At 46.1% G+C, this 72,089-nt stretch overlaps 1 protein-coding gene across 1 annotated transcript; it reads left to right on the plus strand.

Annotated features, from left to right (window-relative positions):
* The first annotated feature begins 22,617 nt into the window (after window positions 1-22,617).
* LOC125942407 (uncharacterized) lies at window positions 22,618-42,016 on the plus strand. Its single transcript, XM_049660564.1, has 6 exons — window positions 22,618-22,984; window positions 25,424-25,931; window positions 26,713-26,899; window positions 32,295-32,485; window positions 40,733-40,889; window positions 41,966-42,016. Exons 1-6 carry the CDS (start codon window positions 22,618-22,620, stop codon window positions 42,014-42,016), a joined length of 1,461 nt encoding a protein of 486 aa, XP_049516521.1.
* The last annotated feature ends 30,073 nt before the right edge of the window (window positions 42,017-72,089 follow it).

Raw genomic sequence — 72,089 nt, forward strand, 5'->3', positions numbered from 1 at the left:
GCTTTCCGTGAAATCGCCCGTCCCTAGCGCGCTTTCGTTTAGCATATGTAGCATATGGCGTGTGGCAACGATTTTATCGCCCTTGGACTTTATACGTAATCTCACGGCGACGACGATGGGGACGCCGATGGCAGGCATATGCTTGGAGTGTCCACATAATTGCTATCGCAATGAAAAGAACGTGGAAGCACAAAGTTTACAAATCAGCAACTTTGCACCAAAAACAGATAAGGCTCTTCGGTGAACGGCATGGGTGAAAGCATCACAAGCATACTGTGTAAGCTTACAGCTTTACATGAAGTTCTTACAATGGTGACAAGAGTTTCGCAGAACCTGTGCCGTAACCTGTGGCAAAATTAAAAAAAATTGGCGACTGCCACGTAGCTAGACAGAACTAACGTATTATTGTTTGCCGTCGCTTGGAGCAAGTCAGACAACTTTTTTTTTTCGTATTCGCCTAAGTGCACAATGCGTTATTATTAATTGATTAACTTCTCAAATATTATATAACCCGAGCAGTGTTGTCAATCATGAAATTGCAGGTCATCATAAAAAATTCCCGATCCACATCTTTCTGTTGCTCGATAGACCGTTCAATCGGCGAGGAGGAACGTAGCCTCCAACCAGCGCGCCGCGCCGTTCTTATCGCACCGGTATGTGCGGGTCGCTGTTTCTCTGAGTGGCAGCTTGAAACGGTAGCGATGTCATTGTGAGTTATGCGATTCTAGCGTGTACCGTCTGTGATTGCTGCAATGTGCAGATGACTCAATTTCAACGGACTAGTACTGTACTGTAGTGAGCTGGAAAAATATCTTTAGAAAGCGAATGTGAAGTTCATCTTCAGCCGTGGCGACTCCGTGGACTCCGCCGCTGCGGTTGCAGACAAGCGTCGGCTTTGAACTGTCAGAATAAACAGGAAGCACTTGACGCCATTTTCATCGTTGCATGTATGTTCACAAAGTTTTGTCTCTAGTGTGCGCACGGTGACGAACTCGGCACCCATGATCAAACTGGGATGTGAAGGAAAGGTTCATATTCGAGTTGGTCAACTAATACGAACGAATCAAGTCAACTATTTCTTCGTTCACGCACATTGAAGTAATACGCGTGAGTGTATTTAGCCCTACTTTGAAGATTCGCGATGCAGGTGTCAGAAGCTCGGCGATAAAAGATGGCACAGCGCCAAGAATGAGGTCAGCGGCGCAGGTGCCACGGCAGATGATGGATGACCTAAATAAGAGAGAGAGAGAGAGAAAGAAAGAATGGGAAAGAAAGACAAGGAGGTTAGCCAGTGTAAATACCGGCTTGCTACCCTGTACTGGGGAAAGGGGTAAAGGGAATAGAAGGTGATAGAAGAAACAAATAAAAAAAATGGAAGTAAGAAAATTCGCGCAATAACGCGACCCTACGCGCTACAACGTTCAAAGCCGGTCGCACAATTCACAAGCCCTTAAGAACTTCAGCATAGCCCTTAAGGCCTTGAGTGACAAAGCCCGTCTAGACCAGTGTCCTGAAACTTTTTCCTCTGTGAGGGGGCGATTGTCCAGTTTTTCAAGCGCAGTCGCGAGCACCTTTCTTGGCACATTGTAGCGGGGACAGTCACAGAGGAGGTCCTTGATTGTATCCTCGCAGCCACAGTTGTCGCAAGCAGGGCTGTCAGCCATTCCAATGCGGAAGGAATAGGCGTTCGTGAATGCCACACCGAGCCACAGGCGGCACAGATGTGTTGCTTCCGCTCGTGGTAACCCTGGTGGAAGACGGAGTTGCAGACGTGGATCCAATCTGTGGAGGCGTGCGTTGCTGAAATCACTGGTGTTCCACAGAGTCTGCGTAAGCTCGCGTGCGAGGGAGCGAATTTTTGTGGCTGCGTCTGTTCTCGACAGTGGTATCGATACAATAGGGGCACCATCATGGGCCGATCGGGCAGCGTCATCCGCACTGTGATTTCCCGAAATTCCGCAGTGACCCGGTATCCACTGGTAGATGATCTTGTGCCCCGTGTCGGTTGCGTGATGGTGAAGTAGTCGGATGTCTGCAACTAATTGTGCGTTAGGTCAGTGGTTGAAAGGGGACATCAGGCACTGGAGAGCTGCATTCGAGTCACAAAAGATGGACCATGACTGTGATGATTTGGGACCAATAAATAATAGGCGAGTGGCTCTGCGGATGATTTCATCGGCACAGGTAGCGCGGCGCGGATTGCGCTTGGAAAGAAGAGTCGTTGCTTCATTGCTGGGAAGTAGTTTGGACGGAGCGGGTCCTTCTCGTGATCTTTCAGACAAACAATAAAATGAACATTAAGAGAATAATTACATTAACAATGAAGGCAGAAATTAGAAAAAGTACGGTCACGCGAAATACTGGTGCACTTCGTCGAACTAGGGTCGATTTTATGTTCAAATGTGTTATGAGATTATCATACTTTACAACCGACGTTCTGATGAACGTTCACTGGGGACGTAGTATGGAAACAGAAGGTGCCGTTGAAGAAAATGAAGGTGAGTTCTTTATCGTTCTGTAACGAAAGCCATGCCTACCGTGTGCCGGCCGCTCGTAGATCACACGGACTCTCCCGTGCTTCCGAATCTCGCCGGCAAGCTGTCTGGCCGCCGCCGCGCATCAAGTGCTCTTTTTATTTCAGAAAATAAAGTTGGTGTTGCGGAGAGTAGTTCGTTTTTAATCTCTCTCGAGTCGGCGAGGTGCCCTTGCACAGGCACCACTAGAAACGTAAGAGTGCACATATTCTTTCAACGTGTTTATCGCGGCATAATACGCGGCTACTGTTACCAGGTCGTTTTATCGAGTACTCCATGTTACCGATTCTTGCGGTCGAGTTAGTTGACCGTTCTTTATTTTATAAAACTCGATGCCTGGTTACAGGTAAACAATGCGTAGAAAATCGTACCGCGAAAATTTCAGGAGCACGAAAGATAGCAAAACGTGTTTCCTCTCAGCTTCACTGATTGCCGGGATTGGGCAATACGCTGGTGCGGCACACTGCACGCCACACGGAGACACCTGAGTGATACCCTTAATGGAGTTCAAGGCTAGACGTACAATGATAACAGGTTGTACGTGTATTACGCATCGACAATGTTCAGACTTGACTCGCCTCTTATTTCGATCGCGGGCAGAGCTGTGGCAGCGCGTGTAGGCACGTCGCCGTTGGATGTTGGGGCTATATCAAAGCTCAAACCTTAGTAACGACACGATAAGAAGTTTTCGAATCCCCAAAACTAGTTGACACCTCTCAGGAAAACGCGAAAACTTGCCACTCGTCGTCAATAGCAGATTTGCTGTACACCCTCCAGCGCGCTCCCACATGCTAGCATGGCGCCGGACGATAGAAGGCGCTGTGATCGCAAAATGGCCTTACAGGTACTTGCGAATATCTGTCGCAACGCAGTGACAAATCTAGGCCTTAAGTTTAGCACAAAGAAATCAGGAATTATGATCTTTAATGAAGAAGCGAGTTAATCATTGCAGGCTATATTTATGTTCACTGCAGGACGAAGGCCTCTCCCGGCGATCTCCAATTACGCCTGTCTTGCGCTAGCTGATTCCAACTTGCGCCTGCAAATTTCCTAACTTCATCACCCACCTAGTTTTCTGCCGTCCTCGACTACGCTTCTCTTCTCTTGGTATCCATTCTCTAACCCTAATGGTCCGCCGAGTATCTATCCTACGCATCACATAGGCCTGCTCAACTCCATTTTTGCCTCCAAATGTCAACTAGAATATCGGCTATCCCCGTTTGCTCTCTGATCCGCACCACTCTCTCCCTTTCTCTTAACGTTAGGCCTAACATTTTTCTTTCCACCGATCTTTGTGCAGCCCTTAACTTGTTCTCTAGCTGCTTTGTTAACCTCCAAGCTTCTGCCCCATATGTTAGCACCAGCAGAATGTAATGACTCTGCACTTGTCTTTTCAATGACAGTGGTCAGCTACCAGTCATGATTTGCCAATGCCTGCCGTATGCACTCCAAGTCTCCAACCCAAGTTTATTCTTCTGTTCGTTTCTTTCTCATGATTTCCTTATTCTTGCCACTGTCCCCATCTGTTGCCCGTTGACCATAATCCGTGACACTAAACGACGGCAGCGGATCAGAGACGACGGTCGAAGCCGTCTTCTCGTATACTCAGACCTCCGTGTTATAGCCATTGCTTTTGTTTGTTGATAAAAAAAGCGATGACGCTGCTTCAAATATTACATCGGACCATTCACTGCTGTCGCACGTGGCCGTCTCTAGTAGACTTATCATTCTGAAAAAAAAAAAAGGATACCACAACATTATTAACCGATACGTCGCCGTCGCTTGGACTGTATACCATGGACTGGAAGTTAAAACATGGCACATTTTACTTAAAGCACTACGCGAGCCACGCGAATAAGCTTTGCATAAATTGTTCTTACAAAACGTTATGGTCGAAAATCTTCGATTATATAAAACTGAAATTTATTAACTGATTTTGTTAAAATTATTATTATTATTTTTCTGCTGAGTTTTTACACTTATTATGGAAACTTTCAGGCAGTCGTGTTCAAAGTGAATTTTGCTTGATCTTTATATGACTCATATTCCGAGATATTCACACCGTAATTCGTCACTAACCGTGGCCGCTTTCACCCGCTGAGGTATAGGAATCTCGAAGCGAAGACGCGTCCCAGAGGCTCCAGAGTGACGCAGCTCGAGGCGTAGTCGTTTATCCTCTTCGACGAGCGACAGCTAAAGCGCAACTTCCTATCTTGCACGCGCGTTCGAAAAGCCAACGTTTGGTTTCGCCTCACGCGATTGGCCTAGATTGGCCTAGGCCGCGATATCGGCGCGGCCAGGGCCCAATCGCGTGAGACGAAACCGAACGTCGGATTTTCGAACGCCTACAAGATAGCGGCCCTGTTATCTCCACCCTGCTTTCCGATAAGCACGCAGCGCGTGACGGGCTGCATTACTCTGAAGCGCCATGCTCGTCCTTCTCATTTCACTTTTGACTCCTTTCCTTCAGTCAGGATAGTTCATGTGTCCACCGACGCGTCAGATAGTTATGAAGCCCGCGGACTATATTCTCCCATTAAGCTAGCAGGTAGAGCGGACATTTCGGAGCAGACTTGGCCTCGACCTCATGGTTTAAACTGAGATTAACAACCAGTGCGTCTTTATAGGTCTTGGTATTCACGTACGGTAGTTTGCTTGTTTTGCCAGCGTTGACAGGGCTGGGTACACGAAGAGAGCGATGCGGTGCGAGGGTTAGGGTGAGGCTGTGTAGCCGCTGTACTACAAGCTACATTCGTGCGTCGCCTCTTTCTCTCTAGTTTGTCGGAGAGCTCAGGCTGCCAATGTATGCAGTGTAGAGGTTTCTCTGGTTTCCCTTGTAACTATTGATATTGTTTGGTGGGTTTTGGATATGCCCTGACGCCTTTACTATTCCATATCATGCACTTTTTTCTCTGCTTCCTTTTTATGAAGATGGCGTCACTTATCGCCATGTATACAAGACGTGGTTCATCCTGCAGTCATTTTATGTTATTCACTTCCGCAGAGATGGCCGCTCCCGTAGTAGATTCGTGAGGCTACCGCCTGCTAACTGCGTGTACCGTCGTGGACTCTCGTTGACTAGGCGATGCCTGATGAACGTCACTGCATTGAGAGATGCTGAGAGGCAAGGGCATCGATTAACGAACTTGAAATGAATCTAAAAAGGTGAGCGGTCGGTTCAAGTTCACTTAGGTCAGACTCATTCAGCGCGCCGGACAGACATCACTAAGAAGAAAGAGAACAATTCGAAGTCATCGCTTGGTGTTGTCTCTCTTCTACTTCGTGTGCGTTCAGTGCAGTGAACTATTTCGTTCAAAATTGGAACAATTGGATCCGTTTGACTGGCGAAACACGCATCAGTGAAAACACGTCGGACCACCACTTACCGTCTTACCGTATGCAGAAGTGCTAACTAATTAACTAACTAACTAACTAACTAACTAACTAACTAACTAACTAACTAACTAACTAACTAACTAACTAACTAACTAACTAAAATAAAATAAAATAAAATAAACTCAACCAACCAACCAAACTAGTTGCCGGGCTTCGACTCCCGGCGTCGCATTTCTATACACATCAAGGGAAACATTCGTCTGAGACCAGTTTGGTTGAAAATCACTTAAAATTAGACCACCTAAATAATCTAACCAGCTGAGCAACTAAGTTTACTAATCCAGCCTAATGACTCGAAGCTGTCGTGGCTTCCTGAAGTCATGCCGGATGAAGAGTCTGAAACGTTGCGTTGAACAAGTAAACCTTGTTAGAGGATGTTTAATTTGTCTAATTTGCATATGTATAGAATCATTCATGAATAAGCGTCAAATGAGTCACTGCTTTGCAGAGCACGCGTTTTAACGTTCGTGTTATGACCAGTGCTTTCGAAAGTGGGACTGAGCTGAGTTTTCATTTTGTGTTGTGTGTCCTCTACTGTCTTACGTACAGTTGAGTGGTCAAGGTTTAAAGAGTATATGGATGACTTATGTCGGGAAGGCTTTTCACACAATATAGAAGATGCAACCGCGGAAGCAATGAAAGCGTTCATGTGCTCGCTGACGAAGTCAACAAGGCGAACACACCTCGACACAGAACTGGAGAGGCTGCGTGCGGCACGCCGACAGGCGGAAAGAAGGTTTGGCGCACGAAGTCCGTTCTAGATCTGAGGGCTTCACGACGCATACAAAAGAAAGTCTAGCGTCGTATGGATAAATTGGAAGACAAGCGATGGAAATCTTTCTGTCAGACGCTTGATCCCCGAAGATCGCTCTCGCACATATGGAGAACGGTTAGGGGTATTCGCTCATGTCCGCATCAAATGAAGCCCTTTGCTGCTCTTGCTCTCTACCAACGCCGCTCGCAGTTTGAAGTGGCTGAAGAGCTTTGTGTGCGGGTTGCTGGGTCCGTGATCATCACTTCTGACGCGGCACTGAATGATTTCCCTGAGGCACGTGTACCAGAAATGAGCGTGCCATTTTCACATTAAGAGCTCGACGCTGCGTTGGTGACCTGTAGGCTTTCTTCGCCACCAGGACCAGATGGCATCACGTACGCTGCCCTATGCCACCTTGAACATGACGCACCTAGTGAGCTGCTCAGCTACTACAATGAGTCTTGGCGAAATGGCGTCGTTCCTAAACAACAGAAATCGAGCCGCTTGATCCCCATTCTGAAACCTGGATAGTCTCCGATTGATTTATCATCATATCGTCTGATTGCGCTTTCGAGCTGCGTCGGCAAAGTGATGGAAAGAATGATTCTTGCTCGCTTAGAACGGTACCTCGAGCGATTCATCATCTATTCGGATGCTATGGCTGGCTTTCGTCGAGGTCGCTCATCCATCGACAATGTTATTGACCTCGTTACCTGGGTCCAAGAACAGAAAATGCCCAAGCGCCTATCAGTTGCCTTTTTTCTTGATGTCAAAGGACCATACGACAACGTCGCCCATGAGGCCATACTGAACGTACTTGAGGCTGTGTAAGTTGGTGGCCAGATGTATCAATGATTCGGGACTATTTAACTGAGAGGTGTTTTTTTCTAACAGACTGAAGACTGCCCAACTTCGGAACATTACATCTGCCGCGGTGTGCCGCAGGGTGGAGTGTTGAGCCCTATATTGTTCAACCTCGTCTTGGTAGGACTTGTGGAGTATTTACCACGGACAGTTCATGTCTCCGTATACGCCGAAGACATTTGCACCTGGGCCTCTGCAGTGACTCGGCCTCAGGTGCGGGCCAGGCTTCAGCGGGCGGCAACCATGACGGCGTCTTATCTACGAGAACAAGGCCTCAATGTGCCTACTGAAAAGTGCGCATTGGTTGGCTTTACACGCAAACAAATGTTATTGTATCCCGTTTCGATCAACGTTGAAGCTGTGTCCTACGTTAAGACGCATCGCTTTCTGGGTGTCATCATCTACAGCAACCTCTCGTGGACCCACACTGCGTCTATCCGAAGAAGTTATTTGTTATTGCTCAGGTCTTGAAATTTCTCTGCGGGAAAAATCGGGGGTACACCAGTCCATTCTATGTTGCGGCTGTACAGGGTACTGTTCTTGGGACTCCTTCGTTGCAGTCTGCCAGTTTTCTGAACTACATGCAAGACGAACATTCGCGCTCTGGGGAGCGTAGAGGAGGGGAGCGCTCTGGGGTGCCTGCGACAGCCTCAAGTGAATTTTACTATTCCCGGAATTACCAAGAAGGCCAATCATCCGCCACAGGCTCTGAAGCAACTGACGCTCGTATTACTGCACCAGACATATCATGACCACACACACACACACACACACACACACACACACACACACACACACGCACACGCACACGCACACGCACACGCACACACACACACACACACACACACACACACGCACACGCACACACACGCGCACACACACGCACACGCACGCGCACGCGCACGCACGCACGCACGCACACGGACCATGGCTACACCCGTCACTGACACAAATAGCAATTCGGGCACTTGTACACTACTTGAAGTGCACCGGTTTAAGAGACCACTTATAGTGTCCCCGTACATCGTCCCACGTGTGCTCAGTACTCACTCTCTCCCTCTTTTCCTCTTTCTATTCCCACTTTCCCTTACCCCTAGTGTAGTGTAGCAAACCGGACGCTCGTCTGGTTGACCTCCCTGCCTTTCCTTTCCTTTCTCTCTCTGACCCTATACTGACATCGAAAAATGGGCCGAATCCGAAAAAAAATTATCACTGACTACTGCCGTAAAATCTTGGAATAACCGTGGAACCTCATGACTTAGAAAGAGCTTATCGCCTCAATCGTCATTCGGTTGGTAAAATCGTCCCATAATTGTGAAATTCATGCGTTGCAAAACTAAAGACGTAATCTTATCAAATGACCGTAACCTAAAAAATACTGACTTTGGCATTGGCGAGGCCTTATCGCACCCCGTTCGACACGCGCGTAACGAACTTGTTGCATTTGCCAAAGCTACATCTGTCACGTTTTTTTTTCCGCTTTAAGACCCATCGGCTCGAAACGTTATGTTTTTCATACCTCATCCAACACCCTTAAAGAAATCGCTAAGCAATCGTTCCGTCGCCATGCTGCAACGAAACGCCAACGCGCAGCACTTTCCAACCTCCTCTCGTTTTCCGTGATATTCACTAACCATCCGCAGGTGCCTTCCAAAGCGTGAACTCACATAGAACATAACTTCATCATCCAGGAGCAACATACTGATACTAACTGAAACTTGGTTGAACGATAACGTTTCAAATGCCGAAATCCTATCTGATTTACCCGAATTTCATGTGTACCGTAGCGACCGAAAAGGGTCGCCCGGGGCGGGGGGTTTTCTTGTCGGAATTCCCCGAGGAGGCACATCCGACATTGAATCATTATGGCTCATCTGTCACGCTCCCCCCGTAACAGTGCTTCTTGTCGTTTGCTGTAGACCACAACAGACTAATCCAGACTACTGTCGATATTTGAGCAATATTCTGAAAGAACTTGTTGCCACTTAACCAAGTGCGCCCATTCTCCTTTTCGGTGACCTTAATTACCCGGACATTGAATGGCAGAATCTAGGTACTTTCTCAATAACATGCCATGCAGAGGCCAAGAACTTCATTGAAATATGTTTAAACTTAACCCCAGTCAGTCAGTCTCAGAACCAACGCTCATTACGCAAGAAACCGCGTACATCCTTCACCCAATACTCACTAATACCCCTGCGAACCTGTCATCCATCAGTTCACACCCAGAAATCATCGACCATAAAATCATGCATCCACATGCTATATTCTCATTTCATTCCGCTCCAAAGCTCATATCCGCGAAAACAATATGTCCTTACGATAAAGGGAACTACGATGTAATAACGGAAGATATTAATACTTTTTTTTTCGCGTACGAATTCATGTTTCACACTCACACTGTTCATAAAAACTGGTCGATATTCAAAAATGAATTAAATCTGCTCACTACGATGTTTATCTGAAGGGTCACCTTTTATATTAACTACAACAAGCCGTGATTTATTTCACATCTAAAACGACTAGAAAACAAAAAGAAACGGTTGTTCCGTTCAGCCAAATGCAGCAGCACTCAGGCTGGTTTGAAAAAATACCTTGAAGCTGAAAAATCATACTTACTTGCGATCCGGAACGCCAAGCACTCATTTTAACACAGTGACTTACCAAAGCTACTAATCAGCAATCCCAGACAATTTTGGCAAGTTTTAAACCCTAGACACACTCATGATATTACACTTACTATAATCACTCGGATGAACCAGTCACTGACCATGAGCGTGGGGAAATATTTAACAGCGCATTCACATCTGTCTTTACTAAAGAACTTGACGCGCCTTCACAGTTACCATCAGTTAACATGGAAACATTTATGCCAGCTATCACCCTTATGCATTTATGCCAGCTATCAAACCTTATGCCAGCTATCACTCTGCCAGCTATACCCAGAGAAGGGAAGTGCAGTCGTGGACGGCAGAAAACTAGGTGGGGTGATGAAATTAGGAAATTTGCAGGCGCAAGTTGGAACCAGCTAGCGCAAGACAGGGGTAATTGGAGATCACAGGGAGAGGCCTTCGTCCTGCAGTGGACATAAATATAGGCTGATGATGATGATGATCACCCTTTTCAAGGAAGGCATTGCATCCATAATTGATACCATAAAACTTTCTTCATCAGCCGGTGTGGACTCGATAAATTCAAAAAGCTTCTGAAATATGTAAGATCAATTTGTGCCGCACATTTATCTTTGATCTTTCCACAATCACTCTCCTCAAGAATCATTTCACATGACTGGTATATGGGAAAGCTCGTTCCAGCGTTTAAATCAGGTAACAGGAACTCACCCCTGAATTAGAACCCCATTTCAATAATTAGTGTGCCCTGCAAAATCATGGAACATGTCATGCACTCTCACATTATAAGTTTCTTGCACTCATGCCATTTCTTCCATTCTGCACAACCTGGGTTTCGTAAAGGCCTCTCCTCCGAAACACAATTAGCGCGCTTCCTTCACGACCTGCACAGTAATCTTGACCGTAACATGCAGACTGATGTCATCTTTCTTGACTTTGAGAAAACTTTTGATAAAGTTGCAAACCGCCGCCTTTTACTAAAACTTTCACAACTGAACCTACATCCTAACACTCTTCAATGGATTGAGCAGTTTCTAACTGATCGTTCTCATTCATCCTATTTTAAATATCACCTGTCTAACATGCCCCAGTCAAATCAGGCGTTTGGCAATGATATATATATATATATATATATATATATATATATATATATATATATATATTCGATGATCAAAAGTTTGATCAGCGAATAAACCACGCGGTTTTCTCAAGCGCCATCTCCGTCTTGCCTCCCCCCCCCCCTCCCTTACATGTAACATTACTCGCGTATAAATCACTTATTAGACCAAAATTAGAATACAGTCGAACCCGGATATATCGAACCCACATATAACAAATTATTATGTATATCGTACAGCTGTAAAATCCCCTTGAAAATCCCATGCGAATGTATAGGGCTGGTGCACGCGTATATAGAACGCCAGTTCACCAGCGCGTTCGATATATCGAACGCGGCGACACGCCGAAGACCTCGAAGTGCACTTCTTTGTGCACTTTGAGATCTTGTGGCACTTGGAGGCGGACAAGAGAATGTGCAGTCAGTTGAGCCGTGTGGGTCGTGTGTATAATCAGCTGAGTCCCGTCGAACTGTTCGGCTAGCCCGCGTGCTACCTGGAACGTCAACATTCCTTTTTTCCGACTTTCGTGGCGCCGTCGTGTGAGTTGAGTGAGTTCATTTTCCGCAAGCGATGGCCGCTGCAAATGTAAAGAATAGAATCAACTTCGACTTTACAATGAAGTTGAAAGTGATCCAGCATTTTGTTTTTGCAAATAAATAAAGTGTGCTTGCCGTTTTTTCCCGAGTTGCGTGCAGTAACTTAGCGGACCTCGGACGCACCAATCAGTAAGCCGCCGTTTGCCTCAGGGCCTATTCGGTGCACGTTCAAGAATATCCTGTGGTCAAAATCATTCCGGAGCACTCCACTACGGCATCCCCTTGCTGTGCCTGTTTCGGGACGTTAACCCTTATAATTTAATATTTTTACACCCTCCCTTCTTCCGAATAATCTCTAGAGGGTTGAACTTTGGCTGACGAATAAACTTTTCTCATTAGTGGAGAAAGAGGCTGTCACAGGTTTTGCAGTGAGTCGCGGCTGCGTCTGTTTGGGCGCCTGCTGGAGCAAAATGCCTTAGAGAATGCAGCGCTCTGCTGCAGTGCTCCTTCCTCTGTCATGCAAATTGCGACTTCGCAGATGGACCGCCTGCTTGTCGAGTGGAAAGTTCTGCAGCCATGTGCACGCGCAGCTGTAAGTGACGGTGCGAGAAATAATCTGTGAGAATATGAAGCAGGAGCTTTGCAGTAGTAACTCGAACGAGAGACCCCGACGTGTCGTAGTGTCTGGCTGAAATCTGTGGGTCCAGACTCTTTGCGCAGAACTTGCACACGACAATGTTTTGGCGGCGCTCGGCTTCGTTGTCACAGGTAACGAAATGACTCGGAACCGATGAGGACGTCGTCGCATGTTTCTAGCTGTTCTTTCTTTCTTTCTTTCTTTCTTTCTTTCTTTCTTTCTTTCTTTCTTTCTTTCTTTCTTTCTTTCTTTCTTTCTTTCTTTCTTCTTTCCTTCTTTCTTTCTTTCTTCTTTCTTTCTTTCTTTCTTTCAAGTTTGTTATAGCTCGCGACGTGTGAGTGTTTAGCTTGTCTGTCACTTGACCTTATTAATTTTCCTCGGCCAGCATAAAATGCGTAATTTACTTCGTACCGACTGCAAAACACCTTCGCCGCATACAGCTCTTTAAGAGGTGAATAAGCTCACGGGGGCGTCGACCGACACGACCGTCAGCGCCGTGTCGCGGGGCACAGCTTAGACTAAAATCGATAGTTGAGCAAGATGCATGGTATGGCGTTCATACCGAATACTGAGGGGGGCAGCGCGCAAAGAAGGAGACGACACAACGCTGCACTGGCAACTAAGTGCAGCGCCGTATCGTCTGCTCTTTGTGTTCGGTCTTTGTGCGCTGCCCCGCCTCACTATCTACGAAAGTAGCGATGACAGGTGCATTGCCACGGAGCATACTTTTGTCCGAGCATCGTGTGCTAGGCTATTCTGTTAAGGTTCTCATAGCCCCTGCTGCATAGCCGCTTCCAACGCAAGCAAGAATGCCCGCACGTCCTCCTGCGCGCATAATGCTTACAATAAGCGGTTGCGAACGACAGATGTGCTGATAAACAGCAGTGGCTATGCCGGGTTAATCGAAATGGCCTAGCTATGGTGGCCGGACGGGGAGGTGAGAACATCGCGGCGCTGAGTGCACTGGCAATTCATGACGGTGATAGGGGGCGCTAGCGCAGCTTTTTAGATGCCTGCTTTCGGGTGACACCGCAGTAACTGGCTGTTGCGACGTGGAGTACTCTCCTGTTTTCTAGGCGTCTTTGGTCATAACAGTTTATTTAGAACTTCTATACACCATCACGACAGAAGCGATCATGAATAAGCCTTTCAAACGCCAAACACATTGTTTTGGATCTCGTGCAAGCCGTTGTTCGGGTCTGTTAAATCTTTCCCTACCATGGGGGAAAATAGGTGTTCTTTGTATGTTACGGCAGATGTTTTTTTCTGAAGGAACTACTGCACTCAATATTTAATGCAATACATAAACAGAAAGCCAAATGAATGCACTTTTCACGCATAAATGTTTTATTAACGAGATTTATGTCATAAAAAAGATATGAATTGTTAAAATCAAGATTGTGCGATAAAATTGTTCGTAAAGACACGCTTGTATCTACTAAGAAAAAAAATTACGAAAATTATGAGATATAAAAATGTATTTCCGTCTATTAAGCACTATCTCCGAAAAAATCAAAAGTTTTCATTGAACAGGTATTTTGCTACAAAAATTTAACTGCAAGCACTACAGGTGGGCGTGCCGGGCTGGTTTGCGTCGTCGTCGCTTTCAGACTCCGACGAAAAGTCAGCGTCCTCTGACTTGCTGCTATTCGATGTATCGATAAGATCAGCCGCAGAGGCAGTGGGAGCGCGATATCTGCGATCTTCCGATGCGCGCGCACTGTTTCCGGAGCCGGACATTTTTGCGTTCTGCTTTGACGATCGCGAAACTTCGGAGCGCGTTTAAAAATCACCGCTTGGCGGGAAAAAAGGCAAACTGCTTAGAAAACAAAAATACAGTTTCTCCTCTTTCACGTACGATGGCGCAGTGTGTCCGTGAGTGCCACGGAAGGTCTCGAAATCGGCGTTTTGAACCATCGATAGCGGGCGGCCATATTTTCGTTCTCCTGTGACAATCGCGAAACTTCGCAGCGCGTTTAAAAATCATTGCCTCGTGGGAAAAAAAAGCGAAATGCTTAGAAAACTAAAACATAGTTCTCCTCCTTCACGTCCGATAGCGCAGTATGTCCGTGAGCGGCGCGGAAGGTCTCGAAAGCGGCGTTTCAAACCATCGATAGAGGGCTAACCATGCCCAATGGGCGCGGTACGGAAAGAGTTACGGTGCTCGGAAAAAGTAATGTTGTCGCACGCGAGCTGCTAGAGGCTTAATTTATTCGGTAACAATCTGTGGGAAGGTTTCATTTCGACTTGTTGGACTCAGATAATTTAATAATTGGTATTTAGTAATTAGGTACTTAGTAAATATTTATTGTTATTTAGTAAATATTTAGTAATTGATTTATTACGTGACATGCTACGTAGCCCGAACCATGATCAGCAAAAGTATATGTGACGAGTGCTCGTGATCGCTCATATGCCCACCTGTTTGTGAAATGCCTGCGCATGCTATTTAATCAAGGAAGAAGACAGGGGAGGAGTGCTTTGCCCGTCTAAATAACTGCAGACATTTATCGCAAACGTGGTAGACTCGTTTACGTACAGCTTCAGCTTCAGCAAACTAAAACCGAATGGCATGTTGGGCTTGCTTTCTGCGTTGACAAGAAATCGACTCACTCCTGTTGGTTGCACGCGACACTCGAAAGAAACTATTAACAGCCTCATGAACTTCTTGCAATGACAAGACTGCATTTCCTCGTAAATGCACACAACAACGCGAGAAGGCAAACGGCACCTAACGTGCTATTGGAAGCCTCGCCGCGTTAGGTGAATGGGCCTGCACCTATGGTTTCTTCTGATTGTGGTTTTAGAACGGTGACGCTTAAGATATAGCAAAATAAACATGCCGTGTTTCAACTCTTTGGACACTGTGTTTGTATGTGTGTGCCTCGAGATGTAGCAACTCAGAGTACCTTCACTCACCAACCACGGAGCTTTCATACGACAGCTGGAAAATGAACGGCCACGCACTGAAAAAAAAAAGAAAGAAAAAAAGAAAGAAAAAAAAAGAAGTAAAAAAATAAAGAAAAAGAAACTGTCCTTAAAGGCTGTACATAAATTAAAACGGTTAAAGAAGGTGCCACCCTTATGTAAAACTGAGCATTTACTCAGCAGCTCAGGAAATGCCACGCGTCTCGGATCGGAGCGCCTGGCACGCCGGCCGGCAGCGTTCTAGTCACATTCCTTGCAGAGTTCAATTTATAATTCGCATCTCGTCGCTAAGCACTGCTTCTTATTATTTAGAAAAAAGCGTCTAACACTATAGTGGTCGCGATATACGACGCCTATAGAAAGCCGCCTGTATACGAGCGGCGGGACGCACGTCATCACACAACGAACGCAGAGATGCAATCTGTGTTTATTTCGCGCGTCTTGCGCAACGCTGTGTTGGCGCTGAAATCGGGAGCGCGCTTAGGGCGCGCCCCTACAAACACCATAAGCGGAACGGTGACATCGAATATGCGTACAAAAAGCCGCAGTTACGCCCGAAAGGCGAAGCATCCATTGTGAGAGCGAAATTAGTAGACAGCTCTACGAAGTAAGGATAGTAGTTTTATCGGCCGTATAAACTTGGGAAGTATTCGCTTACGAACTAAGTTAACGAGCATGGTGCCTGCGCGCGTGATTGGGCCGCCATGCTCGCGGTCGTGAACTACGCAGTTGCTGTCGGAGTCTTACGTGACAAAACCACGATAGAATTATGCGGCACGCCGTAGCGGGGGACTCAGGATTTATTTTAAGCACCTTAGGTTCTTTAACGCGCACCTCAGTCTGAGTTCACGGGTACTTTTTGCTCTTCGTTCCCATTGAAATGCGGCCGCCACGCCCGTAATCGAACCCGCGATCTAAAGCCCGTTTCACATGTTGCAATTTTGTCTGCGAATTCGCACGTGCGAATTCGCAGCTGCGGAAAATAGGCTGCCGGACCCTTCGTGCGTGCGTTTTTTTGATGTTAGGTGTGCTGAACTTCTCTGCGAAAAACGCAGATGTGTTGGTGGCCACTGTAGCGGTGGAAACAGACGACCAATAGGAGGCGGCTCGCTCATATGTTATCGCCAGTCAAAATGCTTAACGAGTATGCGAAAAACGCAGCTGCCGTAGATCCATGTGAAACGGAATTGCGAATTTCGCATCTGCGGAAATCGTAGCTGCGAAAAACGCACTGCAAAATCGCACCATGTGAAACGGGCTTAATTGTGTCAAGACACGAACGAGCTTAGCTCCAACGTTATTCTCCAGGGCTTCGTAGTATGTTTCACTCTTTTTTTTTTCGATGAGACTCTTCAGTTAATTTACGTTGACGGACTCGTCAAAATCCGAACGCTTGCGCTCGCGGATTCCGTTTTGCCCTGCGGATCGTCACGAACGCAGAAGCGCGGGAGTGGAAACGGATGGCTGATCTGCAAATGTGCGAGCGAGTGCAATTCCAAGTGACTTGGAATTGCACTCGCTCGCACATTTGCTATGTGCGCAAACTATGCCCTCAAGCGCTGTTTTACCGCACCATCTGAAGTGTCACTGCGTGGACCAGCGGCTGCATTAGTTCTGTGGTGAACTGAGTCAGGGGATCGTACTGCTGTTTCTTCCATGGGTTGCTGTCTATATTCAATACCTTCCACCCTGACGCATGCGGGTTGCTGAGGCAACGGGACAACCTAGTTCTTCAGGCAGCAGCAAGCGATCGCGCTGGCGCCGAAACAGACCCCGCACTCCTTTATGACCAATGTAAAACGCTGACTGAAGTTTCGGACGCTGTGTATGGTGTCTCGGTCGATTTGTGCAACATAACGCGCGCACTGACGCGGACGCGGTGGCCGTGAACAATTTTTCGCAATCAGTTTGTCGCCCCCCCCCCCCCCCCCCCCCTTCCACAGACACACACACTTTTCTTGGCATGGCAATTTCAGGGCGTAAGAATGGCATACGGCCAAGGTTTTGGTCAACTCGGCTACTTTCGCTGCTGGATGCTGAGGAAGCGCCACTTTTTTTTGGACTGGCCGATTTTTCGGATGGGTTCGCGGCCCCTAGGGAGTCCGGAAAATTGGACAGGAAAAACTACGTAAGCTTTTCGTACCGCTGGTGGTAACTTTTTACAAAGGAGTGCTCCATCTTGGAGAATACATTTATAGGAGCAAAATCATGCTGAAGGTTGCCAAACGTTTCCTAATTCTGCATGTGGCCCATCCAAGTGCTTCCGGGATCTTCAAGCACATCTTAGGACAACCACAGCTTTGTCGCAGTCCACACTAAGGACAGCGATAAAGGGAGGGATGGGGTCATTTTTAGTGTTTGGATTGAATTTATGAACCAGGTGACCACTTACTGCTTTCACATGCATTGTCAACTGTAAACGCCCCATATAATAGTTTGCAATCGCTTTCATAAACCTGCCCCGAAAGTCCATTTTACTGCTCCAAAACGCATTTATGGCTGCTCCAAAAGCTGCTCCGAAAGGGGATGGGCCAGTAGCATCACTGCAAGTCCTGCCTCAGGACATTGCGTTGCGACTTGATTATTGCGATAGCAATTATACGTACACTACAGGCGAATTTCCGCAGTCGTCGGCGCGCGCTAGGAGGGAGGTAGGGCAGGGTACCGGTGCGAGCTTCTACATCGGCCGCGGCTGCGCATGGCTTGGCTGGACACGGCCGCACTCATCCTAAGTTGTAGGTTATCTGCGGTGGGCTCGAAGGCTAGCTTACCTGAGAAAGCTGATGGCTTCGCGTGCGCTGTGTTCTCGCGCGCCTAGTTCATGTCGAAGCGAGAGACAACGCAAAGGTGAATTCGCTCGCCGCTGGTGCTGCTGTCCCCAGCGTTCTGACAGCGAGTATCGAGTGAGATGTGTTCGCGTTTGCCTGTGCCCGCGTGACATAATGCTCGTTCATTTAGTGGGTAAGTGCATGCTTACAGCACATTGTACAGCTGATATAGCTACTTACCTTATTGCGTATAGCTGTCTAATAATTTGCAATCGCGATCAATGCTTCGTCTTTCGGGCGAAAATGCTTGCGACTTTTTATGAGACTGCCTTCTGCGTTGACCGCTCTCTCTCGAAAAAAAAAGCGATGAGAAGAAGATCGCTGATGCTCGGCACAGCTCTACACTATACACCTCACTTGCTTTGTAAGCGGGCGAAGCCAGCAGACCGCGCTTCCATTAATTTTCCCGCCGCTTTTTTCTTCTTCATTTCTCTGCCCGGCTGTTATCATCCTCCCTGCTTCGCTTTCCACGCGAGCCTGCTTGCTTGCCTGCCCACTGGGGTGGGCTGACGGGCAGGCAGAACAGCAGACTGATCCGTCACAGTAAGGTCGTTATCCTCGCAGGAGATTAATCACTGACAGACGCGCACGGCCGGCCGGCCAGCCGGTTTATCGCAACACACGGCGGCTCGGCAGCAGCACCGCGTAGCGGCGGCTAAAGGCTAAACGACAGTCACAGAAGAGGGAGCAATGTTAACAAGACCGGGCTCCGGACTATATAGCGCCGAACGAGTGGAAAGTAATATACAGCGTGCCAGACGGGGGGGATATATAGTGGAAGAAGGACCGCTCGTTCGTGAAGCATCGTTAGACAAAAGAGGTTATTAAAGTGACCGGTGGAGCAAACAGAGACGAAGTAACCGCAGCCGGCTGTTTTGCAGTTGGAGAAACCTTGTTGGCCACCATCGTTGAGCCTCAGCGTGGTTGTGTTTAATTTCAATACTAGTTCCAGTCAGAGCTCCACTTTTTTTTCCCTTCTTTTTTTTAGCTAGTATTAGTTTACTATCTGCGGCCGCGGCGTCGTTACAAAATAACAAATTTTCGTGGTTTCGTAGAGAGACCCATAAATTAAAGGGGCGCACTTCTAACAGTTCATTTAACTCCTGTTGTCAGGGCACTGCTTGACTTATAAGGTCTTTGGCCTATATGGCGCTCTTGAAAGGCCCGTTGTGCGATCAAGCGAAGCATTTATGCTTAAGCTTCAAATACTAGGAACAAATGGGGCAGAGGTCATCGCATCGATCAGGTCATTCAATGCGCTTGAATCTGTGAGGAGGACGTGAACCCCGAGGAAGCGCTGTAGGAAACGTTACTCTCGATATCGGTTTGCGGCTGCAACACTTTCCTCTATAAGGACGTTTCGACGGGAAATATCGCAACAAATGTTTTTATTGCGCAATTATATGGACACTCCAAGCGCATTTCTGCCGCCGACGTCGTCGTCGTCGCCGTTGCGGTGAGGTTCCGTACAAAGTCCAACGGCGATAAATTCGTCGCCGCGCGCTGTGTGTGCGAGTGAAGGCGTGCGAGGGTGAGCCGGCAATCGCGGCTCAATCTAGCGAACGCGAGGGAGGAAGGCAGGTCCGAAGCGCGTGGTCTTCCTTCGCACGCGAGGCACGGGGGCGAGGAGAGGGAGAGGGGGGTGCGTTCAGCCCCGTCGGCTGCTGCTCACAGCGCGGCCGCGCGGACAACGTACCTTGAGAGCGATCTGCGATGTGTGGGCGAAGTGCGCGTCAGCACATCCCTCATCTTCAAAGCGATCTCCGATGGGGGCAACGTGCATGCGCCGAGTGCCGGTAGCTTCGTATGTGCTTTGATTTCGACGTTTAGTTCGCGTTGAAGCGAGGCGAGAGACAGCGCGAAGGTCAATTTGCCCGCTGCTGCTGGCGCGCTTTCTCACTCCGGCATTTTCAAAGCGAATTCCCGCCGTCATCGAACGAGATGAGTTCATGCTTACCTGTGCGCGCGTGACACCGTGCTTGTGCATTTAGTTGGTAAGCGAATGTTTACAACTTTACACGGCCCATTGAACTACTATCCTTGCTTCGTATAGCTCTCTGCTAACTTGCGATCGCAATCGATGCTTCACATTTCGGGTGAAACTACGACTTTTTTTCAAGGGCCATTGCTATGGACCTCAGTTGTGAGAAAGTGTGTGTCATCGCCATCGCCGTACGTTTCATTTCTATTCGTTTTTCATAAAAGAGAACTGAAACGATTAATCTTTTACTTCATTCTTTATGGCAACCTCTCCCTACTCATCTGGTAAAGACACGTTTGTTACCTTTCCTGCTGTCTTGAAGTTTCCTGACTACGCTTTTCTGGCCACGCATATTTCGGCTGCAGCATTTCATTCATTCATTCATTTTTTTTTCACTCAAGCGCGATGACGTTCCCACCGCTTGTTTTCTGCCATAACCGTTAAACATGCATGGATTGAGAAAACTTCGTAGTGGAATCGAGGTCTTTATTACTCGTGTGACAATGTTTTTCACTTTGCATATTCACTTATCTTTTTCATTACATACAGGTTGCTGGAACATCGGTTCTCGTACTCAGCCGTGGCCCTCAAGAAAGACACCTACACCATAACATCCGAGATTCAATCTTTTTCCTACCAAGCCAGGCCAGCTCTAACAGCTGGGCGTTCCGAGCTCGCGCACAAGAGCTGAGCCCCTGCAGCGCGCCACAGCCAGTGGTTCTCCTAGGAGCCGGCGGGAGGTGCCAGAAAAGCTTTAAAATTAAACCAACCGTTACCAGTTTGCTACTGCAAACAATCGTTCCTTCCCATTAACTGTTGCGGAACTGAATGCGTTGAAAGAATGGTTGTTTAGACGGGCTGCTTTTGTTAGTTATAACAACGGCCTAACCAATAGCCCCACCTTCTCTACTAGAGGCTTGTTGCTGCTTGGGATGAAAAATACAGCAAAATTGCTAACTTGAAGTGGAGGCGAGTAAGTACAGAAAAGCGCGCCGACTAGCTTATTCCATCTTGCATCCACATGGCATCAGTTCTTTCGTTTCGAAGAGCTGACGCGTCTCCGCAATTGACAGTACTAGCTGGTGCCGGTAGGTAACGCAGATTTTTGCGAACCTCTGCATACAGAGTGTCCTAAGTAACGCTAGCGAAGCTGTTGAAAAAATCCAAGAACATCTAAGCACTTCCTCTGAGTTGTGAATAACTATTGTCCAATAGAACGCCGCCGAGCGGTCCTTCGAGTTATGAACTCCTCGCTGGCAAGCGAGCTGATTGAGACGCTTGGCCAACGCCTCCTAGATAACATAAGGCCGGTGCATTTTGATCCTTGACGTTAGGCTACCTTGCCTAACGTGACAATACCGGATGCGGCAGCAACATGGCAATCTACTACACGTAGCTACATCTTCATCTCTGCATTTAAGCAATGAAATCCAGTTTTTACCACCGCAAACCTAAGGAGATGTGATTTTTTTCACGTACATGGAGACGCAGTTTTTGGCATCTATCCAATGGTATTTAAAATTTAACCATTGTTTTTCAAATTTATAACATAACAGTACATAAATGAAGACCGATTATGTCCCATAGTTGTGTTCGGGTCTCAGGAGGTAACACGCATATTTCAAGCAGAATTATTAGCGATTGTGCTATCTTTACGGAAACTTCCCAAAAAGGCCTTATTAACTGTTATTGGGACCGACTCGTTTTCTGAATGCACTTACTGCATTCTTGAATTCCAGAATTCCACGAGCATTTTCCTCACTGGTTCTTCCACTCTTACGCCAAGTTCAATTGCTTTAGGCACCGGGTCACAGTGGGGTGTACGTAAGTGAAATGGCTGATTCACTCGCACAAGCATCCCTCAACGGCCTTGTCACCTCTGTTCTGCCGACATGGGATTATGTAACCATGGCTACTTACAGGAATTTCTGCATATCCGAAAATTACGCAAAATTCACTCTACCATTGTCTCCTGAAATCCGTCATTTGTGTTTCCCGCGTAATGATAATCAGAATCTCTCAAGAAAATTTGAAGTTTTCGTTACAAAACTTGATCAGGACCTGGTGAAGAAGCTGCTGGACTTCAGAGACGACTACTGGACCTTCATTTGGAGCCTGTCAGACTACTACTCACTCAATGGCCGCCCTAGAGACCTCCCAAGACGATCCCCGGACAAGGCCCTCCTTGCCACGAAGCATGGAGGCACCATGAAATTTGACTCGGATTCGGCCATCCAGGACATTCACCACCGGTTGAGCCAGAGCACTCGCACTTATACCTTCACCCACGAAAGACTGCAAAAGATTGCCGCCTCTGGCAAGGATGCAACTCAGGGGCCGCGCGAGAAAATGTCCTCATTGAAGTTTGCAGAGCTGGTGCTACTAGCCAGACCAACCAGCCGTGGTTGCAGATGATCTGCATCCACCTCCACAATGTAGAAGACTCAGCGCAGATACAAAAGCTCACCAGCAAGTGGGGTGTCCTGGTGAGAGAACTGCAGGACGACCGAAGTGGCCATATTGGAGACGGGTCGACAAGTGGCGGTCGTGATGAGAAGGCCGCGTTAAAAGGCGCGCTGAACCAGGCCGATGTATTCCAGAGCATTGACCAGCTGCGCGATGAACTGATCAAATGGATAGCGCTTGTCAACAGACCTCACCCAATAGCAATGCCCAAGCGAGAGTGGGTCGGACCGCTCATCGACCGCCAAGCTATCGAATGGAGAACAGAGGAACTCAAGGTGGCGCTTACTTCGCGAGGCCCTATTGGATGTCAAGGTGAAAGCCTATCGACTTTATGATAACGGCTGCGGAGATCTTCACCTAACCATTCGGAAGCACATCCAGGATCTGTACCACCAGTGGAAGACGCCTACGAGCAGAGCAAGCGCAGGTGTTTTCCTTTCTTCCATTTTTGCCAAGCGCTCTTGCTTTCCGCCAGTACTATTGTCTCATGCAGCTTCGCCTGAGCGTAATGCTAAATCAACTTCATTTTCATAGAGACAGCGATAAGCATCGATTATGTTCCGTGGTAGGTATCGGATCTTAAAGGCGCGTATACAAGAAAGAAGCAGACCAAATGGTCCGCATAGAATACACGAACTAGGATCAATGTATTAGTATGCATTACTGGGCCATTCTGGGACATTACAGTGCATGTGTACTGCTGGTTGTGCATGACGGCGCTGTCGTCTCGCTCGTAGAAGGCTGCCTTCACAGCGCTTGCACAGAGGCTCCCTATTTCATAGTTCATAGAATATATTATGGCCAATTTTATTGCCAATATATGTTAAGGATATGTCCCTCCAATTGAAGTCAGGCTTATTGCTGTTGATTGTGTTGTTTTATTGCCATGTGAAATGAGTTTCAAACCAATCTACTGAACGAATCACTGATAACTCTTGAAAAATGGTGTAATGAATCTGCGATGGAGATGAACATAAATAAAACCGTGTGCATGAGCACTTAAAATAAAACTAGCACACATACCTATGTTTATATGCCCTACGGAATATTGGTAATATCGTAATATTTAAAGCATATTTGTCTAACAATTACTAGCAATATTAATTGCACTAAACTCATAAAACGCTTATCTAGATCCGCCAAGAAAAAGCTTGGCCTTCTTTGACGTAAGCCGAAGGATGCTGCACCTGATGTCAAAATAATATTGTAGCAATTAATGGTCCAACCGACTTTATAGTATACTAATGTAGCGTGGGATTCCCACAGCCAAAAACTGACTAAAATATTCGAGCTAATTCGAGAAATAGCTGTCAGAAGCATTTTTTTTGTGCTATGGCAGAAAGCAATCGGTCTGTGCATTGATTCGAAGGACTGTTCTACAGCTATTAACTGGGATGCCACATTGTATTAGCAGTCTCCTGGTCGAGCTTCAGCAAATACCAAACATATGAATACTGCTTTGCATCATTGTACACCGAGACTTGAAGTATTAATGTACGCGTTTTTGCCGCGAACTATAGTTGACTGGAACCGTCTTGGTTCTCATGTGTTGGGTGAGTGCATTTCAATTGACACACTTGAATAAAGACTGGAAATGTCTTTTTTAACATAGAACAGCTATTTCTCGAGGTCTACCAAACACTTCCGTTTCACTGAAACCACTTCGTCGCCGGGCATGGCTTGAAACATAACGAGTCGGCGTGTACTTATAACCATCTGTACTTCCGCAATAGATGAGCCGGTAAACAGATGTGTTCTCTACAGAATTAAGCAATGACATATCCGCCTGCACAAAAATATCCTTACTTCAACAAATATACGCTGCCGCGAGCATCATTCCTTTAAAAATAGAATTGATTTCTTTGACTCTTTTTCCCGTTTTAACGAGAATAGTTTCGTTTTGACCTTTCATCCGTTTTCGTTGTTGGACTTTCTTCGCTAAGGGCACTTGCTCTGACTCACCCGAGATGCGTTACGAGCACGCACGTGCTGTCGCGCGAGAGCTTTGTGGCGTCTGAAAATTTAGATGCTGTGGTAACTGGCCGAGTTATGCAGAGTTTCTCCGGCCACTGGGCTAACTGTTCCAGGCAGTGTTTATCGCAGGATTTCGCAGCAGGTGTCTTGTCTAGATGTACCAAAATGTATCCTTCCATGGGTAATGCACAATTGAATACCATGTACTTGCAGAACTACTCGTGACTGCTTTCACTGTTCCTATGACACTTGACGGCTTTAAATTCAGTGGTCACCGAGTTTGATTTAAAATAGACATAGTAATACATTTTTGTATAAGCTGATGTTGTTCCCCCTCCCCCCCCTCCCCGCCCCCGCTTACAGCCTAGTAGGCTAACATCATTGCCAATAGTGACAATTCATTACAGGCAGTTCCGCAGCAATATTGACAGAGCGGTACCGAAACCGAAACCAATATTTTCTCACTGAGCTCTATTTTGCTTATTTTCACACGCTACTATATTTTGTCACGTCGCATCTTTCTTATATTCTAAAAGGCAAAATAACTTAAGCATTTTTTATGGTGCTACCTCAGAACGTCTCTCAAGTAGCCGCTATATGGCTGGGTATGCCAGGATAAAGCTCATCATCATCATCAAGGTAGCCCCTGCGCTTATATGGCAAGGTCCCCTTTTCACAACATCCGCCACGTCCGTAGCTGTTCGAATCACTTCGCACTGCGGACGTCGATTCGAACACCGTCGGCGATATTTCTGCCTCGAGGTATACCGACTCCAGTTCGCTTCCGCAAGGTGAAGATTGCCTGCAGCTTCAGCACTGCCAGGATCGTCTTTTTGTGCTCGCGGCCATCGTCGAAGCGGACCTTTATTGAACCCATGACAGCCACGATCATGGCCGGTATGACTGCTTCTCGGCTGATCCCGTCTGTTAAGCCCGCCTTCGTTCGAGGCATCTCTGAACGCCGAAGCGCTGATCAGCGCATATTTCGTCGTGCCGCCTTTGATCGACCGAAAGCTGACCAGTGCACCAGGAGCACCGAGACGACGGAGGACATGAGGCGCCAGCCGAGTTGCTCGTGCAGCATCAGGAGTTTTCTCGATAACCTGAGACCGGCGTTCAGTGTGTCCCAGCAGTTCCAGGATTTCCAGAGCGGCTGCTTTGGAGCCGAGTGGGCCGTTTTTGACAAGCTCGTTGAAGACATTTGCGATTGCTACAGACAAGAACACGGAAGAAAGGAGGCGATGACAATCGCGACAGGTGCCTGTGGAAGTCAGCTTACGCATAGGTAAGCGACATTAATGTTTTGGGTCCGTCGCTTCAATTACCCATGTTCCTTCTTTTCCCCTACGGTCGGTAGTGCCTCCTAATTTCAATTATTCAGTGAAAACGACACAGAAAAGCTTTTTGCAATGTCAAATTACGTTGTCTGGTGACTGCCCTTTACTGCTGACGCAAATGTGTTTTGATAGCTTGCTACAGAAAGCTCGATGCCCGCAGAATAGAACCCATGTTAAATGCACACAAACGAACTTTACGTTGGCCTTGAAGACTTTGATGGTTGCTACTGATGCAAGTGAGTGCTGGATAATCGCCTTGAAATTTGGAACGAGTTTTTTTTCGGGGGGGGGGGGGGGCACGTTGCGTTCTGCTCGGCTGCTTGTTGCAGGGCAGTCAGTGCTTTTCTGCATATAATATTACGCGTCAGCGATACCAAAAAATAAAGAACTCGTTGTTCAGGTATAATCATGTGGTGGCGATGCCGCGAAAAATTCTTTGTGAGGGCATAATCACATAACTGTAGCCAGAGCTGGGCATTGCTTAGACTACTGTGCCATTGACAATTTGAGGTTGCGTGTACGTGTGGGAGTCTGGAAGGGGTACATGCATGGATCTAAGGTTTAAGTTTCGGGAGACAGAGTGGTTTGCGAGATGTACACAAGGAAATCCGGACCGCGGACCGGAAATGCTTAACTGTGCAGCTGCTGTTCATTCAGCGAAGTCTAGAAGACGGGTATGACTGCAATGTAACTGGTCATGACTCATAGTTATTTCTTTGTGCGACGCAGTTTGGGAGAAATGCTCGACTCAGTGGTTCCTGCAAGCAACAAGCGCCCAGTGCAGGAGTGCCGGCCTGTGACTTCGCCCGAATACTTCATTGACGTCACCGGTGTCCGGTCGCGTGCCCCTCTACGCTGGACGCTGCTGGTCTGCTCCGAGGAAGCACTCGACTGCGTCATAAAAAATGCTCCTGAGGTGCGTGGCTCTGAGCTCCGTTCCGTGCTTATTTTATTGCGAAAACGATTATATGGACACTCCAGGGGACTTGCCACCGTGGTCGTTGCCGTCCCCTTAGACATCGCAGCCGCCGTGATGTTCCGTATAAAGTCTAGGAGCGATAAGATCGCGACTGCGCGTCCTATGGTGTAGTTACAAGGGAAATCGTGGTAGGGTGAGCGGCGAAGAATGGTATAGCTTGATCTTGCATACGCAAGAGAGGTGGGTGTGGAGAATCCGCGCCGTCTTTTTGCGCGCGCAAGGATGGGCCAGCGAGATGTTTGCGCACAAATAGGGTGGGGTGGGCGGGGGCAGGTTAGCGCGTTTCTCTTCGTCTACTCCGGCCGTGGCTGCGCACAGCGCAGCTAAGCGCGTTTTAACTTGGAGGAAATCTATGGTGGGTGCAAAGTTCCACAGGCACCTGTCGCGATTGTCATCGCCTAGATAGCAGATGGCTTCATGTGCGCCGTGTTCTGGCTGGCCTAGTTCGCGTTTAAAAGAGAGCCAGCGCGAAAGGCGATTCGGTCGCCACTGCTGCCGCTCTTCACCACGTCAGCGTCCTGATAGCGAGTGTCCGCGGTCATCTAGTGAGATGAGTTCATGATTGCCTGTGCGCTAGTGACACCATGTTTGATAATTTAGTTAGTAAGTGAATGTTTACAGCAGTTTGCACGGCCGGTAAAACTACTATCCCTAATATTTCCTACAAGTGTCGAATAATTGCGACCGTAATCAATGCTTCGCCTTCCTGGTGAAACTACTACTTTTCTTATTCCTTCGTGATATATCTTCTTGGTGGCTCTATAAGCTATTTTTTTGTTTGATTTTTAATTATTTTTTTTAATTTCGTACTTGCTTTTTAAACATCATCTGTGGCATATTACTCATTTAGGCTTTGTTAGGTGGGTTATCTTGAGAAGCGGGCATTGTATGCACTACAATAACAAGTCTCAATCTTAACATACCTAGGCAGCAAAGTAACGTTACTGGCTTTCCAGATGTACGATACAGCAGACGTGTCGCCAGTGTGAAATTTAAATCGAGCAGAGGTGAAGTCGTATCTGTCTAGCAGAAGTGTTTGATCAGCACCACATTAGAGATATCTATCCATCCCTTAGGTGTGCTACGACATACATTAGTATTATAGAGAATAGCTTCCCACAAGCTACGCTTACGCAGTTTGGTACGATGGTAACTGTAACGGCGATGCGCATTTCAGCAGTACTTGTGGACGGATGTCGCCGAAATGTTTGCGAAGCTAGGCTAGGAGTATTAAATGCCAAGCATTTCTTGGCGAACATTTGCTACTTTGACCGTATCTATCTAGCCGCCTCTAAGTTTGTGCTCTCATGGTCGTTTCGTTAACTTGGTATGTACCAAAATTGACATACTATGACAAGAGTGTATGACGAGCATAAATGATATGTCATGACATGAATATCATGACATGCGTGTCATGTAGGTCATGACAATGACCCAGCGAAAAAGTTTAACACTCAAAAACCACTCAAATGGGTTCGGACGTGTGTACTAAGTGAAGGAAACACTACAGGATGCTGGTAGAAGTAATAGTAATGAGCATGACTCAGCAAAAATGACAATGACTCAGCGAAAAAAATATTAACACTCAAAAACCACTGGAATGGGTTCGGACGGGGGCACTAAGTGAAGGCAACACTAAAGGACGATGGTAGAAATTAGTCATGAGCATGACTCAGAAAAAATGACAATGACTCGGCGAAAGTATACCACTCAAAAACCACTGAAATGGGTTCGGACGTTGGTACTAAGGAAAGCAAACACTAAAGGATACTGGTAGAAGTAATAGTCATGAGCAGGACTCAGCAAAATGACAACGACTCAGTAAAAAAAGAATAACACTAAAAAACCACAGGGATCGGTTCGGACGTGGGCACTAAGTGAAGAAAACACTCAAGGATATGCTGCTAGAAATCATAGTCATGAGCATGACTCAGCATAAATGACAATGACTCAGCGAAAAAGATTAACACTCAAAAACCACTGAAATGGGTTCGGACGTGGGTACTAAGTGAAGGAAACACTAAAGGTTGATGGTCGAAGTCATAGTCATGAGCATGACTAAGGCTTTCACGTTAAGATCTCTTAGATGTAGCTAAAGGGACTCCTGAGGACTCATGACATAAATGTCATAACATGCGTGTCATGTAGGTCATGAAAGAGCTGCCTACATCTTGGTGCTCTCATGGTCGTTTCGTTGACTTGGTAGGCTATCCGCCCTCTGCTTCGCATAACATCGATTTCCACAGGGCGTGGGATCTGCTGGCTTTTTTTCTTAGTGGGTATAATTTTATTATTACCAGTAGTCATTTGAACAATAAAAACATGTGCGCTAAAGTAAAAGTTACGCGCAAAGCAGGGTTTATGCGCTTTGAAGCGATAAATGGGTAACGATAAAAGAGTTGAAGGAATTAAAGTATGGTGTACCACAGGGGTCCATTTCGGGTCCCCAATTTTTATTATTTATATCAATGATATTGTAAATATACCGTTTACACCCAGAATGGTCCTCTATGCCGATGATAGTAGTCTATTCTTTCTTGGTCGTAATTTAACTGAATTAACTAACGTAATTTAACTTAGGTAGGCTAACAGTCCTTCAAAAACAAGCTGTTCGCCACATAGAAAACCTCGGATGGCTCGATAACACAGCAGAGTTGTTCTTAAAAAGAAAAAAAGCCGGCAGATCCCATGCCCTGTAGGAATCGATGTTATGCGAAGCAGAGGGCGGATAGCCTACCAAGTTAACCAAATGACCATGAGAGCACGAAGACGTAGGCGGCTTTTTCATGACCTACATGACACGCATGTCATGACATTCATGTCATGAATCCTCAGGAGTCCCTTTAGTTATGCCTAAGAGATCTTAAGGCGAAAGCCTTAGTCATGCTCATGACTATGACTTCGACCATCAACCTTTAGTGTTTCCTTCACTTAGTACCCACGTCCGAGCCCATTTCAGTGGTTTTTGAGTGTTAATATTTTTCGCTGAGTCATTGTCATTTATGCTGAGTCATGCTCATGACTATGATTTCTAGCAGCATCCTTGTGTGTTTTCTTCACTTAGTGCCCACGTCCGAACCGATCCCTGTGGTTTTTGAGTGTTATTCTTTTTTCGCTGAGTCATTGTCATTTTGCTGAGTCATGCTCATGACTATGACTTCTACCAGTATCCTTTAGTGTTTGCTTCACTTAGTACTAACGTCCGAACCCATTTCAGTGGTTTTTGAGTGCTATACTTTCGCGGAGTCATTGTCATTTTTGCTGAGTCATGCTCATGACTATTACTTCTACCAGCATCCTGTGGTGTTTCCTTCACTTAGTACCCATGTCCGAACCCATTTGAGTGGTTTTTGAGTGTTAAACGTTTTCGCTGGGTCATTGTCATGACCTACATGACACGCATGTCATGATATTCATGTCATGACGTATCATTTATGTTCGTCATATACTCTTGTCATAGTATGTCAATTTTGTACATACCAAGTTAACGAAACGACCATGAGAGCACAAAGTCATAGGCGGCTAGATAGACAGATATGGTCAAAGTAGCAAATGTTCGCCAAGAAATGCTTCGCATTTAAAATGAAATACTTAAAGTTGATCAGCTATACAACCTCAAGCTAGCTACATACATAAAAGGTGAAATACAGAAAAACGAGTCTGCATTTGTAGATACATACTTATCTAATAGCAAGCAATACAAACTAAGATATAGTCACTTTCAAGTTCCACTCTGTAGAACCAAATATGGAACTAAACTACTTAAATATCTATTACGTACTTTTTGAATAGAAACCCGTAAGTTCTAATTAATGCGAAGGAAAGTATGTTAACGTCTCGTTTTAAAAATGTTCTTAAATCCTATTTGTTTTCCTGTACACCTCCGTAGAATATGTATGATCTCAAGCGCCAGGTGATTAACGATGTACGAGGTAAAAAAATCTTTTTTTTTTAGTTTGTATAACTGTTTTACTAACTATCGCTATTTTTGCTGTACCAAGCTTTTTCCCGTACAATGCATTCGCTATCTACTGTGTAATTTCTGTTCACGCCACTGTTGAACTGTGCATGGATGGTAGGGCCATTTTCAAGCGGCCTTTTCTGCCTTTAGCCATACCTTCCCCTGACCAGTGTTGTGTCGAGAACAATAAAATGAAATGAAATGAATTAGCTAATAAGAGCTGTCAATATCTTTATAAACAAAGCATGACGTTACTGGTTTGTACATGCAACATTACATCTTTTTCGCCTTCATGCTGATTAGCTTTACGTTCAGTTCCACACATTGATGTATGCCACTGTTTTTGTCAATGGAGGCAATGTCAATTTGTTGATGCTTGCCTATACGGCCCCTTATCAGGTTAACGCATTACAATTATACAAGTGTGGTGTAGAGGCCACGAGGTGACGATCGTGCTTGCAGAGGATAACGGAAATGTATGTGAATCATCATGTCCGCCACGCAAGAGAAGGCAGAGGAGGAATGTCGCCTGAGTGAGTTGGTGGGAAAGATCCGTTCTGCGTGCTCCGCGTTATCGCCGCATCGCAACATTACATTTGCTGTCATATCCGCTAATACTAAAACTTTTTGAACCCGCCATGGTTGCTGAGTGTCTATGGTGTTGGGCTGCTGAGCACGAGGTCGCGGGATCGAATTCCGGCCACGGCGACCGTATTTCGAGGGGGGCGCAAAGCTCAAACACCCGTGTACTTAGATTTAGGTGCACGTTAAAGAACCTCAGGTGGTCGAAATTATTCCGTAGTCCCCCACTATGGCGTGCCTCATAATCAGATAGTGGTTTTGGCACGTAAAACTCCATTTGTAAAGCTTTTTGAAAGATTGCTCTGGTAAAACGATCCCTAGAGCTTTACAACTTCTAATGTAGTATAACGAAATTTTTCTAAGGGGCCTGGTAGACGTTCCTTCCGTTTTCACCAATGGAAACGGTGCGCTTCTTGCTCGCAAAGCGAGTGAGCTAGGTTTCGGGACATGTAGTCTAATGTGTAGGATAGCATTATGCGCGTGTTCAGAATTTCTGGGCATGCATGCTACAGGCTAGGCTACCATTATCTAAACTCCACAGTTGTTGTAAAATTACGCATTGTTTGCATAGTTAAGCACCGCTCGAGCGCTTGCCTGTGAACTGTCACGGTCTGTTAATTCAATCCCATTTTAAACACGCCTTGTGTGTCGTCTTCAACCTGGCCACAAGGTGTCGCACAGCCGTGTCTTCCACGCAGACTCAATGCTGACATTTTTCGTTTTTGTCAGCCGATTCGAAACTCAGCGCGACTCATGCGCGGTCGTCTTGACCACTTGATCTTTTCCCAGCCGGTGGCCAGCGTTTTCCAAGGTGCCCTGCAGCTGGACGCACTATGTGTCAAGGCATCGAACCAGTACTTGGTGGTTCTGTTTATTCCTGGCGAGTTGGCGGAGGCGGTTCTGCTGCCGCGCTTCTCCTACCCGCTGAGCTCCGATCCGACACAAATGCAGCGAGTGCCAATTAAGCGCAAGCTGCTCCGGTTCGTCCAGTGGCCGCAAGACGTCGATTATTGCGGGTATGTCTCGCTCTTCGTAAATGCATTTGGTCTATGTCTATAGAGACAGTGTTTTTAGCAGATCGGCAGAGGAATTTTTGATGTTGATTGCATTTGGAGTGGAATATGGATGCTAGCATAATCGGCGGGGTGGAGCTGAATTCTTGTAAAAGATCCGCGGGAGGGAACAAGTGAAATGCCGTCTGCCGATAGGATGACTGCCGGTAGGCTACTGTTATTTCACATCATTATTTCAGCAGTTTACAAAGGCTTGCATATCTTGTAGGAGCAACTGTTCGGATGCTGCAGCGAGGAAGCTTTCACTGTGCTTGATATAGAATTTGTTGAAACTTTGGGTAACAGCGCAAACAGACGACCACAAGAAGGGAGACACGTACACACAAGCGCTGACTAACAACTGGTTTTATTGTCAAGGATAGCACACCTTATATATGCCAGAGTGAAGCAAGAGAAAGGGGAAAAACATAACTAGGGGAAACTCGTGCCAACAACGCAAGCGCAATGCAGCCAACCAAGCGCAGCAAGACGCAAACAATTATTTTATCTTTCCAATCTGAACCCCTGATAGCCACATCCAGAAGATGAAATTCAGCATCAAAGAGAGCAAGGGAAGGGATGCTGAAGCACTTGCTACCGAACTTCCTAATGTGGTAGGCTTCCAAACTGATGCGCGCGTTCTTGTCACTACTCTTTCCTAGAATCGTCGTCTCTTTTAACCGGGCCACACAATCAATACACCTAGTAACATGCGCAACTATATGTGCGTATTTATCATCTCGTTTTTTCAGTTTTGGAGCGTGTTCCCCTAAACGGTCATTGACACAGCGACCAGTTTCGCCGACGTAAAACATCGCACAAGACATGGGAATGCAATACACCACTCCGGTGGAACATTTAACGAATGGCGGTTGGTGGTTCTTCTGGCATCCACGTTTACTTGTGTTGCAGATACGTGGGCACAACTTTCCCAGCTTATTTGGGGCAGAAAAACAAGTTGGCACGCCGTGCCTACTTGCCACCTTCTTAAGGTTTTGGGAGAGTTTATGGATGTAGGGGGCCACCTCAGCTCTATGTGCCTTCCGGTGATCCTCCGCCGTTGTTCTTCCCGTTCCACGCTTGAATTTTTGAAGGAGGGTTTCAGAAACAGCAGTCAAGACCGAGACGGGGAACCCTGCAGCCAAAAGACGGCTGATTATTAAAACTGGGCTTCATCTGATGTGGGCTTGCGTTGTTGGCACGAGTTTACCCTTGTTATGTTTTTTCCCCTTTCCCTTGCTTCACTCTGGCATATATAAGGTGTGCTATCCTTGCCAATAAAACCAGTCGTTAGTCAGCGCTTGTGTGTATGTGTCTCCCTTCTTGTGGTCGTCTGTTTGCGCTGTTACCCAAAGTTTCAAGATGTACCAACTCGCCCCAAAGAAGTATTCATAGAATTTGTTGTTTCCGCCGGATTCGTTGGTTTCTATATGCTTCGATCTTTAGGAGCCTTTGCCTTAGATGGCCACTGATGCCTGTTTGTACGAGTTTCGGATTATAGTTATTTTATACTCTACCATAGATCTCTTTGGGTGTAGTAAAGTTTTGATGGGAACAGCTTACTCATACACTGTTTGTTGTTGCGAAGCATCAACGCTTCCAACGGCAGAGCTGGGCAATTTTTGCGCATAGGAGTAATTATCTTAATTACATATGGGTCTGATATGTGCACTGTGTAGTTTAGCCTCAGGCCATATCCACGTTTAAGGCAGAAAATCATTTTTTAGTCACTGTATCTTCGAAGAAAATACGAATACTTGAAAAAAAAAGGACGCTGAAAAAGTTTAATCGATTGCAGACGATTTCTTATATCACTTGAGGCGCATGTTGTTATTTTCCACATAGCGTACTCATGAGTTGAAGGAGAGTTTGACCTCACATCCTTCACTTGTTACGCCGTTGGTTTAATGCTGGAGTTTCCCGCTGTTTTGGATGCTGTGGCCCAGACAACCGTGTCCGATCAAGACAGAGTCGCAGACGATTTTTCTACTTAATATTTTACGTGCCGAAACCTTGATATGAATATGAGGCACGTCATAGTGAAGGGACTACGGAACAATTTTGCCTATGCTGGGTGTTTTAACGTGCACCTAAATCTAAGTGCAGGCACGTTTTTGAATTCGCCCCCATCGGAATGCGGCAGCCGCTGCCCGGATGGAAACCGTGACCTCGAGCTCAGCAGCGCAATGCCATAACAACTAAACTACCGCGCTTATGCAATCGGAGACCACCACATATTTCTACGTGGGCGCATAGAAACCACCCGTCTGCCATCATCATCATCGCTGAGCCTTACGAGCTGCTTTATAATATTCGTTCACGCTTCATTTTGTGTTTGTATGAAATTCGGATTTCGGAACAATTTCTTGATAGTGCTTAGGCACGCAGTTATGTGAATTTGAGGCTGGTAGTTTTAGCCCATCAAAACGGTTGGGACATTCTACTTGACAGCGTAGTTTCTTCGCAGAACGTTTTTCTCTGCACAAGTACGTGTATAAATCTGGATGATTTCCATGGACTGCCATACTTCGATCTTCGTATAGAAATAAGAACAAGCTTTAGGCCACATAAAACGGTTCGACCCATGCGTGATGTGAATCTTGTGTAAAATCTGCCCGAGCTATTTTCACTTATTTACTTGTGTATTTATTTATCTCTAGAGTGCGGCGTTCTTGCAAAGAATACACGAACGGGCATATTGGCAATCCATACTGAATATTGAATACTGAACACGAATGGCGAGGATAGATGAGTCGTCTTGTCTCTTCTGTCGTGGTCATTCTGTTTGCGCTGGTCGATTCATTCGAGGCCAAAGAAATCAACCCAATAAAAAAAGAAGAAAAAGCTTTAAATTGCGAGGTAATTGTGAGACCTTTAAACTGTGAAGTTAAACATCCCATTAATGCAAAATGGTTTATGATGAACGCCGTAGCGATGGGTTACGGATTATTTTGATACCGCTGGGGTGTTTAACATGTACTCAAAGCACAATGCGAGTTTTTTTTTTTTCATTGCGCCCCCATCTTAGTGGCATCACTGCGTCCACAAATGGACCCTGTCACCTTTTTCTCGGCAGCAGAACGCCATATGCAATGAGCCATCACTGTGGGTCGGCGTGCTTTTTCCATCTCGCGTCCCATGGGTTGTTGATGTTCCGTGAGTACACTAAACTGGTGCATTTAGCTTGGGTGAATGCTGAGAAATTTTGAACTCTGTGTGGGTAATGTTGAGCGAATGGGAGCTCGAAAGTGGGGTGGGGGCGGTATATACTGTAACTATTTTATTTCAATTTTTTTTCTTTTCCCGCTTCGTCAGGCATCCGGGCTACGCTCCGACAGTACGCTGTTATTGGTGTGATAGGCACGTCGTGAGTGGTGGATATTGAGAAAGAAATATAATCTAAAGAAAGGAACCGTTACAAAATACCGGCCCTGTTTGACCCTGATAATTTACCTAACATGATGTTATCACAGAATACGGTTTTATTGTTCATTGCCAAAGTGTCATGAGCATTGTAGCGATTAATATACAGGATGTCCCAACTATCATGCACCAATATTTAAAAAGTATGGAAATGCCACGTAACTGGACATAACCAAGGTAATGTTGTTTGTCGTCGCTTGGTGATACTCAGATTACCTTTTGCATGCCGTCTAAACACATAATTAGTTGTAATTAATCAACTTCTCAAATATTATTATATGAAAAGGGTCAATGCGCGAATTGTAGAGCAACATGAAAAAGTCCCGATACAGCTTTCTGTTGCTGAATACGTGCTACATAAAAAGTGTTTTTCCGAGCGCGAAAGAAGCCTGCGAATACACGCAAAGTGCCTCGAGCGGCCAGTCACGCTGCACTTTTGCGTGTATTTGCGGGCTTCTTTCACGATTGGCGAAAAACTTTTATGCAACACGTATTGAGCAACAGAAAGCTGTATCGGGAGATTTTCATGTTGCTCTACAATTGTCTAATTGAAAATTTAATCTCATTAGACTAATTGAGAAGTTGAATAATTAATTAAACCTAATTAAATCATTAGGCGGAATACAAAAAATAATCTGAGTATCTCCAAGCGACGCAAACATGACCTTGGTTCTGTTCAGCTACGTGGCATCTGCATATTTTTAAATCTTGGTGCATGGACAGTTGGGACACTCTGGGACACACTACTATCTATATCGGGTTTTTATTGTCCCTTTTCTACGTAATCACGTCGAGCAGATCCTTGTCGCCCTCTTCTGGCACCGAGCTCAGTGCGAAGGAGGAGCAGGGCGCACAGAACCATCGTCGGAATTGGCGAACCATAGAGCGGGCCGGTCGCTCTCTCTCCGGACAGATGGGCCGGAAGATCCCTGACACGATGGCCGTTGCTGAGGCCTGCTTTGAGCTGCTTTTCTTCAGCGACATCAGCCGAGAGGAGCCCGAGCATCCTCACCTGCTTAAATAGACGACGCTGCCGAGGGCGACGACATCGAAGACGGCCTCAAGGCCCGCCGTCTTGTCCCCTCGGATCCACGACGGAAGGGCGGTGTGCACAGTCTCCTGACGCGGAATGCTCGCCAAGGCCAATTTAAATCGCTTAATCACAGAAAGAGTGTCGTAAAAATTGGAGCGAAAGACGTGGGGTTTTGAGTCGGGCCAGAAATATGAACGCCTTACGGAAAATAGCTCAAATGTCTTTAATTTCGGAAGCTTCATTCGAAAGGCTGGCCGAAGTGCGTGTGGTACGGTGCGCAAACCTTTCATGCATTTGGTACATGATACATTAGTGCGGTTGAGGACGTCGCGTGTTTTAGCCAAGAAATAGGACGGTTGCATTTCAAATGGACCATTTATAATAAACATGCGTTTATTGTTGTAAACTTTTGCCTAGTTCTGTGGTCTCTTGCATGTGAAAACGACTTGAAGGGATCTCCTCACTCAGCCTGAAATTATGGGGTTTAACGTCCAGAAGCTGCACAGTGGGTTTGGCGGGTAGTATTAAGTGGGGAAGAGAGAGAAGAAAAGGGGCTTTGGATTGATTTGACGAGGGGTTCTTTAAGATGCTGCCAAAGCACAGCACACATGGGATGTTGCATTCTGCTCCCAGCTGAATGCGCCCACCACGGCCAAGAATCGACACCGTAACGTCGTGCTTCGCTCACATGTCGCTACATTTTCAGGTAACATGTTTTGTTCCACTATTGACAGAGAAATTACTCAGGCCTGTCACTATACAAAAGTGCTTTAAGTTTTTTGTTTCTTGAGAAATGATTAGTGATTTTAAAGGCTCGCACTTTTGTGACGCTCACAAATAGAAAGGATTAACTTTTTGTGGTGTTTTTAGAAAATGACAAACAGCTTCAACATGAGAAACGGGAGCTTTTATTTCTGCCTTTGTGGCAATATCTCCCTATATATTTGTTCAAGAAGCGCTAGTTGCATTTCCTGCTATCTGTAAATTTGCGCACTGCGTTTTGCGCCTTTTTAACACATGGGTTTCGGCTGTAGCGTTTTATTCAGTGATTTATATTGAAGCTTGATGGCCCTTTGCAACTTTTGCTTCCTTCCTTAGGTGTTAAATATGCAGGGACTGAGAAAACGCCTGAGTGGAATGTGCAGCTAAAGCTAAAGTGAACCTAGAAATTTCATTTGAATAACTAATAAACACATATTTCAATCTTCCGTGAGAAGATTCACACAATTTTTAAAAATTCTGTACAATGCGTGTACATACTTTATCTGCTAAAGTAGGTAAACGGGCTTCCTTGTATAACACCTTATATGCCATAAGAATAAGAAGTTCAAGACAAACCTCCCTTAGCTTCTCTTTCTGTTACTGCTGAGGAATTAATTTTCTTTGCCAGACCGCTAGAAAACTGCACACAAGCAAGTTTTAATATTGCTTGAACACACAATTTAGAAATAATTAAAAACGTGTTTCCGTGCGAACTGTAACATAGGTTTCTGTGTCTGAGAAGCATGGGTGCATCAGTCACTTCTTTTTGCGCTATATATTTAATGTCAGGGAGTCAACTGAGTTTTTCATTTTATATCACACCTAGGTACTTTAGGGAGTCTACTTAAGGTAACATTTGGCGATATATGAGCGAAATGGGAGCAGGAAAATGAAAAAAAAAAGTTATGGAGGGCACATTCGTTAATATTTAAAGACACACGAAGTCCATCAAACCGTGGCCTAAGTGAAAACAAATATGTTTGTAGAAATTCATAAAGAATGCATTACTCGGTGACGCAAAAATGCATTGTCATCTGCATCAACCTAAACATGAACTTCTTGAGTTACCGGGGACACAGCTCATAAAAATATAAATGAAACAGGGAAAAGAACTGGGCCCGAATTGACAAACTTCTTAAGCTATAATGTTTCGTAAGAAAGAATTTTAGCCAACCAGGATGCCAAACATATCATTAGCGAAGGGGTCGAGCCAATGCCGAAGTGAACTTACGAAAGAAAAGCTTTGTGAATCTAGCCCCTGATCCTTGAGGAAATCCTTGCCTTCTTAATATTTACGTATAAACAGCACTTTGAAAACAGTAAACCTCACGATCTCTCTGAAATATTCAATTGCAGGCAAATATGTGTCATGGGAACCCGTTACCTTATATTGCATCGAGAATATTGACGTTTGCGCCAAGCAAGCAGCATACGGGTTTCTTGGTCTATGACACTTAAGGGCTGCATAATCTGTGGTCGCCGAGTTTGGTTTGGAATAGAAATATTAATACAGGTTTGTATAAGCTGATGTTCTTATACCCGCCCGGTTACAGCCTAGAAGGCTAACATTATTGCAAATAGTGACAATACATAACAGGCACTTCCACAGCAAAATTGACAGAGGAAATACCGAATCCAAAACCAATATTTTCTGTCTGAGCTGTGTTTTGCTTCCTCTCGCATGCGGCTATTTTCGTCACGTCGTTTCTTTGTTATATTCTAAAAGGCAAAATAACTTCAGCATTTTTATGGTTCTCAAGTAGCCGTTAAATGGCTGGGTATGCCAGGATAAAAGTCATCATCATCATCGTCATCATCAAGGCAGCCCCTGCGCTTACATGGGACGATCCCCTTTTCACAACATCCGCACCCATTCGACTCACTTCGCACAGCAGACATCGATTCGAACACCGTCGGCGATATTTCTGCCTCGAGGTATACCGACTCTAGTCCTGTTCTGCAACGTGGAGATTGCCTGCAGCTACGGCACTGCGAGGGCCGCCTTATTGAGCTGGCAGTCAGCGTCGGAGCGGACCTTTATTGAACCCATGACAGCCGCGATCATCGTCGGTTGGCCTGCTTCTTGGCTGATCCCGCCTGTTAAGCCCGCCTTCTCTCGAGGCATTTCTGATCACCGAAGAGTTGATCAGCGCATATTTCGTCGTGCCGCCTTTGATCGACCGAAAGCTGACCAGTGCACCAGGAGCACCGAGACGACGGAGGACATGAGGCGCCAGCCGAGTGGCTCGTGCAGCATCAGGAGTTTTCTCGATAACCTGAGATCGGCATTCAGTGTGTCCCAGCAGTTCCAGGATTTCCAGAGCGGTTGCTTTGGAGCCGAGTGGGCCGTTTTTGACAAGCTCGTTGAAGACATTTGCGATTGCTACAGAGAAAAACACGGAAGAAAGGAGGCAATGACAATCGCCTGTGGTGCCTGTGGAAGTCAGGTTACACGTAGGTGAGCGACATTAATGTTTTGGGTCCTTTGCTTCAATTACCCATGTTCCTTCTTTTCCCCTACGGTCGGTAGCGCCTCGTAATCACAGTTATGCCGTGAAGACGTCATGTAAAAGGTTTTTGGAATGCCGAATTACGCTGTCTGCAGACTTAAATGTGTGTTGATAGTTTGCTGCAGAAAGCTCGAAGCTCATTGAATATAGCTCATGGTAAATACATACACGTAGACAAAGATGGGATTGCATAGACTACTGTGCCCTTGACAATTTGAGGTTGCGCGCACGTGTGGGAGCCTGGAAGAGTTACATGCATGGATCTAAGGTTTAAGTTTCAGGGAGACCGTGTGGTGCTTTCCTTTGCGAGATGTACACAATCAAATCCGGACCGTGGACCGAGAATGCTTAACTGTCCAGCTGCTGTTCATTCAGCGAAGTCTAGAAGACGGGTATGACTGCAATGTATCGGGTCAGAACTCATAGTGATTTCTTTGTGCTACACAGTTTGGAAGAAAGGGTCGACCCAGTGGTGGAGTGCCGACCTGTGATCTCGGCCGAATACATCATTGACGTCTTCGGTGTCCGGTCGCGTGCCCCTCTACGCTGGACGCTGCTGGTCTCTGAGGAAGCGCTCGACTGCGTCATGGAAAATGCTCCCGAGGTGCGTTGCTCTGAACAACGTTTCCATGCTTATTTTATTGCGATAGTGATTATTATTTAGTTATTTAATTATAATTTATTGCGTTATTGAGTCGTGATGTTTCGCATAAAGTCTTATGGCGGTAAGATCGCGACTGCGCGCCCTATGGTGTAGTTACAAGGGAAATCGTGGTAGGGTGAGTGGCGTAGAATGGTAGCTTGATCTTGCACACGCAAGAGAGGCGGGTGAGGAGAATCCGCGCCGTCTTTTTGCGCACGCAAGGGCGGGCCAGGGAGATGTTTGCGCACAAAGAAGGTGGGGTGAGCGGGGGCAGTTTAGCGCGTTTCTTTTCGTCTACTCCGGCCGCGGCTGCGCATAGCGCAGCTTAGCGCGCTTTAACTTGGAGGAAATCTGTGGTGGGTGCAAAGTTAGGCAACGCTAGATAGCAGATGGCTTCATGTGCGCCGCGTTCTGGCTCACCTAGTTCGCGTTTAAAAGAGAGCCAGTGCGAAAGGCGATTCAGTCGCCACTGCTGCCGCTCTTCACCACGTCAGCGTCCTGATAGCGAGTGTCCGCGGTCCTCTAGTGAGATGTGTTCTTGATTGGTGCGCATGGGCACCATGTTTGCTAATTTAGTTAGTAAGTGAATGTTTACAACACTTTACACGGCCGGTAAAACTACTATCCCTAATATTTTGTATAGCTGTCTACTAATTGCTATTGTATTCAATGCTTCGCCTTTCCGGGGAAACGACGAACTTTTTCTTCGTGGTAGCTCTATAACGTATTTTATTTTGGGTGGATTATCTGGAGAACGGGGTGTCACTTACACTACAATAACAAGTATCAATCTTAAAATACCTAGGCAGCAAGGCAACGTTATTGGCATTCCAGACATACAATACAGCACACATGTCACCATTGTGAAATTTATGTCGAGCAGTCGTGAAGTCGTTTTGTCTGGAATTTCCTGGCATGTAATCCAATGTGTAGGGTACGATTATGCGCGTGTTCGGGTTGTGGGCATGCAAGCCACTGTCTAAGGTACCATTGGGTAAACCCAATAGCTGTTGTAAAATTACGCATTGTTTGCATAGCTGAGCACCGCTCAAGTGCTCGCCTGGGAAGTGTCATGGTCTATTGATTGAATGCCGTTTAAAACACGCCTTGTGTGTTGGTTTCAACCTGGCCACAAGGTACCTGGCGCAGCCATGTCTGCCAGGCAGACTCAATGGTGACATTTTTCGGCTTCGTCAGTCGATTCAAAACTCAGGCGACTCATGCGCGGTCGCCTTGGCCACTTGCTCTTTTTCCAGAGTGCCCTGCAGCTGGACCCACTATGTATCAAGGCGTCGAACCAGTACTTGGTTGTTCTGCATATTCCGGGCGAGTTGGCGGAGGTGATTCTGCTGCCGCGGTTCTCCTACCCGTTGAGCTCTGACTCGACACAGATGCAGCGAGCGTCATGTAAGCGCAAGCCGCTACGGTTCGTGCAGTGGCCAGAAGACGTCGAATATTGCGGGTATGTCTCGCACTTCGCAAATGCGTATGGTTTGTGTCCAGAGACAGTGCTTTTATAGCAGACCGGCACAAGGAATTCGTGATGTTCAGGATTGCATTTGCAGCGGAATATGATGCTATGGATCATTGCATTCTACCGGTGCTAAAATATGGGGCAGAAACTTGGAGGTTACCAAAAAATCTCGAGAACAAGTTAAGGACCGCACAAAGAGCGATGGAACGAAAAATGTTAGGCCTAATGTTAAGAGATGGAAGAGGGCGGCGTGGATAAGAGAGCAAACGGGGATAGCCGATATTCTAGTTGATATTAAGAGGGAAAATTGGAGCTGGGCAGGCTATGTAATGCGTAGGGGGGATAACCGGCGGACCATTAGAGTTACAGAATGGATTCCAAAAAAGAGAAGCGCAGTCGAGGACTGCAAAAAAAAAAAAAAAAAAAGAAAAACTAGGTGGATTGAGGCAGGCTCAAGTTGGAATCGGCTGGCGCAAGGCAGGGGTAATTGGAGATCGCAGGGAGAGGCCTTCGTCCTGCAGTGGACATAAATGTAGGCTGATGATGATGATGATGATGATGATGATGATGATGATGGATGTTAGCATAATCAGAGTGGAGGTGTGTTTTTGTAAAATATCCGCGGACATGAACACGTGAAATGTCGTCTGCCGATAGGACGACTGCTGGCCAGGCTACCTTTCTTTGACATCATTATTTCAGCAGTTACTTACAAAGGCTTGCATACCTTGTAGGTGCAACTGTTCAGATGCTGCAGCGAGGAAGCTTTCACTGTGATTGATTTAGAATTTGTCGTTTCCGCCAGATTCGTTGGTTTTTGTATGCTTCGCTCTTTAGAAGCCTATGCCTTAGATGGCCGCTGATGCCTGTTTGTACGAGTTGCTTATTATACTGACCTTGCACTTTGCCATAGGCCTCTTTGGGTGTAGTAAACTTTTGATGTGAGGAGCTTACTCAAGCACCGGTTGTTGTTGCGAAGCATCAACGCTTCCAATGGCAGAGCTGGGGTATTTTAGCGTATACGAGTAGTTATCTTAATCACTGAAGGGTTTAATATGTGCACTGTGTAGCTTAGCATCAGGCTACGTCCATGCTTAAACGGCAACTCCCGCGATTTTTTGACCATGTCGAGTGAATGGAATATTCAAGTTCCCGAGAGCTCCCTGTTACGCGTATGATAGTAAAATTGTTCCGTAAATTCGAAAATAATTTTAAATAAACAAAATGCGCCAAAACGAAACTGAAACCTGACAGCAGCCGAGTGAACCTCTTCGTGTGAGGTCACGAGAGGAACATAGCGGGAAGTTCGCGCCGGGCATGTCGGTCTCTCCCGCGGAGCGAACGAAACCGGCGATGAGCAGACGCTCAGCTGATTTGTGACTGGACCTTCGGGTGACAATGCCAGCGGCACCAGCTTTTCAGATTTTTCAAACAGTGACAGCGACGATTCCGACGAATTCAATAGCCACGAATCGCCGTTCGCATTCGACCCACCACCACGGGAGCCAGCGCCCATGCGCACTATATCGCGCTGCAACATGAGGACAAGGGTAGCCCTAACATCTGATGTTATGCGTGCTGCTTGTTATTCAAGGTGTTTTGCTCTCATCTCAGGGAAGCGCTTCGCATACTCACTATAAGATGTGGAGCACGACTTTTCATATTTGTATCCCACAAGAACTCCGCTGAGTCACTGACAGTCCAAAGCACCGACCGGCGTATTTATTTACATCGGCAGCTATAGCGACCGCTCGTCTTTCGCTCGAGCTATAATGCTAGCCTTCTTCAGTCGCATCAATTAATGTCAGAACATAGCAAAACACGCAGATTTTGTGCTTGTAAACATCTTTGCAACACTCTCAGTCGCGCTGATATGAGCTACCGCGCACTTTCGAAAAGAGCAAGCGGGAGACCCTAGTACGGGAGCGTTGTTATGCTGCCTACTTATCATTGTTCGTATTTTATTTATTTAAACAATTAGTGTGCTCCGTAAAGTACTCATAGATTAGGACATTGCGCGTATGATCGCTCATTTAGAGAACGCAAGATTTCGGCGTAATCGCTGATGCCAGTATTGACACCTTTGGCAGCTGAACGAGCTGAACTGTTGTATCGAAGGGGCCTTCGCTTGCTGCCCATTTGAGATAAGAGGCAAACAGTGCACCTCAGAAGCTGAATGAGTCAGGATAACAATAAGTAAAAAACGCCCATGCGCGTAATCACATTTAATTTAGGGAAGTGTCGGCGAGTGCGACTGGCCGCCTTCGAGGATGGCAATCTACGGATGTCGATAGCGTGCCGCGTCGCCGCTTCTAGCTTTTTGTGTCGGCACTGTACGAAATTAGGAATGGCCCATTTCAAATTCGTATGGTAAAACTCTACTACAGAAGCAGGTTTCTCCGTCCTAATGGCTTAATTAGCTTCCGGCTAGTCGATCATGTCCGCCAATTGAGATGAGGTCAAATTCGGCTGAACGCGATTGGCATCGACTCAAACTTTGTGTGCGGATGGCGAGGGTTGAAGTTCACGCAGCCAACAACACAACACCACTTGCCTCCCATCTCTTGCCCGTCCGCACAGAACGTAACTTTTCGCGACACCAACTTTTCACGCCAAACACTAGCTCACTATGAATAGCTCACCCCTCGACTCTGTCGGCTGCCTTTCATTCCCAGCATGTTCTGCGTATACCTCCCTTTACGTCTAGCGCAATGCGACCAGTAGCAGAGGAGCCGGCTATACAGGTGTTTCGAGGGAATGAACGAAATTCATTTATAAAAAAATCTGCCAAACTCTTGAGCATGATGTTTTCTAGGAATGACGGAACCACGCAGAAAAACGCATGCAGCAAATTTCATTCATATCCATCAACCTAAAAAGATGGCCGGAGTTGTCCTTAAGGCAGGATACGGATTTTTTTTTCGTCAGTGTACTTTGCAATCAAATAGGAATATTCGAAAAAAAAAGGGTGCGTTGAAAAAGTTAATCGAATGTATACTATTTCTTACATTACTCGAGGCGCATGTTGTTTTTAACGTAGCGTACACAAGAATTCAAATATAGTTTGATCTCTCGTTCTTCACGTGTTACGCCGTCGGTCTAATGCTCGAGTTTTGCACTGTTTTGGATGCTGTGGCCCAGATAACCGTGTCCGATCAATCGGCAATCTAGACAGAGTCGCGGACATTTTTAAAAATTAAACATTCACGTCCCAAACCCGCGATATGAATATGAGGCACGTCGTAGTGGTGGGACTCCGGTATAATTTTGTCTCCTCCGGTTTTTTTAATGTGCACCTAAATTTAAGTGCAGGTACGTATTTGAATTCAGCCCCACCGGAATGCGGCAGTTGCTACCGGGATGGAACCCGCGACCTTGATTGAGCTCGGCAGCGCAATGCCATTGCCATTAAGCTACCGCGGCGGGTAGGAAGAAATTCAATGCCCCAAGCTCTGTAACCCTGACAGCAATACCGCGCTTACGTTATCACATACCCACACATAACTTTACCTGGGGTCATTGAAACCATCAGTCAACCACCAACATGATCGCCGAGCATTACGAACTGCTTTATATCTAATCTTTCGCGCTTCACTTTGTCGATGTATGATATCGGAAGGGTTTCTTGATTTTACTGAGACGCGCAGTTACAGTAAGCTTGAAGCTGGTAGTTTGAGCCCATCAAAACTGTTGGAGCATGCTACTTGAGAGCTAAGTTTCTTTGCAGAAGTTTTTTCTCTGCACGAACACGTGTACTATTCTGGATGATTTACATGGACTGCTATACTTCGAACTTAGTATGCAAATAAACAAAAGCTTTAGCCTGCAGAAAACGGTTAGACTCATGCGCGATATGACACTTGATTTGAAGAATCTGCCCGAGCTATGTCCACTTCATTGCTTGTGTATTGACGTATCTCTAGAGAGCGGAGTTCTTGCAAAGAATATGCTAATGGGCATATTGGTAATCCATACTGAATAGCGAATACTGAAAACGAATGGTGATGAGGGTAGATGAGATGTCTTGTCTCGTATATCGTCGTTATTCTGTTTGCGCTGGTCGGTTCATTCGCTCGCATAGAAATCAACCTAATGACAAGAAAGAAAGTTTTAAGTATTGAGGTAATTGTGACTAGTAGAAACTGTGAAGTTTAACATCGCGAAAATGCAAAGTGGTTTATGATGAACGCCGCCGTGGCGGGCTCCGAATTATTCTGATACCCCTGTGTTTTTAACGTGCATTCAAAGCACGGCGCACGAGCTTTTTTGCATTTCACCCACATCGGAACGGGGCCACTGCGTCCTCAAATGGAACATGTCAACTCAACCTCATGCTTGGCAGCAAAACGCCATAGGCACCTGACTACCACTGTGGGCTGGCATGTTTTCGATTTCACGTCCCCATTGGTGTATTTAGCTTGGGTGAATGCTGAGAAATCTTGAACTCTGTGCGGTTTGTGTTGACCGATTGTGAACTGAGGGGGAAGGGGGTGGGGCTGCATACTGTGAGAATATATATGTTCTTTTTTTGTGTTCTTGCCTCGTAAGGGATCCGTGTTACGCTCCGACAGTACGATGCTATTGCTGTGATAGGCACGTCGTGAGTGGTAGAAGTTGAGAAATAAATAGAACCTAAACAAATGAATCATTGCAATATACCGGCCCTGTTTGACCCTGGTAATCGATCTAACATGATGTTTTCCCAGACTACGGTTTTATTGTTCATTGTCAAAGTGTGGCCAGCATTCTACGATATATATATTTATAACACTCCCAGGGTTAGTTTTAGTAGTAACACATAAATGCCCCGAAAAGTGGATGGGAAAACGGTGCCGCGGTAGCTCATTGGTAAGAGCATCGCACGCGTAATGCAAAGCCATGGGATCGTTCCCACCCGGGGCAAGTTGTTTTACAGCATAAGCTGTTATGGGCTCATTCAATAGCCGTTTCGGTTGGCAATGTTGTCCACCGCCGCCGCCACCTCCGCGATTGCCGCTGGTGACCGTAACCGCTATCCGCGGAAATGCGAAAAAAATTAGGCGGTCCTCGCTGGGATCTAAAACCAGGACCGGTGCGCGGGAGTCGGATACCACTTAGCCAAGCAAGTGCTTGCTATCAGGCAGCGGAAAATGGCCTCTAAACGCGCCCCTAGGCAGGCGCGCAGGCGCAGACGACGAGATGCGATTCAGACGAGGCGCGCAATCACCGTGAACCCGAGCCTCCGCCAGTATGGGTGTCGCCATCTAGTTAAGGTGCCTGCGAACGCAGCGTGCCCTACATTTAGTTGCAAGGTCGATTCAAAAGTTCGTTTCTGAACCGCTTTTCGCCCGAAGCTTCGCGAATTGTCACCGACATTAGCAAGGGTGGTTATAGGAGCAGCGATTGAAGCGCGACTATGTCTGGAGGGAACAAACATTGCGAAAGAAGAAAGCGTTTTTTATTCAAAGTGAGACACCGGTAAATTCATTCAACGAAAATAAAATTCCTTATCAATTTTATATACGCATGGCGAGAAAAGAGCAACTCTATTTTACTGCATCATTATCAATAAATACCTTTTTTCAGTACCCACCTTAAGAGCGCCCACCGATGAACGGACGCCGCTATCGCTTGCAATGCAATGCAGCTCCTGAAGTGGGACGAAAGGGGCGCTCGTAAAGTTCACCTGTTATAATACGCCCACCTCACATGTTGTGTTGCTTTGCTTGCGGACGTTTGTCTGAATTTGCTGACGCGTGTAGTTTCATTGTTTCTTAACCTGTTCAGTCAAAAGTAGTGAGTTGCGACCGCCAGATGAATTGTTCACTTTAGTTGTTTTCGTGGGACAGCAGTCTACGCCCAAATCGTTCGTCGGCCTCCAAACAAAGTATGTTCTGCGCAAGGACGCGGTTTCGACACTCATATGGCTGAACTTTTCCTGCATCGCTTTCCGCGCTGAAAGCTCGAAACGCCCACCACGTCGAATGACGGGGCATTTGAATATACCGCTGTAATGGTAGGCGTCCGAAAACAAATTTCGCACCTTGGAAAACAAAATGACGTCACTTCTGTTTTTAATGAATATGACGTCACATTATTTTTCTTCCGCCGGAATTGTTCCCTCCTCACACAGATGGCGCTAAGCCCCACGAACCGCCGATGAACCGCCATGTTTTGAACGTATGGGCTTCTATGGAAGCTTCGCTACCAGGTTTATTTACCTTGTAAGTTGCATGTAGCAGTTGTATGCTGCATGTAACTAGACCTGGTTAACTCCAGCAGGCTAGGTGACTTTTAGTCACCAGCCCGTTTTGAAGATTCCCTTCTTCCAAGTGTATTTCTTTAGCATTTTTCAAAGTGCGGACCCGCTAAACGAAGGCTCTAGGCTTGAAATGGTCACTGTTGCTCTGTGCCTATAAAGATAAATAAAGGAAAGGGAAGGAAATTGCTACGGACCGCAGTAACTGTCTAGCGTAAGCCCCGTTTACATGAATGCGACAGTGTCGCATCGCATCGCATTTCTAGCGCATCGCATTCATGTAAACAGCGGTAATACAATGCGCCAGGCGACGGTAGATTTACGGACGCTAGTCGACTCTCGCGGAGCATGTAAACGCAGGGCGCCTAACAATACCTTCGATGACAACCGTGAAGCTACTGAGAGGCGACGCTACTGAGAGGGGAGAACGGAGGCGGGGGCGCCTACCTTCGAGGACAACCGCGAAGACGCTACCGAGAAGCAAGCGAGAGCCGATGGGGGCCTCTAAATACCACCGTGCCCCGTGTCACCGAGCCTCCGATAGCTACTGCGTATTTCGTGACCGCGCGCATGGGGAACCGACATCCGAACACTAGCTCAGGGCCCGTAGTTTGTAGCGATGCCTTATGACTTATTCTATACCAATCTCATCATCCACCGCTCACGGCCGGCTGATCCCGTTGATAACGCGAGCGGACCATCGCGCTGACCACTGACAAAGCGCGATAAGCGCGAAAAGGCATTATTACCGGAAAGGCATCGCTACAAAATACCGGCCCAGCTTTTGCAAGAGGCCCACCGAGAAGGCACATAGAAGCGACTGTGTTACAGCGAAGCTGTTACATGCTAGGTTCCGCGTCCGTGTACACCGGAAGTAGGCAACTATTTTGTGGCGTCTCGTTCACTTGGTATATACTAAAATTGGCAAGGAAAGAGAGAAAGAAGGAAGGTATGAAAGAAATCACGTGTGGCTCATACCCGCGTTGGATATGGGAATATGAGCCTCCGAGAGCAGGAGCGGCAGAGATCTCGTCGGCGTCGCGCCAAGGCCTCGGCAGAAGATCGGGCCCGCGATGCGGAGTGTATCGTGGGCGGACTTGGCGCAGCAAATGCACTACTTGACCATCGCGCCGGGCGAAAACAAGATGCTGGTTTTCTTGCTTTTTGACGAACATGCCAAGGACGCTCGATATTGTCGATAATGGTAATATATGAATTCAATATAGCAACATTCACTACAGCAGACCCACCATTGTCACAAATTCGCGGGCTTCCATATTCACAGTAGTGGAAGGGCTCTGAATTTTTTTGTACTACTTTGGAATTTCTTCCTCACAGGGTGCATTCACAAAGATGCGCAACGTGATGTGCAGAAGCTAAGTATGTAGTTCAGGTGCAGAACTCGATGCATGCTTGTACTTTCAGTGCCGCACAAGATTTCCCGTTGTGTCTATATAAAAGCAGCTATAAATTTGTAAGTTGCAGGTGCACAGTGGAGATAAGTTTTCCGGAAAGGAAATACTAGTAGGGGTGCGCGAATATTCATTACTTTGGACGAATCAAATGATGTACTGTTCAATTCGGTTTTCGAATCGCATAGTCATTATTCGATTCGATTTTTCTTTGATTGTATTCGATTCGATTCGGTGACGAAAGTTATTATTCCAGGGCCCCTATCAAATAGACAGCATAGTACACGTGACTAGGCTGCTTTATTGTGGTAGAAATTACGGGCATAATCGCGCGGTCACGGGTTCGGTGGCGCACCCGCTAGATTCCGCGCGAATAGTTTTGGATATCACGTCATTCGAGTTTCAGAGCCGCAGTACAGTGGAATGGTAAATGAAGCGGTTGCACAGAACGTTTGCTTTAGGAAATTCACACGCGCTCACCGCTGCTAGCGCTCATCGCGCCAGCGTTATGATTACGATGGCCATCGCAAGCACTCGCGCACAGCCTTGCGCGCAGCCCTCAGAAGTTGTGCATGTTTCGCCGACAGCCGTTTTCGTGACACAGGCGTTCAATACCAAGTCCTCACATTAGCCTATGGCATAAGATCACATGATCTACACAAGCAGGGACTGCATAAACAAATTATTTGCGAGAAGTACTTCTTATAATAGTCATCAATCTATTTAGTGTAAATTTTGCACGTGGTGTCTGCCTTTTCCGCGCTGTCCATGCTTTCATTTATCTCTCTCTCTCTCAACTTTTGTCTGCTGAATTCGGAGACTTTCGAGCGCATGTGAGATTGTATTCTGTTGTGCATGCAATGGCGGAAAACTCTGCTCGGTCGGCTGCCATGCACCACAACAAGCAAACTGCAGTCACTACAGTGATTTTCAAGGGTACGATGATCACTCAAAAAAAGTAAGTGGGGGTGGGACCACTATGCGAGTGTGATGATTACGCGGATAAATACGATATATATTTCACCGAGAAAAGCACCTACTGGAAATCACGTGTTTCAAAACTTCACTGGGCGTCGGAACACATGACATTTGTTTAGTAGCACGCGGCTTGGAATGCAGCAGGTCACGCATACATCAGCACTTTTCGCTGCAGTCTGTAAGGCTCGCTCATTGTTTGCTGCTAATCCTATCGTTCCACCGGCGTCGCGTACAATAGTCAAACACAGTACCCTGCCACACACGTCGCACCTCGCCACGTGGGGAAAGCAAGTTTTCCGATATCGTCCTACGAGCCTGCAAAATAGAGGGGGCGAGGGCAATTTGCAATTCTCCTTGGCACAATGGCCTAACCTGCTAGCGATCTGGCATGCACTCATGATCTACCGTGCACGGCGCTTTCTTTCTTTCTTTATTAATTTTTCTCCCCGCAGCCACAAGTTAGTGAACTCGTGTAGGACTACATTGAAGGCGTGGTTGCAGACACGTGTGCTTGAAGGAAGTGGGGTAGGCGCCGTGACTAGACTGAGCCAAACACTCAAACCTGGAGAAAGAATTCCCTCCGCGTTTTGCCCGCTTTGTAATGTTTAGTGGCGCCACATTTGACAAACGTTGGAACTGACGTGAAACAGCTTGATATCTTTTTGCACAGATGGCGCCACCACCGAAAATCGCCTGTGAGATTTATTATTTATTTAAAATCTTCTGTTTCAAGCACTGCTTAGTACAACTCGTGAGTGCTAGTAATTACATGACACTGTATGGTTATAGTAATGTGCAACAATTGTTGTGAATTAGCGTTTGCATGAAAAAGAATGTCAATTTGCACGGACCTGGTAAGCAGATAAATTAGCTAAATTCACTACTCCCCTGTAGATTCCCTAATTAACATAAGCCAATTTTCTCTTCATAGAAATTGAGATAAGGGCTTGCTGCTTGATTATTGAAAATTTCAGAGTTTCAGCTCGAATAGTTTTGTCCCGTCGCCGGTAATGCGTGACCAAGTATAGTCATAAATTGCCAAATGTAAGTAATAATACCTCACAAACTGTTCATTAGAACACAAAACAACTTTTCATAGATGATAAGTACACTGTAGCCTAGAAAACCACTAAATATTGTTGTCCTGAGTTTAAAAGGAAAAAAGATATTCATTCATAAACTTTTGTAGTTTTGCACATTTTTATTGGCGCCTATATAAATTTCTAATTGCTTTACACGCAATTTATTTTCATAGAAACCTTGTATAATATTTCATTTAAAGACAAAGCAAATTTCATTTTGTTATGTTGAACAGTTTAGTCGGAATGGCAGTACAGCGGAGGCTAGTACAGCAAAAACGCCGTTTTTTGCTCCCACTGTTTTGACTGCCGTTAGGTGACACTTCAGGCTAGGCAATAATACTAGGTATCATTGGAAAGCGCAGAAAGTAAGCTTTCTAACGCAATAAAGTTCACATTTGTACAATTAGCGCACGAAGCACAGTGCGTCCGCAATCAATGACTAAAATGCCGAGCGCGTGCCGCCGGAGTGGGACCGCCACCTTAAACGGAAGCGGTCGCATGTCAAATCAACACTTCTGTGCCCACCGCGTATAGCTTTGCGGCTATAGAGGCTTGCACACAATTGTTGATCTATACAGATCGACAATTGAGAAATGCACACTTTTGGAGTAAATTGGCATGAAGTTCTCACACTCCGCGGCGGCTCACTTTGCCGGTCGTGGCAACCGGATTCTGATGAGGACGTAATACAAACACGCTCGTGTGCTGGGCTTCGGACGCAGGAGGTAAAAGAAAAAATGCGGACCCCACGCACTGTAGGAATCGCTGTAAGCTAAGCTTTCAATGCTGTTTGCTTTGACTGACAATAATTAGCGGTGATGACGACGGCGAATGTTTAATTTCTTCAACGTTTAGTCCAATACGAGAGTGGTGAGTTGATGTTAAACGTTATACCTTGCGTGCCCAACTTCTGCTTGTCTGCGTACTACACCGAACACTCGGGGAGACGTGTTTGCTTGAGGCGTCGTTGTGCGCCATTATTCATAACCTCTGAGAGGGGGTTGAGCATTGTCATTGCCTTACAGGGCACATCGCGTCATGGAAGTAGTGCTAAAATTTGATTGAATTATAGGGCTGTACGTGCCAAAACCACAATCAGATTATGAGGTACGCAGTAGTGGCGGACTGCGGATTAATTTTGTCACCCTGGTGTTCTTTAAGATGCGCCTAAATCGAAATGCGACTGCCGCGGTCGGGATCGAACCCGTGATTTAAGGACCCGCCACTTACTGACTCAGAGGACGCTACCTTAATTGGTTCTGAGAGTGATTAGCATCCGTAATCAAGTCATTGATCGGCGGTTCTAGTGCTTTCTTTGTGAATCTGCATGCCACTTGACTGCGGTTGCTAAACGCGGCTTTTCCTGGACAAATCGGGCCTACAGCGATACAGGGATAGATAAAAAAAACTTGAAGCTGTACAAAGAAAGACAGTTAGGTTTGTTTATTCTAAATTTAAAAGTACAGACTCACCGTCTGAAATCATGGCTGCTAACAACATTTAAAAACTTTAACTACGACGAAAAATGAACCGCCTCAACTTTCTCCATTTTTTTTTTACAAAACCTGACCGTGGGGTGCAGAACTATGTGCCCTACGCGTATTTGGACATAATCGGATACGTATTAGAAGAAATCGAATATCACGTTCGGTTATCGAATACTTAGGCTCGAGAGCGAAGTACGTGATTAGCGTTGCAACTCTCGAATATTCGCACACCCCTAAAAGCTAATAATTAAAGAACTTAATCTTAAGTTTGTGAAAGGCTGCTGTAGTATGATATATCTCGCTTGTGACCCCCATAACAAGTCCTGTACCTGCCTATAAGTCTGCTGAAAAAAAAAAAAAAATCTCATGCTAACTGCGCTAAAGGCAGTGGGATAACTTATGTTTTTGTGCGAAAGCGACGCTCGACAGATGTACAAGGCACATAGCTAATTACTCTTATAGAGTGATAGATGAATTGCAGCTGTAGGTTTGCAAAGTCGTACCTGTTCGATACACGACGCTGTACCGTACGGAGCCTGAAATCTTGGCTTATATATACTGTAACCATCTGCGCTTTAATTTTACCATGTTACTGAGGCGGGGACTCATGCTAACTGCGCTAAAGGCAGTGGGATAACTTATGTTTTTGTGCGAAAGCGACGCTCGACAGATGTACAAGGCACATAGCTAATTACTCTTATAGAGTGATAGATGAATTGCAGCTGTAGGTTTGCAAAGTCGTACCTGTTCGATACACGACGCTGTACCGTACGGAGCCTGAAATCTTGACTTATATACTGTAACCATCTGCGCTTTAATTTTACCATGTTACTGAGGCGGGGACTATTTTTTCAGTTTCAGTCTTTTATTATTGCACAGAAATAAGGTTACAAATGTGGATTATACATACATACAGAGGGACGTCCCAAAGTCAAGACTGTAGAGGGGACCTCCCGTTTGTAGTAACTGGAAAACTTCAATACATGCAGCAACTACATGACTATAAAGAGAAACAGCGTACGCTTAATTTCACTAGCTAACACACACAAAGAAGAACATATTTTAATGACGCAAAACAATTGTAAAAAAAGATTGTCAAAAACAGTAATCGGTGGAATATTAGATTGGATAGAAAAATTTACGAAGGCCAGATTTGCATTTGTAAAATTCAGATGGTGGCCTCTCGTGCGCGTATAAATTGAACTTCATGTTTACCTCCTTTGATCACCAGCGGACAAACAAGGAAAGCCTCAACCCTGAGCCAAACACTTCGGCAAGCTGACCTTCGTCAGGGCGCAGGCCCTGTCCAAGACAAGTCCGCTTGTCGAAACGTTGGCTCTCACCTGAGGCTTCCCTCGTTTGCCCACTGGTGTCACCATCAATATTGCTTTGAACCTGTTGTCTTGCTTAAATGTTCGTCTCCGCGTGTGTCTTCTATGACCAATTAAATTTGCGCCCCGTATAGCGCGTGATACTCGCGCGGTCACGTCTCAGCGAACTCTCGTGTGTGAACGCTGTATCATTGCTATAGCGGTATATTTTTGAGAATTTCTCTCGCTTATGCTGTAGTGATGGCTGTTAGTCGCCGCTATGCCTATAAGGCCACTAACGTATCATTTTTTTTTTTTTTTTTTACTTCCACGCTGCTTAAAAAAGAAAGGAAAAGTAAAGGAAGAAAACATCCGGTAACGCTACCGTTATCAACATTTCTACAGTTCTGGGAGCTTAATGAAATCCCCGCGCACCGGCGAATGAAAAAAAAATAAAAAAAAAGAGATATAGTAGAATGCCTCGCTAGCTTGGTGAACACTGGCTTGCGCAGTGGAACGGCGGGCCCCAAGTTCAACGTTTTTGGATTGTCGAGAGAGGACACTTGAAGAAGTAGCGCTTATAACTATACAGCTCCGACGCGTCTTATATTTACATTTTTTTTTCGTCTTACACGCCGGCTGCTTTGAGAGCCTTGCTCACAGTAGCCACGACGAGAGGTTAAGGCGACGTGCTAACTTGACTGGTAGCGGCGCTCTCTCTAAAGTGGATCGACCGCCCGCATAGCGACTGCGCTGTATACTGGCTCCCGACCCCCAACTGTTCCTCGGAAGACGGCGGCTGGAACGTCTCACCGCAATGCCTCTTGAGAGAGCTCGCAATAAACATCAGGGCCGGGGCTAGCGCCCGACAGGATCAAGGGTCTCGCGAAATGAAAGATGATAAAGGTCCTCATACAGAGTGTGCTCCTCGTTTGCGCAGAGGTTGTTTTAAAACCCCGGTCACGCCTCGACGGGTCGTCGAGAACAGAGACAGCGCACGTGCTACATACGAGCACCGTCGTCTGCCGGCAAAAAAAAAAAAAAGTTGAAAGACAGATGCTGCTATAAGCGCGGGCACGACTAGATATCCTCAAACGCGTTATGTCTATATGTATATATACTCGTCTGGAAAACTTAATGTATGCTGAAAGAAAACTCGAGATCTGTGTATATCGCGTAGGTTGGCTCTTGGAGGATCGTCCCTGGCTGCACGTACATACGTACGTATGTATCGCTTTCGTCCTTGGCCCTCGGCCGGGACACTTCCTATATGAAAGGCAGCGCAGCGAGATAAGCAGAACAAGGGCGACGTCTTCAATTCACGCTATGCGCGATATCAGCGAACATGCACATTGAATGTCGTGAATGACGTTCACTGCCTTTGTTCTTCTGCGCGGCGTCTGTATATTTTGATGATGTGTGGTCGGGAGTAGCAAGGTGAGAACAATGAGTCTTGAGAAAAATAAGAATGTGTGCGAGGAGGAGCCGAATTTCAGAGAACTGGCGATGAAAAAGGAACGCCACGTGTAGTCGCTTCTGCATCGGCGCTGCACACAAAATAGGGAGGGTATTTATTGCACACTTTGCGGGGCTTGCGTGGTGAAAAGACAGCCTGATGCGAAAACTTGGGCTCATTATCAAAGAAAACTCGTCGCATAGTCAGCCGGCATGGTTTTTTTTTTTAAATAACGATGCTAGCACGTGGGGCGGGCTCCATCTTAGCGGGAGCACTTTAAGCACGTTGCGGAAGTGGTTTGTTTCTGCATAAAAATTAGCGCACGTTTCGGCTAAATGGAGGCGCAGGTCTTGTGTGTGCATCCCTAATTTAAAAACAACAACGACGACGACAAATAATAACACGCCGACGTCTCGCATATAGCCTGGCTGATCATTTTACGATTTCTTCCTGGTGCTCACGATGTGTTAGTAGTGCAGTACAGAGATTTAATAATGCTAGCGTGTGGCCTGCTCCGCTCGTCCTTTAAATTTTGCTTTCTATTTCCGAATTGCGTGCCTGCTGCAACTACACGAGCTTCTGAACTCTATAGGCATGCTTCCTGCGGAAGATGCAGCGCCACCTGGACCTACGCCGATTCACCAGCGGGGAGCGCCACCTCCAGCCACACACAATGACGACTCGGACTAGAGTCGTGATATAAAATGTTTTCTTCTTCTCAAACGCCTGCCGTAACACTGAGCAGTCGTACAATACACACAACACTCAGGCTAACCAAACTGTGATAGCGCAGCCGAAGGCCCCTACTACGCTCTAAACGATTTGCCTTGAGATAAGGCTTGGAATCTGTGTCTCCAGATGGCTTCCTCCAAGTTGGACCTTACCTGCTGGCCGTCGTTAATTTACTCGCAATTACGATCCCATGGAATGCCTCCTGAAAATTGCATTTAAGGCGTGTCTGTGCAAGAACCCCCGCCCCCATAAAGTGCGAAGCGCGGGTGTTATCGCAGGAGTCTCTATTCAGCTTTCACAAGATGAAATTGTTTCCGTGCTGCTTCAAATGATGCCTATCTAATCCGTACGGCGTCTGGGACAGTCGGACACTGTTCGTATTGTGTTTCTCACAGAAACTAAGCCTGAGTGTGTGATACTGGGCTACACGAGGTATCGTGTATACTAGTAGCGCACCCAGGATCTCTGCCAAAGGGGGGGGGGGGGGGGGGAGCAAAAGCACTTTGCATAATATGCAATTTCCTTGCTTTAGCCAGAGGAATCCAACAGCAAATAAAATGCCTAATAATTATAATAATGACACCAAGGATGATGACGATGTCTATTTCTTCAGCGTTTTACTCAAAGTAATTTAAGAGTGAATGAATAAATACAAGACAGTGATAGAGTCTTTTTGCTATTCAGGAAAATTCGACCTCAAGCCTCCTCCTGAATTGTAATGACAACGTGAACAGAGCGCTGAAGGTACACGTTGGACTGGTAGGGCTGGACGCGTAGGGGGGTGGGGTTACAACACGCGACCCCCCCTCCGTCGGTGCGCCACTGGTGTATGCAAATTCGCACAGTTCCTCAAGCAGAGGTTCAAATGTCAGCGCTTCCGTTACGTGGCTAGCACCTGCATGCTTGCATTCCGATGTTCTCGATGCGATGGTCACTACGACTGAGCGGCATGTGAAAATGGGAATCCTATAGGTGCTCTGTGGCAAAAAACACAAATCGTCTTTCAGCGGCTGCTCCGTGTTTACCAAGAAGAAGAAAATTTTTACCACAAAGTCAATAATAATAGGGGCTACAGGTCTGCGAGGGCTGCTGTGCTTGAACAGCGACAACATCAACCGGCCTGCGCCGCTGAGGCATAATCAAAACTATAAAAAAAAATAATAAATTGTGGGGTTTTACGTGCCAAAACCAGTTCTGATTATGAGGCACGCCGTAGTGGGGGACTCCGGAAATTTGGACCACCTGGGGTTCTTTAACGTGCACCTAAATCTAAGTACACGGGTGTTTTCGCATTTCGCCCCCATCGAAATGCGGCCGCCGTGGCCGGGATTCGATCCCGCGACCTCGTGCTCAGCAGCCCAACACCATAGCCACTGAGCAACCGCGGCGGGTTCAAAACTATACCGTGCACAGGGTAGTTTATAGAGTGTCCAGCACTTCCATGCTTAGACGATGTGGCAGAGTGGTACTTCGAACCTAAGGTATCTTGCCCGTGGTTTCAGCAGAGGGGGAAACTGTGAGCAGGCATCATTGCGTTTGTACAGACCCTACTGACCCGCTATAGTTCGCTCACTATAAACAGATGGCGCTTTCGCTGCGCCTGCTCTTAAGTCTAGTCGTTTGTTCCCTGTAGCCGCATCGCCTCCGCAATGGTTTGACTCCCGGTCGCGACAGGCCCGTTTTGATAAAACGCTGCTCTATCTAGATTTAGGTGCACGTTAAAGTGCACCAGATGGCCGAAATGAATCCAGAACACTACCGCGTCCCTCGTAACTCACTGTGCAGTTTGAGGACGCTGAACCCCGCATTTCTAAGAACCCGCTAAATATACTGCACGTGTACACACTTCAGTAAGGCTGCTTTCTAGTTAGTGGGTTGACAATTGTTTCATTCTCACATGGATCTTTGTACTAAAAGCTGATCAGCTCGCAGTGTTTTGTGTTCATAATGGAGAAGCATTGAAAAAAGCATGCACCATGCACTCGGTAACGGCGTTTTGTTAGCTCTGCTTTGCTGTTAGCTAATGTGTTCTCAGGCTTTCTTCGTCCTTGTTTATTTGCTCCACAATCCCGGAGTGAAATCTCGGAATGTCATCTAACTCAGGCCAATGTATTTTCTGTGGCAAAACAAGTTATTATTTATTTATGCAATGCCCGCAGCGCCATTGCAGTGAGGGTTAATACATAAAATCAAACGGATCCATGCACCATGACAAAGTTGCAAACAAAAAAAAAGTACGAAATAATCTAATGTTCGAAAAAAAAAAACTCAAGGTTTAACTCTTGTAAACCTAGTTATCACGAGCGAAAGGTCTATTTGGCTTGGTTTTTCAAAGACTATGCACGCATGCAGTGTTTCATTAATGCACGCTTCCGCGCTTGGTAAGCTTCTCTATAACGTGCTAATCTGGCCTCCCTTTGCTCCGGTGTTTCAGCAGCCAACTTTGCCTTTGCTTGATATTTGGCAGCCTGCCAGCTATATCTACTGCATGATTGGATTCAGTCTGTCGCTTGCGCGGAAGCGCACGCACAGATAGCCAAGCCGGAGCGCCATCCATGGCGAGACTGAGCGACCAAGCGCCGGTGAAGTAACCGTTACGTCGCCTAGTCACGTGGTACCGCATCGGCGAGGCTCCGAGCGAGTGCAGCTGCGACGCCTCTCCACAGCAGATCACGTGGTGTAGCGTCACACCGGCCACACTTGCGCTCCGGCGGCTCAAGGTCATTACGACGCGATGAATGACCTTGCGAGACATGGCGTAGTAGAGCTGTCGCTCTAATATTCAAGACTACACAGACTGTTAGCAAGTAGAGAAAATCATAGTAGAGTGTAATATGTCATTAGTCTAGCAAAGCGTAAAACGTATCGTTCAATATTACATCGGCCACTGAAAGTGGCAGTCTACTACACTGCCGCATTGTTCTCGAAAAAAAAAAAGATCTAAACTGGTCTGTGAGAAAATATTTCGCGTACTTTATGGGTATAATCACCTCGGCGCTAATGTATAATGAGGTTCAAGTATATACCTTTGCCTATCAATACCAATTATTGAGTGAAAGATACCATGAAAAAGTTTTAAACGAAGTCTTTTCCTGCGATTTTCAAGTGACTCTCACTGTAGATTAGTTTTCGCTTGTGTTGCGATAAAGCTAAAACAGTAATTTCCAGTAAAATCTTGCAGCTAAATTTTGTGCTCTTTCAAGACGTTCTTTGTCACCAACCATCGGTTGGTCCCATACCTCGCTTGCATATTCTGAAATTGACCCTATGAACGTTTTGTATTTGAGAAGCCATACTGAATATTTCGGAATTACGCCGAAGAAACTCTAAGGACTTGCCTGTACTCGCTATTACATGGTCAACGTGATAATGGTATTTTAAATCAATACTAAAATAAACTCCGAAATATTTATAAACAGACACCCGTGACAGTGCAATATTATCTGTCATATAATGAAACATTTTTTTCTTTCTAAATACCATGAAAAAACTCTTATCTAGATTCAAACACACATTCCATTTAAGACGCCTGTAATTAATGAGGATGACATCACACTGTAAAACCCGTCAATTGTCTTCACAACTAATAGGCATGCATAAAATGCAATCATCAGCGCACAATCTCAAATTCGACAGGAGTCCTTCACTGATATTATTGATAAATAAAGCGAAATTCTTTTTATCAGCCCCCCCCCCCCCCCAAAAAAAAAAAAAAAAAAAAAAAAAACTATGATGGCCAGACAGCACCGCAAATTTAGTGGACACTGCCTTGCGCTTGTAAATAATTTTTTTTAATGGTTGCCGAAGATGCCACCCGAGTCCAAGGACTTCGAGCCGCCACCTGAGGCCACCAAAACCAAGCTGCTGACCCTTTCAATAAAGTTTATTTCTTCTTCCACTACCGTCCTGCACCATTCAGTGCAAATCACTGAGACTCACAGCCACGTATTCGACATGAGTGCATTCGTTAGAGAGTGCGCCGACCAATGAGTGGTTTACATACTATGTTACGTAAAAGTGTTCGACGCTGTGCGTTTCGTCACGAGCCACAACGTAAACTTGCGACAAACGATATAGTTTTTTTTTTTCTGTAAGCCACTACAAAACTTCAAAACATGGATGTTTTAAGCTCGGAGCGTCGCATAAAGAAATCTGTTCTAGAGTGTATACGCAGAGAATAAATAATGTAATGACATGGCAATAAAAAGCATTACTGAACAAAACACATAACAACCTGTGGCTTCCAAGCCATTGGCTATAATAAGAAAAAAAAAAACGATGAACGAATGACAGTAATCTTGATTTAATACAGCGGCTGAAAGTGCGTACCACTGCATGTGTCTTGGAAAACCATTTCTAGCCCGACCTTGTAGTACGCGTACCGTACCCGCCATGGTTGCTTAGTGGCTATGGTATTGGGCTAAGTTGGGCTGATAAGCACGAGGTCACGGAATGAAATCCCGGCCACGGCAGTCGCATTTCTATGGGGGCGGAATGCGAAAACACCCGTCTACTTAGATTTAGGTGCACGTTAAAGAACCCCACGTGGTACAAATTAATCCGGAGTCCCCCACTACGGCGTGCCTTATAATCAGATCGTGGTTTTGGCACGTAAAAAAAAAAAAAAAAAAAAAAAAAAAAAAAAAAAAAAAAAAAAAAAACCACCGTAACTTAGTACGCGCGTGGTACGGCAGTGCTAGCACCATTTTGACGTAGAATAATGAGCTCGGAAGGATGGACATGCGGCCTTTACATGTATCTTCTGAACCACTCGCCAAAGTTTCGTGCCGTTCACGCCGTCGTTCTCGGCGACAAATTCCGAAACAGCGGATTGCTGCGTCGTACATGCATCGTGCGCTGCTGTTGCAAACGGAGCCAACGAGGGCCGGCTGAGGCAAGCAATAGACGCGTCACCACGTGATCAAACATGGCGGCGCCTATCGGGAGCGCGGTGAAAAGGGTCGTGAAAACCTGAGCGTGAGAGAAGCAGTCGAAAAATTCCAGTAAGCACGTGCCCCTGCCGCGTTTTCCTCACACCTGTTTCCTCCTCCATGGCCGGGCCATTTTCACTCTCCTATAGATTTCATCTCGCCGCATCTGGCACAGTGGGGGGTAGCAAACAATCACGACCGGACACCCGTTTCTGCAATGCAGAACGTTCGCAATAACGCCGAAATTGAATCGCATGGAAGTGACCAGTCTACCTACATAAATATCAATTAGTGATTTTGCAGGTGCTCCGAAAGGACCAAGGCGGTAATTCGGGATTGTTAGTGTGTCATACTTGGATCTTAAATAGCGCTAAATACACAGATTGCGAAGAGTGTAAGAGCACGCCTATTTTTGACCAGTGCCGAGAAGTGGGTAGAGCCAAAGAACAGCTCACACGTGAGTTAATAGAAGCTGTTTATGTCCAAAACTTAGCTGACAGGTGTGTGAGCACCGCTTCGCTATCTTAAAAGGAACGGGCTGATTAAAATAAAGTCATGTACGCGCGCCACCCTTGACGTTAAGTCACGCCCCAGTTGATGCATGCCCGGTGCACGGTGTTTGGATGTCAACTTGCGCGGTGTATTTTTTTCTTTTTTTTCAGCAATAGCAGAAGGGTACAGTACCGTACAATGAATTTAAATTTCTCCACTTTGTCCACAACTGCTGCTGTGTCTAGTTGTAGCGTTTCCTTGCTTTCTTACGTTGCTTCCCCCCCCCCCCCCCCCGCCCCTATATGCGAGCTGCTACGAGCAAGTAGTGGCAAGGCTGTAATTCACTCGTTTTGTGATTGCGTGCGTTTATTGCTGTATTTATTGAGGTCAAGAGAGCTTTTGACAATGGGACACGCGCAGCTATCCGATCTATGCCTTTAATATCTCTAGTGGCTGCATGTACGAGCAAATATCGGACCACCTCAGAAGTATAGGCCATGTCGAAAAATGAAGGTGACACGACGCACCGCACAACGCGATTCACTGCAAGTACGCGCTTAATAATATACGCACGCGGGAGTTCTCCTGGTGACCCCATCCTAGATGCCTGCAAAGTTTCTCATTTCGTCGCACCACCTCAATTACGCTTCCCTTCAATCGGCACTCATTGGGTACTTCTAATGCAGGCCACCGGTCACGTGCCCTATATGCGTTGCATGGCGCATCCTATACTCCTGCTGTCGGTGGAGATCAGTGAGGACGGCGGGGATTAGATATCAAACGTCGGCATACGATAATCTGGTTGAGTTTAAGAGGATTAAATGGAGAAATGCATATATCCGGAATTAAATGACAATCCATTCTTCGTTTCATAAAAGTTCAAGGGAGAAAGGAGGCGGGACTGCGCATCACACTTCCGAAAATTTAATATGCCTTCTCGCGCATGAAAGGTCGGTATGTCGAACACTGGGGGATAGCTGAGAATGTAAGTAAAAGAAAGGACGTGACGCGGTAACGAGACACGGTTATAAATTAAATATATTTTCCACGTGCGATGCGCACGAAAGAAAAGAATAAAAAAGGGAAAGGAGTACTCGGAAATGTCTATATAGTTAAGGATGCGGGCGCGTCACTTTGCTAACATCAAAAAAAAAAAAAAAAAAAAAGCAAGAAAAAAAATTTGGAAAGACATTATATAAATGGTATAATTCGGTGCACGCGCTTGGACCGAGCTTCTGTAGTAAAAGGCCCTCTCGATAAGGTTAGTTAAGGCTCATAATGAATTATAGGTAATTTCTGTGAGTGCTTATTGCAGTGTTCGCGTGCTTCGTTTGAAATGCAATTGCACAGGACACAAGAATCGCGTGCGTACGCGTCTTTTCCCCTTCCTCTGTGCCCTGATTTCTTTGTGCCAGCACACTGATGACTGGCGAAGGTATTTTCCTCTAGAACCGCCATGGCATGTCACTACCCGCCCGGTTGTAGCGCAAGTCGATTTCCGTTATGTGCGCTCCATCACGGGGCGTTAACGACTGGCGCTTCCCGCGCCTCTCCATTGCTCTGACAGGTGTCGCTACGTGCCCCGGCGTCGTCTGCGGGCGGCTGCTCATCCGTCATCGAGTCTCCGCTACTATAGCCGACACTCGCATTGCGACAAAGCCCTCTCTTTCTGCGAGGTCCGCTCTGACGAAACAAACAAACAAACAAACAAACAAACAAACAAACAAACAAACAAACAAACAAACAAACAAACAAACAAACAAACAAACAAACAAACAAACAAACAAACAAACAAACAAACAAACAAACAAACAAACAAACAACAACAAACAAACAAACAAACAAACAAACAAGCAAACAAGCAAACAAACAACCAAACAAACAAACAAACAACCAAACAAACAAACAAACAAACAAACAAACAAACAAACAAAAAACAAAAACAAACAAACAAACAAACAAAAACGAACGAACGAACGAACGGACAGACAGGCAGACAGACAAAAAAGCAGGAACACTGGAAAATACTATACTGGGCACTGAAACGAAACTTATTCATTGCAGTATAAATGACATACAGGCAGGCTGAATTCACAAAGCTTTCCGTTCGTAAGTGCTTTTTGCCATGGGCTGGCCGACTTCGGAAATAATATGTGCAACATTGCGGTTGGCTGCCATATTCTCTTGCTAACAAGTCTAGCGTAAGAAATTTTTTGTTAATATTGGGACCTTGGAACCGTATTCCCAAAGCTTTTTTTTTCGTAAGTATTTTTACAGCGGAGCTGTTATACGCTAGTTTCCAGCGGATCTCTGCGTGCGTAGACCGAGCGTATAGACCAAAAACGCCGTAGCCTCGACACAAAGCAAAAGCGTATCGCCGGTGTGCCCCCGCTACGTTTAATAGGCAATGGGTGTGCCTCTTTGGCTGGTGACGTCACGCACTGCATATAGGCACGTTATCTCAGTTGCGTTCCGGCCGTGTAACGGGTAGGCCGCGTATTATGCGGACTGCTGAAGAACAGCATGCCTACGATGAACGACGGCGTGAGCAGAAGCCGCCTTCCCGCCCATTCCCGCTCAGGCATCGTTACAGAACCCACGGCCGTCCACCATAGCTACCACAAAGCTATAGTCACCTTGGTGACAAAATAATAAATACTGTAGTAAAGACAATTCATGTGGTATGTGTCTTCATTTGAATGAATATAGTTTATCCCCATATAGTATGCAGCTCCGCTGGCCATCCACCTTCAAAGAGTCGAATGGCAGTGAGTTTTTGTTGTTGTTTATATTGAAAGCTTTGTCCACGAATCTTTTTGCTTATAATTAACCTGGTACCTTTCGCATATGGGCCAGACCTTTGTTTATCAGTATGACCTTAATTTTATTATTATAAATTGTTTTGATGGGAGAGGAGTGGGAACGGGCTGTAATCGCAAGTGCACAATGGAGGCGCAGGAAATGAGGTCGCGTGACCCATTCAACGTCACGAGGGCCGTTAGGTGTCATCGGCCGGCCGCGTATTTCGCTTAATTTGTCTCGTCTTAGAAGTTGGTTGACATTTCCTGCAATGCAGCATGCAGGATTTCTAAAATCTTTTCGCTCGAAGCTAACCGGTGACGCTTGAAGTGCAGCGTTCGCCGGAATAATTTAAAGACACAGTAAAAACGGGCAGTTGGTTAAAAACGCACCCTGTTGGGATAGTCGGCTTATACTTAGACATTACATATTGCCAAAGGCTATAGAGAACACGACAGCATAGTAGACGGGATAAGCGTTTGGTACTGTGATAACGCAGACCTGGACTTGGTTGTGGAGACTTGTAATTGAAGAACTATACCAGTGGCATTATAAATACGGGCGTACCGAGAGATGTACCGAATTCCCAGAAAAGTGGTTCATGTTGAGAGAGAGAGAGAGAGAGAGAGAGAGAAAAGGTAAAGGAAAGACAGGGAGGTTAACCAGACATTATCTCCGGTTGGCTACCCTGTACTGGGGGAGGGGTAAAGGGATTCGACAGGACAGAGAGAAAAAATAAGTATAAAAAAGGGGGGAAAAAGGAAAAAGAAAATCACACACACACACAAAACAGAACGGTTTCTGTGGGCATAGTCACGCAGTCTGAGAAGGCGTTCTAGTGTTGCACAGTGTCAACGTCCCATCCTACGTCACACAGTGTAGAGTCACAATTTGTCACACAGTGTAGAGTCACGCTCAAATTGACACGCGTCGTGAAAATGGCAGTTGTAAAGAATCAGGGACTGAATTCAAAAAAGGTTTTCGTTCTTAAGTCCTCTTTGCCATTGGCTTGTCGCGCTCGTCCTGAATTCCTAACCTTCGCTTAAGAAGTCCATTCTTGCGATAATTTGGTTGTATATACCCACACTGCCTTGTCGCACATGGTCGCCAACATTTTATGTCCTTCCACAGCCTCTCTCTCTATCTCGTTTCCTATCGTGTATGCGCATGTATACTCTTATATGGATGGCGTTGATGCATCGATGATATCTAAAGACGATTCTGAGTGTGAGTAGACTTACGTAAGGAAAAGTCGGTGGGTGTTAGTCAATGGGCACAAATACCAAAATCTGAGCCCGTATTCACAAAAAGCTCTTGCGCTAAAACTGTTTTTAAGAGAAAATTCCAGCCAATCCCGATGCTGGATATCAGCGAAGGTGAGCGACCAGTGGCAGAAAGCACTTACACCCGCTGTAGAGGCGTAGTGGCTATGGCGTTGCGCGCTGCTAAGCACGAGGTCGCGGAATCGAATAGCGGCCGCATTTCGAGGGGAGGGGGGTTCGTAATGCAACAACGCCCGTGCATTGGGTCCACGGTAAAGAGCCCCAGATGGTCGTAATTAAACCGGAGTCCCCCACTACGGCGTGCCTCGTAATCATATCGTGGTTTTGGCGCGTATATAAACCCATAATTTCATTAATTAAAAAGCGCTCACTAACGACAAGCGTTGTCAACGCGCGGCCCCTTGGTGAGCGTGTTTTCAGTTGCCAATTATTAACAGCGTGCTGAATCGCTCTGGAGGGTGCATTTTGGTAAAAAAAGCATGTTTTGAAGGGACACTACGGAGAAACATTATTTGAGCTGTATTAATAAATTGCCCTCTTTGACAATACGAACACACACGCACAAAAAAAAAAGGGGGGGGGGGGGTGCAATAACGAAAGTCGGTGGCCGACGCCGTTTTGAAGTTGCCACACCAGCTCGACGTGACGTCATGGATTTTGGAGGCGTCTACTGAAGCCTAGTTGATTTGTTATTGATAAAGATGAACTGCAGTATATTCTAATATATATCCAAAGACTGAACTTAGCAGCAAGTTTCGAGGACTTCTACTGAGCCCTAACGGCCGATATATATATATATATATATATATATATATATATATATATATATAATTTGGAATCAGTCACATCACATTGACGTACGGCGGTGTGGTTCCGGCGCGAAATTTCAGAAATGAAACCTTGAGCTTAATTTTCTCTTCTAACAACCGGAAGCAACGAAACTAGAGTTCTTGAAATAAAAACGCATCAATATGAACTGATTTAGCGTTTGTCTTTAGTGTAACAAAGTTTGAGGCCCGGCTTGTTGGTGTTCCATATGTTACTGTACAAATTACAGCGCCCACAAAGACGAGAATAGATGAAGAGAAAGCGCTGACTTCCAAGTGTTTTTTTTTTTTTTATTTCCTGAGAGTAACATATATCATGTTTCTCATGTAACTTGTGCCAGAATTAAAAAAAAGAAGAAGCAAGTGCTACGGAGCGCAACAGGACCAAGATAATGTTGTTCGTCGTCGCTTGGAGCAAGCCAGACTATTTTTCGTATTCCGCATAATTACATAATTAGTCATTAATAATTAATAAACTTCATTCAATCAATTAATCAATCAAGTTGTTTATTTTTCGTTTTTGCAGTACATGGGTCATAGTGTATATACAGAAGGAGGCCCAAAAGTCGAAACTGCAATTAGGGCCTCCTACAGCAACATGAATAGAGTATATCAAAGAAGGGCATACACAGCAATCCGAGTAGCAAAAAAGAAAGAAAAAAAAGTAGGAAAAACAAAAACAAAAAAAAAAAGAAAAATATAATAAATATTATAATAAGAGCAAAAATGTCACTCAGAAATATGTACACCATGCCGAAAGATTTCTGATCCAGCTTTCCAGCTCAATACGTGTTACGTAAAACTTTTTTTTTTCCGAGCCTAAAAGAAAGCCCGCGAAACACGAAAAAGTGTCGCGCGACTGGTTCGTGTTTCGCGAGCTACCCGAAATAAAGCATTTAATTGTGCTCTGACCTGGTCTGGCTCTGACCTTGGGGCCATTTATGTGTCCTGTATTGCGGTGTTAAAATCTGCTGTTAATCATTATTGTGTGTTGTTTCGCTCTGCAATGTCGGAAAGGAGATATTTGTTGTCTCATTTCTTGCTTTGAAACCTCCACCACGTGTCCTGGTGTACGCGGGACTATGCTTTATGGAAGAACTATGAATTTGAGTAAGACGATATCGCTGATCAAAGAAGACTGCTATATTGAAGCACCTAATGTACGCATGTCCGCGCTCGCACCGTAGGAATGGCATTTCTAAAGGATTAGAACATTTGATTTTTCTTTGAAGCTGATTTCAGAAAAGATAGCTTTTGGTTCACCACGACGCAAAACGGAGTGTACGTATCCTATCCGCCGCGGTGTTCAGCTGATGTGGCGGTCTGTTGTTGGGCTTTAGGTCTCAGGCTTGACTCCTGGCTGAGGCTGCCGCATTTAGACGAGAGCGGCTAAAAAAAAAAAAGAATAACAAAAATGGCTCGTGTCTGTGCATTTGGGCGGTCTTGAAAGGGACACTAAAGCTGAGCACTGAGTCAGTGCATAGATTGGTGGTTTACTCTTCAAAAAAGCGCTTGTATTTGATCGGCGAAAAAGGATTGCTTACCGAGGGTGACAATGAAAGCAAAGCTTTGCCGTTTGAATTGCGGCGCCGTGGTGTCCGCTATGACGTACATCACAAATGCCGGAACACTCTTTTGCTGATTTGGGTAATTTTCTGCGAGGAACGCCCACGAAAGCTTCCCGGCGGTGTTTGCATGCGTTTATTTCCGAATGGAATAATGATTATTATTAAACAAATAAATCTTTGACGTCACCTGAAATTGCTGTGTGAATATTAAGGCCTCGTAGCCGCCAATCGTTGACGCTTTTACGTTATTCCTGGTGCACCAAGCTCCCGCTCGCGACAACACTGACCTATTTGTAATTACAAGTATATATATAGTGAATTCCACCAAACCAGCTTAACTCAATAATTGAGATTAGTTGTCCATTGCAAAAAGAGTTCAGGTAATGACATTTAATCTAGAACCGTCCACTTATGAGTCTCTCAAGCTAACAAGCTAAAGCGCAGCTTCGATACTTAGAAGACAGACTCATTCATTATACATCTCGTATTGCGAGACTGGGCTTCAAATGAAGTTGCGTTTAGGTCCTCGAAGAACTCTGAAAAACACCAGAATGTGCAATTGCTTCTTAGTCCGCTAACTTGACAGCGGGGTGAAGGCGTGACATAAAAAGAAAGAAAGAAGAGGACCGGGTTTTACGTTCCAGTTGATGTCACGTACGGCTCCAGCCTTTCTGTCGTCGTCGACGACTCTCACTATCTGATTCTTAACCGCGACCTTTCCCTCGACACATGACAACTTGATTTCGTGCAGCCGTCGTCATCGTAGTGCTCGTAAAAGCTAGAGCCCCCCCCCCCCCCCCCCCCCCCCCCTCGTCGAAGAGCACGCAAGTCCGTACATGTCGTCAAACGCAGAGCCGAACGGCCCCAGGGAAAAGACAGAAAGGAAAGAACGTGAAAAAGAAAAAAAGAAAAGAAATTTCTACAAGCAGTATAAAAACGTCTACAACGCGGAGAAGAGGAGGGGGGCGTCCATCTTTAGCTCTGTCTACTCAACAGTGATCCACGGCCTTATGAGTTCGATTGCAGCCAAAGTGCCGATTCCCTCCACGTCTCCCAATTGCCTCCCCCTCCCCCGCCCTCGCCTCAGCGCTTTCCTTACGTCGAAGCCGAGTGCGTGAACTGGAATAGATGACCGGGGCGTGTTCTCGATTGCCGTTGGCGCCGGAACATCGAATTGGCGACCCTGCTCCTCCGATCCCTTTCCCCTGAAAAAGCTCTCTCTCTCTCTCTTTCAAGGCGTTCGCTAGCGACGGCCGTTACAGAAGGGGGCCATCTGAAGCAGATCGATTGTCGCTAAGCTATTGAGAGAATTAAGGCGGGACACGTTTACGACGGAACCGTCGCTGAAAACAATTTGCTTGCAGCGATAGTCGTAATGAGTAAGCGTCCGTGCGCGCAGCGAACGAGAAGGAGCGGTTCGATAATGACAAGTTGGTCAAGGCACCGATTAAGATATTAAACTTTAATAATTATCAGCCTTTAACGGATTAATTAGCCGATTAATTACTTTTGCTGATTTACGCGCAAAACTTTCGATGAAAGGAAAGTGTAAAACCTGACTGTTTGCGGTGGTAGTTGTGTCAATTTTCAATTATACTTAGATAATGATGACCAAAAGCTAAGTGACTCGTATGCAGTTAAACACATTCATTTCACGTCCAGCTGTGGAGGCAAAATAAGTTTGTTCACATTCTTGGGCAGTGTACGAAGCTTTTCGTGCTTGTTAGCGATCGCCCCTCTTGCGTTGAAGAGACGCGTACGTGAGTCCGTGAGTGGGCGGACGAAAGTCTTTGATCTCACTAAAGCTTTACAGGGCAGCTAAACTTGGTATAACTGTGGTAGCTTCTAGCTCGAGGCAGTGAGCGTATGGTCACCAGGGCCTGCACTCGCAAAGAAGTTCCTACGCTAAAAGTGTTAGTCATTCGTGATGTCGGGTATAAATATTATTAGCAAAGGCGACCGGCCAATGACAAACAGGGGACGCATTCTGCGACGATCCCTTTCGGCGATAGTGTCGCCTCGGTGATAGTATCACCGTCAGGCGCGTGCTGAATGGCTGGTTGAGCAAAATCGGATGAGCTGATTGGCTGGCTGAGCACTACGTCATGCGAAGCCGATAGTATCGCCGATGTGATTGTCGCAGAATACGTGCCCAGCACTTACGCGCAATAAGCTTTGTGAATTCGCCCATATTGCGGAGCCCTGGCTTTCCATCAGTGCGCTCAACCTCCAGATTGTATACCTGAGAGGGGCAGAAAAAATAAACAAATCGGGCGCCAGTAGTGCACGGAACTGCGGGGAAGGACCGCGCGTTGGACGACATCACGCGTCGACGACGACCTAGGTATGCAGCGGACCCGCCAGCAAGAAAGAATCGGAGCGAATACGGCACGTACGTGAACACCGCGAACACGTGTGTACTTGCACTGTTGAGGGCGCGTAACCGCCCTCGGTCTCGATATGTAAAAACCTTCAGAGTTAGCTTCCCTGCGCAGCGAAGATTCCTTCAGAGGAATAGTTATGGAATTCAGGCTCGAAACAACAAGAACTACACTTTAAGAGGAACGGGGATAGAGTGTCGTCAACTGGCATATATTAACGCGGAGACGAGCTCTCGTCGCGTGATGGCGAAATCTATGCTATGTGCCCGTTTTGTGTCCGCAGACGGGCGCTTGATGGCGCTGGGGTGAACGGCGTTAGCCATAAACGTCTCCTCGTCAACAACGTCACTGCGGCAGTACTCGGTCGTTTATGTATTGGTCAAGGGTGTGGCGCCAGATGACCTGCGCAGCAACGCTCGTAGCAGTTTTGCACTGCTGTGGTGCTAAGTAAGTTGTCATTTCATTGCCTTTGTCGTAATTGTGGAACTGCGTAGGAGCACATCCTTAAGCGCTTTATCTCGCAACGCAGGCGCAACGCTTAGCCGTGCTTGAGGCTGCACGGAGTAATTAATATATAAGCGAATATCACACTGAGCTTAATGAAAGGTCTACTAAAGTGCAGAGTATTACAACAGCGGGTATGCAATAAAGCGTGGTTGCTAAATGTCTTGCTCGGCAAAGAGAACATATCCTGCGTTATAAGTCGGTAAA

Source organism: Dermacentor silvarum, chromosome 1 (genome assembly GCF_013339745.2).
Source record: "Dermacentor silvarum isolate Dsil-2018 chromosome 1, BIME_Dsil_1.4, whole genome shotgun sequence".
In the NCBI taxonomy this organism is placed as follows: Eukaryota; Metazoa; Arthropoda; class Arachnida; order Ixodida; family Ixodidae; genus Dermacentor; species Dermacentor silvarum.

Excerpts from the sequence above, each read along its gene's own strand:
- LOC125942407 (XM_049660564.1), top strand. The coding sequence starts at position 22,618 with ATGATCTGCATCCACCTCCACAATGTAGAAGACTCAGCGCAGATACAA. Across the intron at positions 26,900-32,294 it reads TCATAAAAAATGCTCCTGAG|CCGGTGGCCAGCGTTTTCCA; the intron begins GTGCGTGGCTCT and ends ATCTTTTCCCAG. Across the intron at positions 40,890-41,965 it reads TCATGGAAAATGCTCCCGAG|CTGAGCACCGCTCAAGTGCT; the intron begins GTGCGTTGCTCT and ends TTGTTTGCATAG.